Here is a 72089-nt window from a genome sequence, read left to right on the forward strand (position 1 = left end):
GATCCTTTGGAGTGGGCTAGCATGCATATGGCTGTGGATTTAGTGTGATCATTGAAGTGAGTTGTTCGAATGTAGTTCTGATGGCCATTCTGTTCTTTTTCTTTTCTTTTGGTTGACAGGTATCTCCTCCCCTTTTGCCACTGCCATCTGTATGCCACTCCTGCAGATGGCTTTTACTCCCGACACCTGCTGCTTCGTGTTAATCAGTGGAGCAGCATTACGATCTTATGGGACGATCGCCAATGGGCCACATGCCCTTACGCAGTACTAGTGGCTCGGAGCAACATTTCGGCCTTTCAGCTGGTCTAGTGCCTCCCCATTGGGACGGCCCTGCGGTTCTGTGCGCTTCCATGTTGCCTTTTCGTACGTGATTGTGGCTCTGTGTGCCATGAAGGAACAGGGCGTCACACAAGAAGTAGCTGGTCATTTCTTGCGGATGCAGCCCACAATGGTGAAATGTGTTTTGGAGTTCATGGCCTAATGGCTGTATGGGCTTGGTGATTTTGTTGTGCATTAAATTTCTATTCTGATATGGGCCGTGTAGCGTTCTTCTTTGCAAGTGATGTGGCATATTCCTATTTGGGGAGCGATGTATTGTGAGGAGATCTGCATTGGGTTCCAGCTTCGGAGTATAGTTGCCTGGTACTGTGCTGGGCGCGTTTGCCTACGAAGCCCAGTGAGGTCAGGGATGAGGGCTGCCAATATGACTGTTTGAATGATGTCATGCTCAGGGGCGGGGGATTAGGTTTTGTGTAACAGATGCCGGTCAGCCAGGTGGACTGGTGGAATGATGTGATTTTCGGAATATTGCTGGTCACAGGTGCCTGTGTTTGCGTGCGTTTCTTGGTGGGGGACTGTGGTCATGTCCATTGGAATGGCTTCTGTATTCGTGCCATCTGTGCCCTGCTGCTCCCATTGGCCCCTCTTGAGATTCTTTTGTTCGTTGGCATGCATGGGTGACTTGTACATTTCACTGGTTGCATTGTGACTTCATTGCACCTACGGGGAGTTGTACTATGTGGGCAGGGAGCGGTGTACAGGCACTCAGTGGGGCCGTTTACGGTTGATTCGCGATGCCGTACTTCTCGCCATGGCGGAATGGTACTTTCCGCCGTGCTTGATGGCGTTAGGTACATGTCCGCTAGGGTCGGAATTCGCGTACCCTTGCGCCATGGTGGTATTTACGGTTTGGCATGGCGCGCGCGCGCGTACTTGGTGCAGTTAGCGTTGGCGTTCACTACGGTGTCGCTAATGGCATCGTACTTTGCGGTGACGGGTCATAGTCGCACCGAGCGCTATTCGATGGCGGTATTGCATTTCCGCCATCGTTTTTCGATTTCCGCCAGGGTCGTAATGAGGGCCATAGTCTGTTTGTTGCCATCCATGCCTGGATGCGAGCGTATATGTCTTGGAGGGCTTTGAGGTTTTGGTTATAGTTGCCTGTTAGGGGAATGAGGATTTGTGTGTCGTCGGCATAGTTGGTGAAGGCTAGGCTGAAGTCTTCTAGGTCGCTGAAAAGTGGGAGGGTAAAAATATTGTAGAGTGTGGGGGAAGTGCATGAGCCTTGTGGGACTCCACACTCGATGGGTGATGGCTGGGCAGATGCTTGGTCTGAGAAAACTCTCATGGCTCGACCATACAGGAAGGAGGTGATCCATGCGGTGGCTTCCTTAAAGAAGTGGGCTGTGTCGGTGAGATGTTTACATAGGATCTTTTGGTCAACCAAGTCAAAGGCTGCCAAGAGGTCTAGGAGTAGGAGGAGTGAGGATTTGCCTTTGTCCATGTTTTTGAGTAGTTGGTTCTTAAGGTCGAGTAAGGCTGATTCTGTGCCGTGGTGGGGGCGGAAGCCTGATTGTCTTTTACCAAGGATGTTGTGCATTTCCAGGTAAGCTTGAATCTGTAGATATACAGCTTTATCTAGAATTTTCAATAGAAATGGCACTGTGGTGATGGAGCGGTAGTTGTTTGGGGAGTCTGGGTCGAGGGAAGTTTTTTTATGTAAGGGCCGCACCCAAGCTTCCTTGAGGGTGGTTGGAATGGTGCTGGCAGCGAAGAATGGGTTGATGAAGGCGGTCATGAAAGGGGCAAGAGCTGTAGCACAGTCTTTGATTAGGTTGGCCAGGCAGATGTCACCTTTGCATAGGTCATAGAATTTGGACACCTGCAGCTCCCTCAAAGATGTATGGACATCCTCAGGGAGGCAAGGAAGTAAATGGAAACAGTTTGTCATTTGGTGTAATTCAAAGAGCATCAACCCACTCGACTGCTCTCCCACTCACATTGTCTTATACCTAACTCACTTACTTGATTGAGGCCTAGTCTTCAACTCAATAAAGGTTCACCTGCTGCACTTTCAGTTTACACAGTATCACAACAGAAGGTTTCATGGTGGAAGGTACCAGTGATTAAGGCTTTCATTGAAGCCGTAAAAAGTCCCCATAGTCTCACTCCTGTGCTGTGCCAGGTGCCCACAGACACGGACCCACAAGTCATTGACCTGCTTCCGGCAGTCCTCCCCGTCCCTTGGAACACGGCCCACAGCTGTCTCCTTCTGGCTGACTGCTCTCCAGATGTGTGTGCGACGCTGTGCGCTTGTCTTACTCTGCTGTGGCCCATAGAGCTAATCTTGATGGGCCATTACTTCCTCCACGAGTATGGTTAGTTCTTGGTCAGAGGACTTGGTTTTTCTGACCTTGTCCAAGGCAGACTTGCCTGTGGTACGCTCCTGGGACATTTTGCTCGATTTGCAGTAGTGGATGGCTTGCAGTGGCTGCGATTTTCAGTGGATTGGGATTTCGAAAAAGGCTGAAGCTTTATTTCCAGTTCCAGCGGTGACGCATTTTGTGTGGTGCTAATAGCGCGGTAGCCTGACAGTAGCGCTATGCGCCTGTATTTTTGGGTTCCCGACAACCGTTTCTGCTGGGCGCTATTTTTGTAATGCCAAGGGTGTGTGTGTGTGCATGCCACACCCTTGATCCCACATTGTTTACACCACACATCGTGGCGTTAACGCAAATATCGCTCAGCGGATATTAGGCCAGGATACCGTCCAACTCGTGATGAGGCTGAAAGTCTTTACCTCAACAGATGTTAAAGGTATTTGTACCGCGCACCATCACAAACAGAATTGTTCTCTATGCGCTCTGGCGGATCTATAAACAAGAAGGCGTGGTGGGATAGTAGGGTGAAGAGGGAGTAGGAAAGTGAAAGAGAAGTGGTGTGCTGTTGGCAGCTTCAGTTCGGTTTTCACAGTGCGCTGAGCTTTGGTGTGAATATCCGACCAATGCAAGACCTCGTTTGCTGTTGGTGCGGTTTATGTGTTTGGTTGCTGTTGCGGTGTGTTGAAGTGGGTGGATTTCTGTGTGAGTTTAGGTGTGCAGAGATTTGAGCATAGGGTTAGTGGGTTGCATATCTCGAAGTCCTTATAAATCTTGTTATATGTGTCCAGTTGTCCTATATGCAGGCATAATTTCCACTTTTCTTTCCTGTCCGTCTGATTGTTATGGGTGATGTGGCACATTCCCAGCTGTGTTGTTGTGAACTTAGTGTGATAGAAAGCGGTGTTTCTTGTCCCCCATTCTGGTATTGGTGCTGTAGCTTAGCAGTCACCCTCTCCCTTGTTACCTATTTTCTGTTGGTGGTCAATAGTTGCCTGTATGTGGTTTGTAGGCCAAGGTGTTATTGATATATCGTCCTTGCCCTTCCATCCCGATCTATCTGTATTCATTCTAAGGTATCGCCCTATCATAAGTATCTCTCAAATTGGTAGGTTGATATGCCGTAGGTTGTTCTTCCTTAACTTCCGTTTATGGGCGATAGCTTAGGGGAATCGGGGGTGGGGGGGTCAGTTTCTACACTCAACATTGTTTCAGTTGTGTATGTGCCCCCGTAGGCATTGTTCTAGTTATGGGGTTTCTGTTCTTTGGTAACTCGTTCCAAGTTTTTGGGGCGAGGTGAGAGAAAGAAGATCCTCAGAATGTTCTTTTGTTGTAGGGTTTTGGTTCAAAACAGATGTTGCTGCTCGATCTGAGCGTCCTTGCTTGGCAATGTAGGTTTAATTTGTCTCTTAGGTACTCTGCGCCTTCGTCGTGGATTGCTCTGTGCAAATGCACATTGATTTGAACTTGATTCGCTGTTTTATTGGTAGCCAGTGTAGTGTTTTCAATGCTGGTGTAAGGTGTTCTCTTCGGAGTAGTTTGAGGAACAGTCTGGTTGCCGCATTTTGTATGCGTTGTAGTTTCTTTAAAAGCCGGTCAGGCATGCCCAGATATGAGCTATTGGTGTAGTCTACTCTGGACATGACGAGAGCGATGGCGGTGAGTGTTTTGTTGGCGAATTACAGGAAATGGTAGGATCCTTTTTACCGCTTGCAGGAGAAAGAAGCATTTCTTGATTAGGGTGTTAACTTTGTGGCTCTATAGTTTGTTGTCCATCGGGACTGTCAGGAGTTTTTACAATTGGCGAAGGAGCTGGGGTTGTACAGAGTTCCCTTGGCCAGGGGATGTAGTGGTTGTCTCCTTCGTTTTTTGTGATGATCATTATTTCTGTTTTACCTTGGTTGAGTTTGAGGTAATTTGAGTTCATCCAGCTATATATTCCATGAAGGCAGTTCTCTAATGTTGTGTTTTCTTCTTGAGTGTCTTGTATTTTGTAGACTATTTGTGGATCAGCGTAGTTGTAGCAGGTGAGGACATATATTTTGATGATCTTGAGTAGTTGACACAATAGATGTTGAATAATAGCCTGAAGAAGGATGATCCTTGTGGTACTCTGCTTCAGGATTCTCTTGGGTTGGATTTGAAAGGTTTGATCCATATGGTATCTGTTCTGTTTGTTAAGAAGGATGTTATCCATGGTAGTGCTTGGTCAGTGATTTCAAATTCCTCCAATCTAGTGATGAGGATGTTGTGGTTATCTGATTCATCCTGAAGCAGGTGAGTGCTCTGCTTCCCATGAGCCCCCAGATGCCACAGATGCCCCCAAAAGTTATTTTCTAGGCCCCCAGGCCCCATTCCCCACGGTCTCCTCAACTCCTTCCTAGACTGCCCAGCTCCCGCCTCCCATCCCGCCCACCGCTCCTCATTGGCTATCCATGGCCCTGTTCTCAGGCCTTGCACCGTGCGTTTGCCCCCCTGCTTCCATTTCCATCCTGAAGCAGGTGAGTGCTCCTCTTCCCATGCGCCCCCAGATGCCCCCAAAAAGTTATTTTCTAGGCCCCCAGGCCCCGTTCCCCTCGGTCTCCACAACTCCTTCCCAGTCCGCCCAGCTCCCGCCTCCCATCCCGCCCACCGCTCCCCATTGGCTATCCATGTCCCTGTTCTCAGGCCTTGCACCGCGCAGTAGCCCTGCTGCTTCCACTTCCATCCTGAAGCAGGTGATTGCTGCCACGCCCGAGGCCTCTGATTGGCAAGCTCATCTGGTTATACCTGACCCTCCATGGGCAGCCCTTTGCCCGGCAGCTGCCCACTCATTTCTGTGGAGATCCGAGATGAGTGTGCAGTAACTCCGTTCCACCCGACCCTATGTATGCCCTCATGCCCTGTGTAGCTCCATGTTACCATCCTCTTCCCACCGCTTCCCTTCCTGGTTCCCTGTCTCTCCCGCCTCTCCTCCATGCCCACTGTGCCATGTTTGGCGAGCCTAAGCGTCAAAACCGCCCACCTAAGACAGCCCTCTGCCTGGCTGGCAGCCGCTCGGCTAAGGGCCCAAGGCAAAGGCCGGCTCCTACAGTAGCGGCTCCACAAAGTGTCTGCAGGTGTCAGCAGGGGAAGCCAGTGAAGCCAGCAGCGGACAGACACCAACAACACTGTAAGTGTGGCATGGGTGGGGTGTGGAGCAATTACTCTACTCCAGAAAGCTCCTTCCACTCTACATTACCTTCCCATAACGTAAACTGCCAAAGAATTACACCATGCACACCTAGAGAGATCCTAGCACCAACCTTATTCAAGGCTGGACTGTAAATGTTGTTCTGTGTAACATTCTAACATACTTGCATTACTAACTAGTGGCACTCCCAGAGACAATAGTGAAAATTAGCCAGCCTCGCATTGAAACAGGTGTAACAATGTTAGCATGTCCCGCTCTTAGCTTGAATTGTGAATAATAGCATGGATCAAACTTAGATGGAATTGTGAAAAATAGCATGTGCAACACCTAGGTGCAACTGCAAATGATAGCATGTGCATCTCCTAGATAGAATTATGACTAGTAGCATATCCCACACGTAGGTGCACTGTGAATGATAGCATGTCCCACTCCCAGTTGGAATTGTGAATGTCAGCATGTGCCACACTTAGACGGAATTGCGAATGTTAGCATATGCCTCTCCTAGATAGAATTATTACTGGTAGCATATCCCTCACGTAGGTGCATTGTGAATGATAGCATGTCCCACTATTATTTGGAATAGTGAATGATAGCACATACCACACTTAGACGGAATTGTGAATGTTAGCTTGAGCCACACTCAGATGGAATTGGGAAAAACAGCATGCACCACATTTAGACGGAATTGCGAAAGATAGCATGTGCCCTAATAGCGTCACTGTGTTACAGTTGAATCTAGAAAGTGTGCCCTAATAGCGTCACTGTGTTAAAGTTGAATCTAGAAAGTGTGCCCTAATAGCGTCACTGTGTTAAAGTTGAACTTAGAAAGTGTGCCCTAATAGCATCACTGTGTTAAAGTTGAACTTAGAAAGTGTGCCCTAATAGCGTCACTGTGTTAAAGTTGAATCTAGAAAGTATGCCATAATAGCGTCACTGTGTTGAAACTGAATCTAGAAAGTGTGCCCTAATAGCGTCACTGTGTTAAAGTTGAATTTAGAAAATGTCCCCTAATAGCATCACTTTGTTAATGTTGAATCTAAAAAGTACGTCCTAAAAGCGTCACTGTGTTAATGTTGAATCTACAAAGTTTGCCCCATCTGCATCACTGGGTTAATGTTGAACTTAGAAAGTGCACTCTAATAGTGTCACTATTTAAAGTTGAACTTAGAAAGTGTGCCCTAATGGCGTCACTGTGTTAAAGTTGAACTTAGAAAGTGCGCCCTAATAACGTCACTGTGTTAAAGCTGAACTTAGAAAGCGTGCCCTAATAGCATCACTGTGCTAATGTTGAACCTAGACGGTATTCCCAACATCATTGAGTGTGCCCCAATAGTGTCACTGTATTAAAGTTGAACTTAGAAGTATGCCCTAATAGCGTCACTGTATTAGAGTTCAGGTTAGAAGGTATTCCAAACATCATTGAATGTGCCTGGTCGCATACACTTTACTCTCTCCTATACACCACCATTCAACTAGAACACAGCAGTACTATGACACATTTGGTAAAGCTGTTCTCATACTAACATGACTCATCAAACTACCCATCATCCTAATAAAATAAAGCTAACTAGCACATACCGGATAGTTTAGGCCTCTCCTCAGGCCTAACGCAGCCAGAACTCAAGTCTGGATGTCCACCCTCCAGACTGAACACATTCAACTGATCTCCTCAGCACCACACCTACTGCTAAGAAGAAGCTATCATGCAACAACCACACCAGCTGCACACATACCTGGTAGGCCCACGCACTTTACAACTCTCTCTCTCTCAACTGACTCGAACTGTGGTTCCCGAGGGCGTTCAACCTACCAGCGCTTTGAGATCATACCAATGAAGCATAAGGCGCTATACAAATGCAAAATAACATAACATAACATAACATATAGATGGTTTGATGTGCTTCAAGATGTGGAGGACTTCGGGAGTGGTTACTTCTCTGAAAGTGAAGGAATTGGGTGGTTTTCTGCTGTTTAAGTTGTGTCTGTCTGGATTGTCTGTGGATGGCTTAGATTCAGGCAGTTTGTCGAATTGAGTTTTGATTTTGTTTTGGAGTGTATTGATTTTATTTAGCATGGCATGTTGGATGTTATTGCACCAAGTGGAGATTTTCTCAGTGGATTGAGAAGAGGTGGTGGGGATAGTGAGCTCATTATAGATGGCGAATAGCTCTTTAGACTGTGAGTTAGCTTTCTCAATTCTGGCATTGTAAGTAGCTGCTTTGGCTGTAGAGATGGTCTTTTTGTAGTGTTTAGCGATAGTGAGGTAGGTGTCCCTTGTGGTGGAGGACGGATTGACCTGCCAAGTGGTTAGTGCTGTACTTTTGGCAGTGCAAGCGTCCTTTAGTTCTTGTGTGAACCAGGAGTTAGCATGGAGTATTTGTTTAGCTTTTTTCTTTTCTAGTGGCGCTACCTTTTCTATTATGCCTTTTAGCGTGTTGTTGTAGATCTCAACTAATGATGTAGGGTCTTTGGAGGTAGGGTGAGCGAGTGCTGAGGTCTCGAGGAGCGGGATAAGTCTAACTGCAATGAGCAGTTTTTTTGATCGTGCCCTGGTAGCTGGTGCAGGTTGATAGGAGTTCCCTGCTGTTTTAGCTGGTATAAAGAAGTGTAGTAGGTGGCGATCGGTCCATGGTCTGGGAGTGTTCGAGCTGATGTCGGCAACACAGTTGTGATCGGCAATCCAGTCAAGGATTCGCCTTTGGTGTGGGTAGGATCATTTACTCGTTGAGTGAAGCCTAGGTCTAGGAGGGCTTTGGCAAAGGCTTTGCTTTTTTTATCTTTTGGGTCTTTGAAGCCCAGGTTGAGGTCACCTAAGATAATTACTTTTGAGTTTGCTTTCAGGTTATCACCTAGGATGTGGGTAATGTTATATTGGAAGTCTGGGCCTGGTGGGCGATAGATGATGTGTATTGTTATGGTGTCATTTGGCGAGGGAGATATGTTGGTCTTTAACTGTCTGGCATTGAGGGTTTCTTTGATGATTAGGGCGACCCCTCCTCCTTTACTGGAAATTATGTCTTGCCGCAGGATGATGTACCCTGGTGGCAGTGATTGACAGATGGCTGGACTGGAGGCTTCGCGTAACCAAGTTTCGGTTATGGCTAGTATGTCTAGGTCTAGGTCAATGATGAGGTTGTGGATCTCTGTTGCATGTGCAGGTATGGAGCGTGCGTTGATGAGTGCACATTGGAATTGTGTTTTCTAGATGTTCTTCAGTAGGGTTGGGGCAGGAATGACATGGGGAGTGTCAGTTGTGCTAGATGTGTTTAGTGTGGCTGTAATGGTTGGCGGTGGTGTATGAGGGAAATGTTTTATAGGGAGTGGCTTGGTGCTGTTTACAGGGTGATTTGATCGACATCCTAGCCTTAGGTTTCTCATGTGGAGAGGCATAGGTCTGATATGATTACTTTTGGGTGGTTTAGAGGGAGCAAAGGTTTGGTTGCACCTATCAGGGCATGTGGCGTCACTAGGGATTGTGCTCCTAGTCGATAGAGCAGGTAGGAATGTTGTAGGTGGTATGGTGTGGGAGCAAGGGAGTGAGAGTGCCATGTTAATGGGCGCTCACAGGCAAGTGTGTGAGTTATTTGTAGGCTACACTTGGGAGTAGGGAGGGCTCTCAGTTAAGGGTGGTTGTGGTGGTTGTGGTGAAAGGCATATCCAGGTACTAAACAAAGTAGGCTAGTCCCATAGGGCAACAGGGAATGGTAAGCAATGCAGACAGGTCACTCAAAATAGGGCAGCAGGGAGAAATGCAGACAATTTACTCAAGTAGGCTAGTCCCATAGGGGAGCAGGGAGTGGTAAGCAATGCAGACAGGTCACTCAAAATAGGGCAGCAGGGAGCAATGCAGACAATTTACTCAAGTAGGCTAGTCCCATAGGGCAGCAGGGAGTGGTAAGCAATGCAGACAGGTCACTCAAAATAGGGCAGAAGGGAGAAATGCAGACAATTTACTTAAGTAGGCTAGTCCCATGGGGCAACAGGGAGTGGTAAGCAATACAGATAGGTCACTCAAAATAGGGCAGCAGGGAGCAATGCATACAATTTATTCAAGTTGGCTAGTCCCATAGGGCAACAGGGAGTGGTAAGCAATGCAGACATGTCACTCAAAATATGGCAGCAGGGAGCAATGCAGACAATTTACTCAAGTAGGCTAGTCCCACAGGGAAGCAAAGCAGTGTCAAGCAATGCAGATAATACAGTAGTGGCAATCAATGTATACAAATCGCTCGCAGTATTAGAGGTGGGCAGTGTAGAATAGTGCACTCACAAGAAGGATAGACCAGTTTGGCTATACAGCATTATTGCGCTAGTTGGGCAGGTCGGGTGTAATTAGAACAGTGTCTGGATGCTGGACGTAACGGTATCTCTTGGATTTTCGAAGTACTTACAGTGTCAGAGGAGCGGCATGAAGGCTGTTTGAAGCGCAGACCGGCAAGATGGAAAGAGTAGCAAAATATGTTTCAGGGTTTCAACTATAGTAGGGACGTTACAAAAGCGACAGCATTAATCTTCCTTCTTCCATCTTTGTCGGGGTCCCAAGACCTCTCTAGGAGAATACAGGCTCATTCCCATCCCTAAACATGTATCTCTATAAGCAGCGCATGAATATATTTCCAGGTGTTTTGGAAGCATGTTAAATGCCTTCACATCATCCCTAAAATTTGCAAATGTTTTATATTTTGCAAATCATGAGCAGGTGTCTATCCAATCAAACCTCCAAAGTTTAATGTTTACTTTTGTTGGATAATGAAACAGCAATTCCTTGTCAATTTCAACTAATTTCACTAACGCAAAGCAATTATTGACCCATCTTTGTTACGATGGGCCATAATTGAAAGGGATAAGAGACTTAGATCATATCGATGCAATTCCATTGGTGTGCTCTCGGGAGATGTAAGGCTTTTTCCAGAAAATTCCTTTCAAACGCATTCCAAAGCATCCCATTGAATTCAAGAGATCATTCAGCACCATAAGTTAAAATCAGTACCACCTTCTGCTTATAAAAGATCAGAAGCAGGCAGATAGAATATTGGGCATACCATCGGGAAATAAGTAGCCCTTGTGCTGTGGCCAGACGCGCCTTGCAGCGCAATTGAGTTACATTTTGAAGGTCCCCGAGTGTGTTATTAACACAGGTACCCAATAATCTCTACGTGTTAACAACCACCATTAGGGCATTGTGAACATACCATTTATACTTCAGTTTACAATAACAGGAATCTAGGATGTTAGATGTGAATACATTCATTTTGAAGCCATTTCTCTAAGTACGTTTCCAATGCTGAACGTTGGCACTGTAATCCCACTGGGGTCTGGTCCTGAAGAACCAGGTGCTCTGTGTAGAGCAACCACTGAATGGGATGACCATTAAACCTGGGTGGGAAAGCACAAGCAGATTCTAGCGTAGGACCCACATCCAAAATTAATAGGTTGAAAAGAGCTGGTGCCAGAATGCATCCCTTTTTAGTCCTACATGTAGGTATCCATTGGGTGAGCTTGCCAGAAAGTTCTGTTCTAGCTTGCAGAGATGCGTTGGTGTCTATATCTCGCATGATGTTCACCAAATACACAGGACAATTTCTGGCAAGCAGTTCTGGCCAGAGAAGATCCCTATCCACACAATCAAAGGCAGTCTGGAAATCAGTACACACCAGCTATAGTGAAGCCTTCTCAAGCTGTACTCTTTTTTTGAAGAGCCTGAACACAAAGGTGTTTAGCAAGGTGCCAATGCCTGCTACAAACCTTGAGTAGTGTAGGTCAAAATTGGAGTTTTCTCTCACCCACCGTAGTAATTCCTTCAGGATGATCCAGGCGTGTCAAGAAGAGCCATCAGTCTATAACTCCAAGGTGATGTACAGGCGCCCTTCTTGAAAATTGGCACCACAATTGTCTTGCACCAGGATTATGGACTATATCTCCTCTCAATCACCTGCTGAAACAAAATCAACAATATTTCTGCCACCTCTAGGGATACATTTTAAACATGAGTCATGCTAGACCCTCAGGCACTGGCCTGGCACCCTGGAATTGCTACACCTAGATATAAGGCACATGATATCATCTTTTTAATCACACTCCGAGGCAGGTCAACCGGGCAGGGGCAGGCAAATTGATTTTTATAATGCCCAACCCAGACTTCTTGCATGATAGTGGTAAGATGAAGGGGACATTGTTGCATCCCATAATTTTTTTAAAAGATGCCAGATTTGAGTGCCATTTTTTGTCGGAAAGGGCAGCAAGTATTTGCTCAGCATTGTATGGAACCATTATAGTTTTATGGCCACTCAGCCAATTCTTATATTTAAGCTTCTGCTTATTAATGTCAAACAAGTGTCTCTCTGGATGTAATTTAGATATGTGCCTAATATCTGCTCTTAGAATGCATTTCTGCCCTTAATCCTATCAAACATATGATTATGTTTGAAGATGATCGTGTTATTAGATGAACTCCTATGAGTACAACCTCAGGGCAGGCATATCATTATCAATATAGGACCCTTCCCGAGGTCCAATTCTACTTACATTTGCCTCTGAATAGGACTTGAGGGGCCCCAGGGCCTGATCAGACCATCTCCAGTGATTCTTCGCCTCATTGACTTCCGCTTACATGGGGTATATGAATCTCCCTCCTGCGTAATCAGCTGATACATAGAAAACAGTGGTCACTAACCTCAGTAACAATGACTACACAGCTATCTATTAAGGGGAAGACATTGCAGTTACAGATGCATAATGAAGTGTGGCTGATTGACTTCCCATGTGCCAAGTAGGCTGCAGGGGAGCTTCTCCCCTAATATTGCCATTAATCATAATACATCCCTGCTTGTCCTTTAGAGTGGTCCATAAGGCACCCATTTGACAGGGTCCAGAAGCACCTGTCATTTTAGGTGTATCATAATCTAGTGAATAAAGGCACCTGCAGTTTGGATCCCTGTAATGATATTGCAACTATCCTGGAGGGGATGTGTAACAGAAACCTGTCCAATTGATCCAGGCCAATAAATTCCACATATTCAATGATTGGATAGAACGAAGGACAGGAATACAATCAAACAATGCTAATACAGTTGCTCGATTCAAGGTAATGCTACTTTTTGGAGGCACCACTCAGTCACTCACTCCAACATGAGATAAATAGTGTCGGCATGCACAGCTAATATAGAAGAGTGAACAGACAAATCCATAGTTTCTCAATCGTGGACCTCCTGTCAAACTACTTGGGCTTGTGGACTAACAGATTCTATCCTGATACCATTGGTGGGAGAGGCCCACATACTTTACCCCAGAGCTAGAAGATGGTTCACCCAACATCCGTGCTTTTCTGCATGAAGAGGTACATGTGATTGTGACTAACCATGTATCTGGCCAAGGGCAATGCAGCAATTGGGGTTAGGGAGATCATGGCAACACATATGCATGAATGCAATTTTGGTTCAGCAGATGTACAGTTCAGACTTCCACATGTTGCAATAATACAAGGAGTAGAGTAGGGTGTTAGGAGTGTTCAACATGCCTGTTGGAGCTCATTAACTTAGATGTGTTGTATCCATAGTTTCACATTTTATAAATAGGTTCAATTTATTATCATAGTTGGTTGCATGCATTGTCGGCCAATCCTCTAGATACTGATTGCTCCAACTGCACCTGACGCTGTTTCTAGTTGTAGCTCAGGGGATACACTGAGTTGGTTTCAAAGGAATTCAAGTCGTTTTTTGGAAAGGTATGGCATAGAATAGGCCACAACCACTATTTATAATCCCCAGAAAAAATGGTTGCATAGAGATATTTAATCACACATTAATGGATGTTATCAGGAATGTGGTGGCTACTGGAGGAGACTGGGTGAGGGCGGTCATGGAGAGAACATTCCAGTATAGTCTTGCTCCTCATGTGGTGACGGGTGGGGCCCCATTTGAATTGCTGCGGTGAAGAATACCCAACATACACCTGTGTCCCGGTTGGATTGGGAGGTCAAGATGTGAGAGTTTGGATGTGGAAGGGGTGAGATTGTTGCAAAAGTTTCACGTTAAATTTGGCTGATGTGATCAAGGGGAAGTCACTGGTTATGGTGAAGAAGGCCAACTCTTTGTTCTCTGAGCCCAAGGAAGTTGTCAAGGATCTGGGTCCGTCAATTCTTGTCAATGGTGGAGGAGTTTGGAACAAGGAGAGAGGGGCTGTTTTGTGCAGAAATTAGATATGTGTGAGAGTGTAGAAGGAGGGGGTGTGTTAGGAGTGCTCAACATGCTTGTGTGACATGTTCTATCCATAGTTTGACATTTTATATACAGGTCACATTTATTGTCATCATGGTTGGTTGCATACAATGTCACATGGTATGTAAATATGTATTTGTAAAGTGCCTATACATAAGGCAAGTCTTTCAAAGTGCTCAAGTGGGAGGGAGCAAGAGGAAAAAACAACAGTCATCCAGAGCCCTTTAATTTCTGAACGATACAAGTCTGCACAGGCAGAGTAAGTGTATTAATATAATTAACAGTGTAGATAAAGATCATGGCACACGATGGAGGATGCAGGGAGGCTATTCCAGAGGGAGGCCCCTGCTGCGGATAAAGATCTCCCTCCAAATCTCTGCTTGGAGAACCCGCTCACTCGCAGAAGGTTGGAGGTAGATGAGCGGAGGTCTCAGGAAGGACAGCACTTAGGTAGGCATTGTTGCAGGTAGGTAGGTCCCAGGCCCCAGAAAGCCTTGTAGACAATGCAGAGGGTATTGAACTTGATCCTTGTAGCCACAGGATTTGAGCACCAGAAAGATGCAGTCTCTGGGCTTGAGGCCAAGGATAAGTCTTGCGGTTATGTTCTGGGTGAGTTGCATAGGGTGCAAGGCAGAGCCAGGGAGGTTGAGAAATTAGCTGTTGAAATAGTCCAGCCTTGAAAGAACAAGGGGTCTGGAGACAGTGAGCTGCCAGGGGAAGGTGAGAAAATGAAGAGTACCTCTGAGGAGGTGCAGTTGTAGTTGGACTTTTAAGAAATGTTGGAAATGTGAGTGGAGAAGGAGAGAGTGGAGTTGAAGATGACCCCAATATTTTTTGCCTTGCAGGTGGGTGTGGGTGCAGTGCCAATGGAGGCCGGCCAGAGTGAAAGTGGGAAAGTGGGAGCAGGAGTCCGAATGCAAACAATCTCAGTCTTACTGACATTGAGGCAGAGGCTGTTTGACTGAATTGTGGACAGACAGTCAGACATGTGCAAGGAAGAGGAGATGGCTGAGGGTAGCCTGGAGGAGAGATGCGTGTCATCCGCAAAAACACTGGAAGTTGGAGATGAAAGTGGCAATCACATGTGCCGGGTGAGCGATGTAGACATTGACGGACCCAGGGGATAGGTTAGAACTCTGGGGAACCCCACCAGATTAAAAGAGTGATAGTAGAGAGAAAGGACCCAAGTTCCACCTGGGATGGGCTGTCGGAAAGGATGGAGGTTAACCGCACCAGAGCCTGGCCTGTGATTCCCAGGGTGTCACCAAGACGTGGGATCAGGATGTTGTGGTTTACCGTGTCAAAGGCAGAGGAGAGGCGAAGGAGAATGAGGACAGAGGGAGTGTTAGTGTGTTAACAATATGATATTGAACTTACTGTACCTGTCTAATATGCCCAAATAGTGTATGTGGAGTTCCCAGGAGGTTCTAGTGGACGTGCCAATGTTCTACACAGCATCTTGACAGGGTGTCCTGTATTGTAGAGGTTACAACTAGCAGTGCAATTCACCACAAATGCATTAACATATTCATCCAAGATGGGAACAAACCAGTCCTCCTGAACATCAATTGCAATATGCTACTCGGAAGTATGTGAAGGGTAATACAGTTGCTCAAGAGAAACCATACACATTTTTCCTGGCATTACTACTTTACCATGTTTTGTTGGTGTGTCTTCTGAGAATAATAGCAGGGCTGGCATCTCTTGTGTGCCTACCTTAATGGGAACATCTTCTGTAAAGGGATCCAATTTTATTGCCCAGCGACCCCATGCATGTCCATTACTTTTTCTGATAAGGGGACAGACCCTTCCTTTATGAATGATTTTATTGCACCTGTACCAATCATGAAAACAAATGATTTGTTACATATCTTCACCACTACCTGAGGTTCCTCTTCTGGGTCGGTAGTGATTGACAGGATTGGGCACGTCAGGGCACTCTGTGGGCTATCCAAATCTGGATATGTGTATGACCCTGTGAATAGGAAACAGTTGCCACCCACTACGCTTGCCCCTATATTGTGTGTCACTACGTTGTGTGGCAGAGGGTTTTTGCCCCATAGTTGGGGTGCTGTTTGTAGTGTTTGCAGTTGTATACACCCTGGTGCAACATTTGAGGCTGGGGAAACTTGTGCTCTACCGGGGTATTTCAGTAATAATGGAAACTGTGTCCCAGTTGGCTTGGCTGGTAATGCTCTTCCCCCTCACTTCCCCTTTGTCACTGCCGAACGGCCTGTCATGCTCTGAGTCCTGGACCCCATAATCTCTCTACTCTTGATGTTACCCTGTTCCTCATCTTCTACCCATTCCTCCTCCTCTGCTACTCGTGTCTGAATTCATTCTAACCAAATCATACTCTATACTGCCAGCATGCTGTGGCCCCCTTCGATACCTCTCATCATGACCATCATCCTTCATTTTGTTGTTTACCTCCCTAATTGCTGTACTGTCAATTCAAAATAAAATATCACCTGCTCTGTGTACCTAATGGCGCTCTTCATGCATACCCCTGTTCCTGTGTTACTTGCACAAGCTCATCCTCTGTCCTTCAAAGTGCTGTTTCTAAATCTCTTCAGGACCAGTTCTCTGTCCCCATAAACAATGGGTTACACATTACATTCTCTGCCGATGGGTGCGGGACATTTTCATAGGTGATGGGGGCTCTCTGTCGTGGGGCTGAAGGTGGCACATACTTAGGATTAGTATGACCTGCAGTTGCTTCCGTGGGATAACATCCCAGTGTTTTTTTATTTTATTTTATTGTTTATAGCACTAATCAGACCTGTAGGCAGCAGAGCGCATTACAGAGTTCAGGAGAAGCCAGGGGCTAGCGCCTAGCTAGCATTTTTAACAGTAATGCAGTACTGTGGGGTATTGTTGGGGTTTCAGTGCACGGGGAGGAAGCGATGAAAGAGCCATGTCTTCACAATTTTGCAGAACTGCATGATGGAAGGGGCAGTACGAGCCTCCACTGGGAGTGAACTCCAGAGAAATGGGGCATAGCAGGAGAAGGACCTTGTCCTGGTCCTTTCCTTAGAGATAGCATGGGATCTAACCTTTGATGGTCACGCTACGGGAGGTGCGGGAAGCTCCTGAGATACAGAGTTTGTCTGCCAGGTAAGATGTGGTTCAGTTGGAGACTGCTGTGTATGGTATGCATGTGGTTTTAAAGATAATTCTTACAGGGAATGGAGCAAGTGGAGATCATGTAGGATGGGGGTGATGTGGTTGAATCTGCGGGCACCCAGGATAAGATGGGATGCTCTATGGTGGGCAGCTTTGAGGGAAGCCAAGTATGTGGCTGGGAGCCCGGGGCAGAGGGCATTACCCCCATCAATGTGTGCGATGACCAGTACCTGGACTACTGTATGGAAGCTAGCAGGTGGATGAAGGGTTTGATTTTTCTAAGTTTGGAGATTTGGAGCCTGGTGGTTTGGGCTTTCTTGGCCACATGTTTTTGGAGAGAGAGACCGCTCTTGACAATGAAGCCTAGGGATTTGGCTGAGTCGGTCTGCTTGGGGCTGAATCCATTTAGAATCATGTTGTCGAGCCAGTTTTGGACGATCTTTTATTTGGGGAGGGTCGATAAGGACAAACCCAGTTTTGGTGGGGTTGAGTTTTATGTAGGCAGATGACATCCAGGTCTGGATGGTGTCCAAGCAGCAGCGGAGACGAGAGATGTCTTGAGGGCCAGTAAACGTAAGGTACAGCTGCGTGTCATATTGGTGGATGTCATTTAAGAGGTTTCCCTGGGGGTCCATATAAAGGGTGAAAATAATGGGTGAGAAAATGGAGGCCTGCCGTACGACGCAAGATACCAGTAGGTGTTTATACCTGAACGGCCCCCTTTGGACAGCTTTGAATATGTTGACAAGGTATGAGGAGGCCAATTCTGGGGGGCTAATTCTGGTGGCGGGATTGAGTTGAGCGTGGGCTGGTCGACTGTGTCAAATACTGCTGAAAGGAAAAGGAGGCAGGAATCACCTCTGTCCATAAGATGAAGTGAGTCAGCTATCACCTGAGGTGTGGCAGTTTATGCTGCTCCTCATAAGGGCCTTTATTATGTTCATTGTGTGCTAGGACCTGAAATACAATATGGCAGTACTCTTGCCATGTCGACCCGCTGACATCAGTTTTACTGTGTCACCTTTCTGAATCCATCTTCACTTACTACAAATCCCTTCTTTTATCTTACTCAAAATATAAAATGTTATACTATTTCTAAATTCAAAGATAGTTTGGCAGAAAGAGAAATTTGAAAACCTGAGGAGTGCTCACACTATTATGTTAGAAGTGAATTTGGCTGCGGGTAAATGCAAGGTGTGGTTCACCTGCCAAGCTTGTGACAATTTGTAAAGTTGCATTCACACTACGTAAGTTGCATGTATTTAATTCATTGTAGGTCAGCCTGACACGTGTTTCGAGCTATGTGCTCTTCGTCCGAGGCTTGTGTAGTCTTGGTGTCAATAAATTGTCGAGTGACCATGGGTGCACTTATTGTGCAAGCTGTCATCTATATAAACCGCTGTTGCATGATTCCATTCAACAGGTAATGGTAATTACCAGCCTTTGGGCATGTGATCCCTTCAGAAGCAACTGGCCCTATAATATAGTGCCATATCATTAACATTTTATATTGCAACATTAAATATGTGTTGACATGTGTTGCTCTTTCTGTGTTGCTTTATAATATACCTAATATGTGTCAAAACTAACTGCAAGCGATGCATGTGCCTTCTACGGCGCAAAACACAACCTGCTCACATTGCTGCACTTACGTCTTTCTCAGCCTGAAACTTTTTGCCTGGCTGGGAAGCAATACATGCAACCCAACAGATCCTTAAAGGGGCGGCTGCCACCAGTGAGAGAACCCAAGATCATTAAACAGTGGCTGCCCTGCCTTGGAGAACCTGAGAACATTAGTGGGTGGCTTTACCCTGTGATGCATCATGAGACTCATAGTAGGGGGTGAGAATGGCTTCACCCTGTAATGCATCATGAGACTCATAGGAGGGGGTGAGAACATTAGTGGGTGGCTTCACCCTGTAATGCATCATGAGACTCATAGTAGGGGGTGAGAACATTAGTGGGTGGCTTCACCCTGTAATGCATCATGAGACTCATATTAGGGGGGTGAGAACATTAGTGGGTGGCTTCACCCTGTAATGCATCATGAGACTCATAGTAGGGGGTGAGAACATTAGTGGGTGGCTTCACCCTGTGATGCATCATGAGACTCATAGTAGGGGGTGAGAACATTAGTGGCTGGCTTCACCCTGTAATGCATCATGAGACTCATAGTAGGGGGTGAGAACATTAGTGGGTGGCTTCACCCTGTGATGCATCATGAGACTCATAGTAGGGGGTGAGAACATTAGTGGGTGGCTTCACTCTGTGATGCATTATGAGACTCATAGTAGGGGGTGAGAACATTAGTGGGTGGCTTCACCCTATAATGCATCATGAGACTCATAGTAGGGGGTGAGAACATTAGTGGATGGCTTCACCCTGTAATGCATCATGAGACTCAAAGTAGGGGGTGAGGACATTAGTGGGTGGCTTCACCCTGTGATGCATCATGAGACTCATAGTAGGGGGTGAGAACATTAGTGGGTGGCTTCACCCTGTGATGCATCATGAGACTCATAGTAGGGGGTGAGAACATTAGTGGGTGGCTTCACCCTGTGATGCATCATGAGACTCATAGTAGGGGGTGAGAACATTAGTGGGTGGCTTCACCCTGTGATGCATCATGAGACTCATAGTAGGGGGTGAGAACATTAGTGGGAGGCTTCACCCTGTGATGCATCATGAGACTCATAGTAGGGGGTGAGAACATTAGTGGGAGGCTTCACCCTGTGATGCATCATGAGACTCATAGTAGGGGGTGAGAACATTAGTGGGGGCTTCACCCTGTGATGCATCATGATATTCATAGTAGGGGGTGAGAACATTAGTGGGTGGCTTCACCCTGTAATGCATCATGAGACTCATAGTAGGGGGTGAGAACATTAGTGGGTGGCTTCACCCTGTGATGCATCATGTGACTCATAGTGGGGGGTGAGAACATTAGTGGGTGGCTTCACCCTGTGATGCATCATGAGACTCATAGTAGGGGGGTGAGAACATTAGTGGGTGGCTTCACCCTGTGATGCATCATGAGACTCATAGTAGGGGGTGAGACCATTAGTGGGTGGCTTCACCCTGTGATGCATCATGATATTCATAGTAGGGGGTGAGACATTAGTGGGTGGCTTCACCCTGTGATGCATCATGAGACTCATAGTAGGGGGGTGAGTAGGGGGTGAGAACATTAGTGGGTGGCTTCACCCTGTAATGCATCATGAGACTCATAGTAGGGGGTGAGAACATTAGTGGATGGCTTCACACTGTAATGCATCATGAGAAAGTAGGGGGTGAGGACATTAGTGGGTGGCTTCACCCTGTAATGCATCATGAGACTCATAGTAGGGGGTGAGAACATTAGTGGGAGGCTTCACCCTGTGATGCATCATGAGACTCATAGTAGGGGGTGAGAACATTAGTGGGGGCTTCACCCTGTGATGCATCATGAGACTCATAGTGGGGGGTGAGAATATTAGTGGGTGGCTTCACCCTGTGATGCATCATGAGACTCATAGTAGGGGGTGAGAACATTAGTGGGTGGCTTCACCCTGTGATGCATCATGAGACTCATATTAGGGGGGTGAGAACATTAGTGGGTGGATTCACCCTGTGATGCATCATGAGACTCATAGTGGGGGGTGAGAACATTAGTGGGTTGCTTCACCCTGTGATGCATCATGAGACTCATAGTAGGGGGGTGAGAACATTAGTGGGTGGCTTCACCCTGTGATGCATCATGAGACTCATAGTAGGGGCTGAGAACATTAGTGGGTGGCTTCACCCTGTAATGCATCATGAGACTCATAGTGGGGGGTGAGAACATTAGTGGGTTGCTTCACCCTGTGATGCATCATGAGACTCATAGTAGGGGGGTGAGAACATTAGTGGGTGGCTTCACCCTGTGATGCATCATGAGACTCATAGTAGGGGGTGAGAACATTAGTGGGTGGCTTCACCCTGTAATGCATCATGAGACTCATAGTAGGGGGGTGAGAACATTAGTGGGTGGCTTCACCCTGTAATGCATCATGAGACTCATATTAGGGGGGTGAGAACATTAGTGGGTGGCTTCATCCTGAAATGCATCATGAGACTCATGTTAGGGGGGTGAGGACATTAGTGGGTTGCTTCACCCTGTAATGCATCATGAGACTCATAGTAGGGGGGTGAGAACATTAGTGGGTGGCTTCACCCTGTAATGCATCATGAGACTCATAGTAGGGGGCTGTGCACTGTGAAAGAACCCAAGTATGGCCCATGTTTTCTTCAATTAGCAGAACTGTTTTGGCAGCATTGTTCAATCCGCTAACTGCAAAATGTGGCATGTGTGAAAATGTGAAACCAGCACAATGAACTCTTTTGCACATGTAAAGTGCGACTTTATTCACCGCCACCGCCGACAGTGACAGTTTATGAATACTTTCTTATGGTAATAGATATGTACACAGTGGCACTCAACCAGTAAAACATATGCCTTGTTTTGGTGTGCCAGTGAGCATGATTCGATCCGCACCAAACTGCATCAAGGCACCCAGTGAATTCAGTCAAACAGTGAAGTGGACGACACTCGCCACACACGTCCAAGACTAGCCTGTTGTGACATACCGCTCGAAGGAATCATCCACTTCAAGCAACCCACTGAGCGAACAAACTGGAAAAACCTAGAACCACAGCTGGCAGCAAATGGACACCGTTGAGATCTTCACCCTGCCTGTGAACAGCACACTGCAAGGTGCTTGAATCCAGTGGAGTCATTCAATGATTGGAATCATGACTCATCACATTGAAAAAGCTCTAAAAAGACCAGCTTGTTGTCGGGCCACTATCAATGATGCAGGTAGAGTTGTGAACGGACTAGAGGCCCATATCAATTATTTTCTTAGTTCTGCCCTAGTGGCCTTTTTAGCTTTCGGTCTAGAGACAGGACACATTTCCGTACCTTCTGAAAGGAATCACTTTGAATGTCTGCTTTTTTTCCTCCCTTCGGTCATTTAAATTCATTCTCATCAGCACACATGTGCCGCAGTTTGCCTTGATCTGTGTATTTGCTTTACAGGGATGGGATTGTTTAGTGTGTGTTGACCATGTGTCTGTGTTAAGTTAGGCATGTCCTATAAGAACTCTGCATTTTGGCACAGCAGTGATAATAATGTATGGAAGCATCTGTACTGGCTCATTCATCCCCAGACAGTACAGCCTGATTTTGGCCCCCGCTACCATAAAAGCGAAAAGAGGTAAACTTTACATGTGGATACCTTTTTGCACCGCCATGATCCCTGCTGCACTAGCATTACTGGTGAGTGGGATATAAGGTTTAGCAACCATTGCTCTTTGCTGGACTGTGGCTGGAGCAGTCAGGACTGACTTGCTCCATTTGGACCAGAGCTTATTTGCGAATGATTATTAGATATTGCATGGAATTCATTTTAATGCCCATTCACTGTGCAAAATATAATATCCAAATTAGTAATAACTATCCAATAACTATGACAACAGACATATTCACAAAATCAGAAAGAATCATGGTACCTTAAAAACGTTTCATATATTGGCGTTCATTACAAGGTGGGCGGTATCCTGGCGGTAAATCTGCTGAAATAGCACCCAACGCAATTACCGTTATCGCCACTTGGTCTGGTGGATTACAAGTGGCGGTGGTGGTGTAAACCCCAATTTTTCTGGGTCGAATGGGGCATGGGTATAATGGGGCATATTTTAACTGTGCCGAAAATGGCCAGAAAGTCGCAAATTCACTTCCAGCTCAGAGCTGGAGGTGAATCCTACAAATGTCTGTCCAACTCGGTAATTCAGCGATAATGGTAATACCGCCACATTTCTACCACACCGCCAAACCTATAGTGAAGCCCATTGTACCCTAGAAGCATATGAACCCCAGATCTGTTCGCTCAGACAGCTGCACAGACTAATGCACGTAATTAGAGGATAGCTATTAGGCGGGTGCAAATCTCCCCATCAAGTGACCCATAAAATTGCAGGTCAACGGTTAGAAGGTCTGGTGAACCATGAACATTCACAGTTTACCAACACCACTGATTCCCCACACTGTTGCCTGTGTCCTCCGGCTCCCGACCGCTAGCCTCCAAGAAAGAAGTGACGTGTTTTTTGAATGTCTTTATTTCCAGCACAGTCAATAGGTAAAAGTTAACCAGTCCAAACGGCATGCCGGGCTTGCCAGAACACAGAAGGCCAGTGTTGTCATGGTACATAGCCACATTAAGTATGGCAGCAGCCTGTCCTCCCACTCAAGGACCTGATTTTGTACCCCTAGCGGAAGTCGTACCTATCACCAGAAAAGTTCTAAATGTTTGTGGAAGTTGAGACACCCAAATGTAAATGTATTTGAGATTTGCACAAACTAATTTGCTCCTCTCTTGTAGCTATCATATTTCCAGAACTAGAACTCCTCAAACATTTCTAATTGTGAAACGTGCTCAACAATGTTGGAAAGTTTTTGACTGGAAGCCTAAGAAGTTCTACTTTTAATCAACATGTGCATTTGAATTGCGACCTTCTGAACCTGTGGGAAACGTTATCGCTTGGCACTGGCCCGCCTACGGGGATCAGGTTCTTGGGAGTTCATACACAATACCGACCCTCAGCTACATCATGATGCGGCCATATCAATCATGAGGGTGGCTGGAGGGAGAGGTTCCGTTGGGTATTTTGTATATAGATTTGGGGCCTAGCGGTATTTTCTTACTGCCAAAATGAAAATAATTCAGTAATAATCACTCTCGGCACTCAGATTAGATTTGGTATCTAGTACTACAGTATACATACATTATTTCAGCACACAGATACATTTAGTGGTATACTTTATGTTGGTAGGCGTTATTGGTGGTATTTCTGGTGAGCATAATTCCTTTCTTTTATATGTGGCCCCAATATCCAGAACCCCTTATTTTTGCTTAGTTTGTTCATGTGATCACTAGAGAGGCCTCAGGCTTACATTTCAGGAACACCACATTTTCATTTGGAGTGCCACCCTGGGCTGTCCTCACTGACTTATCTACGACAGCAAGCTAACATGTGGTATTCATCACCAACTTATCTACATCAGTGAACTATGTCCAGGGCCTCTCTTTCTGCTGACTTATGTATCTCCAGAAGCAGGCTATTTCATTATGTTATTATTATGTTCCGTTCAGAAAACACACACTTATATACTGAATGGAATTGTGCACACAGCTACCGCCAAGTCTTATTTTTAGCTACCTTAAAAATGACAATTGCACTGTCTAAACCTCTCCCCATATTATCAGCACTGTAATGGTAGATGCACAAATAAAAGAGAAAATAAAACACGCTACCCGTCTGCTTTCAGATATTTTTGTGTATTATAAAAATTGCATTTCAACACGATCTTACTCTTTTTACAGAAATAAATGGAAATTGCACAGTAACAACATTATCTGTAACAAAATGAGAAGAGAGCGGCGAGAACATATTCAATTTGCAACATTAAACATGTTGATAAAAACACTGGAATTCCCTCTTCTACTCTGACTGAATAGTTTCGCACACATACACACTGCCCCCGCACTCTGCAATATAATTACCCAGCCTGTCCAGCATGTGAAATTCTTCAGCTGGTCGCCTTCTGGAAGTCCCTCTTAAATCACCCCAGCAAGGACGAGCATCTGCCGTCACTCAAACCGGGGCTTATTGACTGGAATTCCCAGTCTCTGCAGCAGTGCAGCTGGGATCTGCTTTTTCAATCAGGAAACTCCCCAGCCACCAGCCAGGTCTTTCTGCGAGCTCTGTAAAAATGTCTTCTAACCCTCTTCTTCCCCGAGATTCATTAGAAAAGCTCTGTTACAGCCCACCAAACGAGTTCAACCAATGAAATTCAATCATGTCCTACCCTCCTTCTCTTGAACAATGGCTTGGCTTACACAGTTGCAACTGTAACAAAACTAATTTCCTGCTTATTCAAGTCTTTGCTTCCTGAAACTACTGTGGACAGAGCACAGATAGAAGCAAAGAGAAAAAAATCTGGATGCACGTTTAAAATGACTTTCAGAGCCTGTCATTTTCCATCTCATTTTGCACTGGAGAACACATTATATTATTAATGAGTTAGCATGTTAGTTTTTTGTTAATGAGGTTAGTTCATTAATCCTCAAATGTGTCTCCTGCAACACAGGAATTTCAGGTGAGAAAAAAATATATATGCTTTTAACTGTGAAAAAAAAATATTTGCATTTAATATGTAGAAATCGTTTTTGACTGAATAGCCTGTTTATATTTACATGTCCATGTCACACTGGCAACACATGCCTTGCTGTACCACATTATAGCAATGCACCAAACCCATGCAGTGGTGCTGCATGAAAGAAAATTGCTGAATAATCTTACAGTTCCCAGGGTGAGTGAGTGCAGCCAGCTCTGCTGTTAGATGTGCATACTGTTGAATAGAGTGAAAGGGGGTGATGGGAGGGAGCCAGCGAGGGAGAAAGAAGCTGAGGATGCTGAGGGGAGTGTGGGGACCATGGAAAGGGGAGGGGGAGCACTTGGTAAATGCATAAGATCTATATGTACTTGCATCTGTGGGGGTTAGAGAAATGGATAACCTTTGGAAATTACAGGGGAAATTGTGGAAACCCCTGTTGAGCCTCTCTAGGTCAACCCTGATTGAAGTGATAAGATGTGAATTAGGGTTGATATCCCTAAAAACGATCTGGAAAAAATGGCGCTGTAAACTCTATATTAAGATTGTATTGGGAGAAGGGGAAGGAGAGGCATCCACATGCAAGATGTATGAAATAAATACATAATTAATTTGAAAGATATTACTCTTGAGGGAAATGATGCAATGTATAAACATCTTAAAAAGAAAGCTTTTGGGCCTCATTACAAGTTTGCTGGTCCGGTAGTAACGGTAAGCTACCGGCACCATTGCTACCGGACCACCAAACTATGAGTTCTGCTTGCTAGTGCCTTTGCGCCCAACAGCTCTGACCTAGCGGGAGGACCAGCACACGCGAGCAGAGTAAGTCGGATGCACCGTCAGACCTGGTGGGCTTAATGGCACCCACGAGCAGAACTTGTAGTTTGCCGCTATGGTAACATCTGTACCAGCAAGCTTACCAGTACCGTTGTTACTGTACCGGCAAACTTGTAATGAGGCACACGGTATGGGACATATGCACTCCAAGGGATTCGACCTATGATACCTAGAAATTATTTGTTAAAGACTGGAAATAGAAATCTTGTGAGATTCACAGCCCTCCTTAGATTCAATATACTGGGCCTCATTACGAGCTTGCCGGTCCAGATACAATGGTACCGGTAAACTCTGAGTTGTGCTCGCAGGTGCTTTTCATTCTACCATGTCCTGAAAGGGTGTAAGGCACCCGCAAGCACAGCATGCCTGAAGCACAGGCACCATCATGAACGTTGCCGGTGCGGCAGGCATCCCCATTTCCATTTAGCCCTATGGGGCTCAAATGGGAATGGGGATCACCCGATTCCAGCACCCGCAAAAGGGCAATTACTGGGTTCGGCGGGGGCGGAATATCCCAGTAATTGCCCATTTGCTGATGCATGGCTTTCTTGCAAGTTTGGAGGTAGCACCTTGTAATGAGACCCACTGCCTTGTACATCATTTACTGGGGATTGGTCCGGCATCACCAGGGAAGAAAGATTTTGCAGTCACTGCAATAGGGAAATATAATCTATTAGACATATACTTACAGGATGTCAGAAGTTACAAGTATGGTATCATAGGGGATATGGCAAATTTGTGAGTGACCTTAGAATTATCTCTACTGACCAATTTTAGTCAGCCATATATATGGCAGAAACTATGGTTTATATGTGTGCAGCCTTTTATATATGGGAAAGAGCAATCACTAATAATTAAATAAAGTAAAATCTCTTGGTATGTGATAATATATGATTTTGAGCATTTACATGTCAGAAAGCAAATTAAATTCTGTAGTGGATACCAATAAACTGGTAACAGAGATTTAACAGCAGGCCAGTTCATCTGTAGTTTTCAAAAATAAAGGGGTACCTAAAACAATCTACTGTCCTCCAGGTAAGAATAAGACATATATAACAACATAGACAATTAGATAGGGGGTGGCAACAGACCACTCACTTACTATTTCTCACCCTACTTTTATTTCATCATACATTTTGTGGTACAAAAATAAACTAGGTTTTTCTCAAACAGTATGTTCAATTAAATGTTCTATTTCATTTCCTCCATCGCTCACACGCACTCATCCATTCATACACATAACAGATGTATCCTATTAATACATGGCTTCATAATATATATAACCATCTAACACAAACTATTTATAAAGTGTGTCTAACACCCTTTTCCAGTACAAGTGGAAAGTGCACACCACAGAGGGTATTTTAGTCCTCCCCGACAACCGTCGGCCTCCCCGACAAGTTCTGATTTCGGGCAGTCACATGCCCCGGAGTCCCCGGCGAGACCTTGAAGAACGATGTGAGCGGCTGCCACCTGGGCAAGGAGCAGCACAACAAGGACCGCCGCTGCTTCAATGTATGTTGGACTCCCACCCGGATGATGGTGTGGACACGACCACCACTGCAGTGACTGCATGCCATGGGACCTGCTTGGGTGAAGGAGGAGCGGCGCAGCAAAGAACGCTGCTGCACCAATATATTTTAAGCTCCTGCCTGTGGGAGATGAAGTGGCTCGGCAATGACTGCCGCTGCTGCAAGTTTCATGCAATGTTCCTGACTGGGGGATGTTGCATAGCACCCCTTCCTGGGAGCATGGTAGCTCTCAGGATGTTGTACTAGGTCACGTGACATTAGCCACGTGACCAACTTAATAAATGTTCTGAGCCACTTCCGGCTCGGCAGTCAGACCATCTATGTGTGTTTGTGTTCTCACCATGCTGGTACCATACCGCATGTGCTGGACCCAAGGACGGGGCCCAGCTTGAGGACAGCGCCCCTGCAGGGCAACGCCATTCTAGGGTGATCCCTTGGCCATGAGATCATGGCTGCTGTGGCAACACCGGCCTGGGTGCTCCCAGAGCCGGGGCCGCTGTGCAACGGGTGCCCCCGGCCACGTGTGTAGCTCCGGTCATCTGGATCAGGTAGGGTGACCCCCACCCATGAGTATGGCATGATCGCCGCACAACTGATGCCTGTCGGGTTATCCCGACATGAGTATGGGGGCTGCCCGGTGATCCGGAGCAGCCTCCCCAACAATGGTGACGAGGGCTGGATCATGCGTGCGCATAGCGGCGTTGGCCACTAGTGTGGAGGTGGCTCTGCGGGTGGCCCAGGGCCCACGTTCATCGATGGGGGATGCCTGGTGCCCATATGAGAGCCGGAGGAGTGTGGCTGTTGCGGCCTCTGCGGCCCGCTCTGAGGGGTGTGCGGTCAGGTTGGCTGCAAATGGGGCCGCCGAACAGCTGGGTGCGGCCCCGGGCCACGAGCGCCGTTGGCCGTGGCACTAAGGTAGTGCTTGGGGCTTCTAACAGCTGTGGCGGCCCCGGGATGGCGGATCAGCGTTTTCCCCTGGAGAAGAGGAAAATGGCGATCCCAACCCCAGCTGGGCCTGCAACGACAAGCAGGCTGGCAAGCTGCCCGCCCCTCCCCCATGGACATGGGGGCGGAGGAGGACTTCCTTAGCACCCCTCATGTGGTGGTGGTGGTGTCCGCTGCAAGAAAGGCGGGCAGCCGATGCTGCAGGAAAATTCCCCGTGGTCTCCAGCCGAAACGAAGTGGAGTGGTCCCCCGTGGAGGAAAGCGGCGGAGCGGCATCACCGCATGAACAAAACAAATGCGGCATCGATAGCTGCAGTAGGGTGAGGCTGCCACCCCCCCGTGATGCTGCTCCCCCTGCAGGAAACAAGTGGCGAAGTGCAGGCGGGGGCTGCCAAACAGCTGACGCGGCCCTGAGCGTGGACAGCATCCGCCGCAGCACAGGAATGTGAGGCGGGCCAATTTCCACCTGGGCCCGCGAAGGAAAAAAAAAAAACAACAACAGAGCCCTGTGACGGCCACAAACCAGACAAAGGGAAGCAGCATCGGCCACGTGAGCTGCTGCCCCCCCACGTGATAAGAAGAACTGTGCTGGGCCCAACAGAACCCGGACCCTCTAGTGGTGACCGGCGGTAATGCTCCATTCCGGAGCGTACAAGTAGTTGAGGGCGGTAGACTCCGCCGCACAGAGAACTGCATTGCCTTGACCGGCGCCGCTGTGGGAGCCGCTGCCCCCTCCCCGCAAGCCATGGAGGGGAAGAACAGCAAAGTACGCCACACAAAGAAAAAAAATAATAAACTTTGACATGTGTTCGATGCCGGCGCCACCCACCCACCGAGGAGGCCTGCAGCACTCCATGGGGAGCCAGAGAAGAAAAAAAAAAGAGGAGAGCACGAAACGACTCCCCGGCCCTCCACAGGATTGGGCCGCCAACTGCCAAACCGCTGAGGCACCCCCCCTCCACCAGTGGCGGGCCCAACTCCACCTCGGCCAGTACCAGTAAGAAAAAAAAATTAAACATGGGGCAACGGGGGCACAACATCACCCTGACTCACAGGAAGACTACAGAGACTGCGCCCCTGGTGTAAAAGGGAGGGATGACAACTTTGCCAGTGTTTTGTGTGCTCCTCCCCACCCGGCAGTGTGGGCACCCTGCCACTGTTTCTGCCATCTGCCACACGAAGGAGAGGAAGTGCAACAAGGGGTCTGCCGCCAGGGTGTCATAATGCCCTCACAGGCGCCCCTAGACTATGGACTTGGCCGATGTGGCCCCTGGGCCCTCCCAGGTGCAGTTTTGCCGGTCTCTCTTTGTGTGACTCTGTCCGAAGCGAATGCTAGTGAGGACTCCAGCCGGCATCCTGCATCTTCAAGATGGCGGAAGAAGGACATTGTCACCGATGCCCCCAGGAAGACTCTGTGCTCAAAATGATCCTGTCGGGGGAAATGTAATGTGGTGTCAGTAGCTTTCATTAGTGTTTTGTGATAGTAGAACTACTCACCCAGGTTAATAAAGGGTGTGAAAAACATAGCAGAGTGGTTGTAGTAGTAGCAATGTGTGTTTGTGTAAGGTTTCAGTTTGTCATAAAAAAAAAAGGAGTGATGTTGCGTAGCACCCCATCCTGGGAGCATGGTAGCTCCCAGGATGTTGTACTAGGTCACGTGGCATTAGCCACGTAACCAACTTAATAAAAGTTCTGAGCCGCTTCCAGCTCGGCAGTCAGACCATCTATGACTCCGGTGTGTGTTTGTGTTCTCACCATGCTGGTGCCACACTGCATGTGCTGGGCCCAAGGATGGGGCCCAGCTTGAGAACGGCACCCCTGCAGGGCAACGCCGTTCTAGGGTGATCCCTTGGCCATGTGATCATGGCTGCTGTGGCCACCCCGGCCTGGGTGCCCCCAGAGCCGGGGCCGCTGTGCGCCGGGTGCCCCCAGCCACATGTGTAGCACTGGAGCGGGTGGCGTGACCCCCACCCATGAGTCTGGCGTGATCACTGCACAACTGATGCCCGTCGGGTGATCCCAACATGAGGATGGGGGCTGCCCAGTTATCTGGAGCAGCCCCCCCAACAGGGGAGAGTGAGGTCAGGTGCGACCCCTGACTGACCTCCAGTTCATCGTCGAGGACAACTTCCACTGCCATGGAGGGAGAGGCAATCCTGCTTGGGGGGTGCAATCACAAAGAAGCCACCACATCAGGTAAATAAAGTGACGCTCATGCTGCAAGAGCATTTGGTGTCGCATAATACACGGTTCCTCACTGAGAGAGAGAAAGGAAGGGATTGTTTAGATGCCTGAAAAGGGAAGTGCAGCGCATAAACAAATGCTGCACGTTGCTGCCCAATGCATGTAAATCTCCTGCCAAGGAAAAGGCGGTGGCGGCTCCCGCCACAGCCGCATTGACATTTGCTGCATGTAACTGGTGAACGTGGGCCAGACAAGGAGCATGCCTCCACCCTCCTCATGATGACTCCACCCGTAAAGAAGTAAAAGATTGTAAAAAATCTAGTGCATAAGATATGGTTAGCGCAGAACCATAATGTACTTTTGGCGAAGCTATGTTCCCGCTTATAGGTGGCACACTTAGCGGTTGATTCACAGAGTTATCTGCACAGAAAATAGGTTACTTGCGTGTGCAACTGTACGCAAATCCTCCTTCATCAATTCATGGAATCAAATGCATGGTACTTTCCCTGGACTTGCGTTGATTTCCCGCTGCCTCAGCACGTTTATGCGAGCCGTCGAGGGCCTTTCGGAAAACTCTGAAAAGAGCGTGGACATGGCCTATGCAGAGGGCTGGTAAGGGGTCGCAACACCAAAAATGGGGAAGAACATGTGAAAAAGTAGGCGTTCCAGGGACGGCCTGCAGCCAATCCCTTGCATACCCACTATTACACGGCACAAGATGAATTCATGGATTTGACTATGCAACGTCTCGGCTTGGAAATGGGCAAGCAAGACCTTCACACAATCCGCTACCTGAAAGCAGGTGTAAGTGCACTTGCATGTAGGATTTTCAGCAAGCAGGTGGGATTGCATGTCGGATTTCGGGATGCGTGTACTCTATCAGGGTTCTTATGGAATTTAGGGGTGCGCATAAACTGTGTAGCGGGGTGCAGGAACGTTTTACATGGGTTTGCAGGCAGATTATTGGAGAGTTCTGATTTTTAATAATCATATTTTTGGGGTGCCGGATACAGTTAAGGGAGCCCCGTGCAGGGACCCTGAGTCACAGGCCTGCTTACGCTGGACCCCATGCACTGTTTAAAGGGTGCGTGTATTTGCACCCAGGGGAGTGTGTAAAGGTAGCTGATCTGGCAGGTTTCCGCTTTGCATGTGCCCATGTCGGGGGCATTTCAGGAGCAACTTGCGAATATGGTTACTTTGCGTGATTAACTCCATTAATATGCATGGCGCACATTTTTTCTTCTGTGCGCATGCTCATGTAGTGTCCTTGTTGGTGCGTGGCCCTTGTGCGATTTCTGAGTTAAATTCCATGAATCTGCCCCTTAAAGTGGACACAGTGAGGTGTCGGCAGGAAACTGTAATCCTGTGGACTGCCTGCCTGTAGGCCTAATTTTTGACATTATTGGTATACCATCTTCATGGACTAATAGAGTGTTTTTGTATGTATTAAACCCCCGTTGCCGCATTAGCTGGGTTTGTGTTAAATGTTTGTGTTTGGTATAATTGCCCAAATCACGAAATGCTGGTTACTAAATTAAAATCCATTGGTAAGTGCTTCGCACCATGTTGTTTTGTTTAATTTGGACTTGGCATGGGTCCCCCGTCCTTCGTACAGTGTCACGTGTTTGGCACACATGCACATAGCCATGGCAGTTTCACACCAAATCACATACTTCTGCATCTATGTCCAGCAAGCATGCAGGAGGGGGCCTGGCCCTATCTAGCACCCCACAACATGTGCCTCATGTACAGTGGCCAGGCCGAAGGCCATGGGTAGTGGGCACCAAAGAAACTGTAATGGAAGAAAATCCTTGAAATCCCATGAAAAAACTTTAGTTAAGCGAGAGTGGGAACACAGGTGTGGTGAACGTGCTTGAAATGCGAGTGATGAATTCAAATGTTTGTTTTTTTTTAGTTAAATTTGATCACTTTAACTCTCTGTTAACCAACGTTTTTCTTCAGGTTGATGACGTTGCAGTCATCAACATTGAAAACGGACTTTGCTGTGGGACAAAGGTAAGTTTAGCAAGTGTGTCGGGAGCTACAGGGGTTTTAAGAGAGATATGCCCCAAGGTGGCGTGCCGACCCTGTCAGTAACGGCACTGCTACCCAAGTTAAGGGCCCGCCACCTCAGGGCATATTGCCTCAGTAGACGTCTGCATTCCATCAATCTCCTTTGTTCTTGCCACTTTTCACAGCACTCTCGCCAATCATCAAGTGTGGCATGGAGGCTTGCACCATCTGTAAACCCAGAAGTCCAAGCTTCTGCTTGTGATACACACACACACCGGGCACTGGGCAGGAAGCGATGGACTAGTGATGTCACAGGAAGCCCCAGGTGAGTGTTCTAATGTTTACCCTCCAAATGCAGTAATAGTGTTAGATTCTGTGCCATCAGGCACTATTGTGTGCCAGGTGGCCTTCATCCTGATCACAGGCCATCATGCCGCGTTTAAGCTAAATTTATTTTTGTAAAACAAGTGCAAATTGCAGAATCCATGAGAGTTGCAGTGCATATGCATTCAGTGAAGTGACTCTACATGAGCACAATGTACTCATGATCAGATATGCAGTTGTTGAAGCAGGTGGCCAAGATTTGGACAACACACTAATTCCGCCCTGTTTATGTATGCAAAATTGGAATGCTGAAAGGAGTGGCCAAACCCAGAGCAAATACATTTCTTTTATTTACCCTTTTCATTTGTCAGTGTTCCAAGCAATCATTTTTGGTTTCATTTTTTATGGCAGACTAGCAAAAGTACCTGCTCTCCTAACGGGTTCCGTGGACACACATAATAACACTCTCATCAATTGTTGTAAATGAATGATCCGTAGGGCGCTGCTCCGCTTCACCCTGATGTGGTGCTGTTTGTTGCGGTGCGAATATCTCAGAAACATTGTGCATCCTACGGCCTTGAAACTTGTTGCTTGAGGGACCTCAAATGTTTTCCTCGTGTGGGGAATGGTTGAGAAACAACATTTTTTGTTTCCCTTCCCGGAGAACATGGTTTATCACTTCATCGGCAGGCACCATCTTGCAAAAATCCTCTGGTAAGGTAATTTTACCTGATGCAGCAAACATATGTGTTTCCCTTTCCGGTGAACATGGTTTACGGCAGTGTAAAACCAGGGAAAGGGGTGTCCAAATGTCATGTAGCCAGTAATGTCCAGGGGGTCCTAACAGGTAAGCATGCAATTAATTCATTTTTCTTTCTTTTAACAGGGAGACTTCTGGCCTTACACATTTCTTTCAGTTGTTCTACTGTTAAAATTACCAGGGCTTCCTGACTGAAGTTATCCATATTTGGCATGTTTATACAATTACTATTCTAGTGGAGCTTAGCCTTGTGAAGGTTTAGTTGTACAAAAGCAAAGCAAATTCTTGGCAACAGCAATCCAACCTTTGGTATAAGTCTGTACTACACAGGCTGGCAGTGTGGACGAGTAGCCAAACTTATCTCAAGATGGGTCAATGTGAGGTGTAGAGGAGTTACACAGAGATTTATAGTGACACGTATTCAAGCAAATACTTACACACAGGGTTTCTTGATAAAACAATTATTAATTTATTTACCAGTCAGTTAACAGAAGGCCTTGCAGGACTCAATTGGTAGTAAAAAATGTAAGCCAAAAAGCCTCGCCTTTTATGCAGCTTGCTCCCATTCATTCCAGCCTAGCTGTCAGTCACCCAGCAGGTTGGCTGTCCTTGCCGGACAGCCAGCTGGTCAATCACCTAAGAGTGCATACTTGTCTCATAGGAGACAAAGCACTGGGAGTTTTGGGCACCTCCCTCGCTTCCTGCTCCCGCCAGACACCCTGGGGCCAGAGGCGGGCTTTACTTCTGAATCCCACCAAAAACAAAATGAACAAAGGGACCCAACCTGGTTTCGAGCGCAGAGTAAATCTCAAAAAGAACCTTGCCACAAAGAAATGGTGAAAAAAGAAGACTGGGCCATTTTGACAGAAATGGCACCCATGGGTAAAATGTAAAATCCCATAATGGTAGTAAAAAGTAAACCTCTGCCACCAGCCATTCAGTGAGGAAAGGGTAACATAAAAATGTTACATGAGAAGCTAGACAAAGGGCATACTAAGTAACCCCTCCAGCACCCTAGGGTAAGATAGTGTGTGCTGGGTCTTGAAAGTTACAAAGGCATGTAAAGTCAATTTCACTTTACTGTTCTGGGAAACAGTAGTTTATCCCAGAGAAGGTATTTAAACCTTTGGGAAATCTGAAAAACTTCCCTCTGTCATTCCACTGAAGGTTCTGTGTGACGCAATGTAAAAGAGGATGCCTATGGAGTTTGTCATACTCCACAACCAAAAGAAACACAGAGTTAAAAATCACATTAAAATACATGAGAGAGTGGGAAAAGGGGTCTCACTCTCTCCAGGTAAAAAAAAAATCAAGTCCTCAAAATCCAGCAAAGTTGCTAGGGGTCTCTAAGGTAGAGGGATTTAGCACATTTTTTAGACTTGTCCCAAACACATGTTTAGGATATTTCTCCTCTGTGAAAGATAGTGAGCTAAAGACTCTGGGTAAGGCTCTTGTAACAAGGACTCATGTCTGGCAGAGAGTCTCCCAGGACCCCCCAAGTTATTTGCATATTTTAAGTAACTTTGGGTCTCACCCTAAGTTACTAGGGGAATCCAGACGTGGACCCCTTGCTCACTATTCTTAGAGAGGCACAGCTACACCCTACTGATGAGGTTCAACCAGCCTGAAACATTTGTCCTGGGATACTGTTGGTACTCTTGGTCAGAGGAGAATTGCCTAGCATTTTGATACTGGACTACCCCAGGGCAGGTCAAAGACAGATATGTTTAGGATGTTTCTCCTCTGTGAAAGATAGTGAGCTAAAGACTCTGGTTAAGGCTCTTATAACCCGGACTCATGTCTGGCAGAGAGTCTCCCAGGGCCCCCCTTGTTATTTGCACATTTTAAGTCCCTTTGGGTCTCACCCTAAGTTACTAGGGGAATCCAGACGTGGACCCTTTGCTCACTATTCTTAGAGAGACACACTAACACCCTACTGATGAGACTGAAACACGTGTCTGGGGTTTCTGTTGGTACTCTTGTTCAGAGGAGAATTGCCTAGCATTTCGGTGCTGGACTGCCCCAGGGCAGGACAAAAATTGATATGTTTAGGATATTTCTCCTCTGTGAAAGATAGTGAGCTAAAGACTCTGGATAAGGCTCTTGTAACCAGGACTCATGTCTGGCAGAGAGTCTCCCAGGACCCCCCTTGTTAGTTCCACATGACTGGCCACTCCTCAATGTGGGAAGTATTTCTCCAACTCTAGGCCCTATTCTTATGAGATACGTCCTTCACAGTGGCAATAATGTTATGGTGAAGATGAAAATTGCACCGGGTCCGGCCACGTCTACACCCGTTCCTGAGCATGAATGAAAGTACCAATATGAGAAATGTTCAGTAAAACATTAATGGTAATGCAGTTGAAACGAAGAGTAGAATAGGTGGTGTGGCACAAGTAGGGCGAGAAGTAGTCTACATTTACAGAAGTAGGGACAGTTTGCAGAACATCCAGACAGAGTTATCCAAGTAGTAAAGATACAGGCAGTTACTGAGAGGTTGCAGCAAACACAGGCATGCAACACAGGAAGAACACTAATATGGCAGAGAAAGAGCAGAAGTACTGCCATTACACAGATCGAACAAGGGAAAGGCCTCAATTCCGAAATATTGCAGATCAGACAACAGCCCAAGCACGAAGGTCAGTGTGCGAAGGGGAGTTCTGCCTAAATGTTGAAACCGCACCAGATAACGTTCAATGGACAGAGAGTGTAATTATTAATCTAATCTGTTTTTATTGGTAGCAGCAAGATCTTTGAATGCCAGGTGCAAGTAGATGGATGCAATGCCAAATGATTCATTAATGAATAAACAAATAGCACCCGAAGTGGTGCCTAAAGAAAGACATGCATACGCAGACAGTAGAAAATCCAATATATGGGCGAAAGTCTTCTTAGCACAGTGGTTCCTGATCATTTAGCTGGAACAGTGACCATTTATCTCATGCCCAATTAGTTAGCACAATTGCTAGGCTCATTGTCTATCTAGATAGGAAGACAAAATGCCAAGACCACAAACATGTCTGGGAGACAGAACCCCATCTTGGGAACGAGATAGGAGTAACTTTCAAGTCTGGCTCACAGTGGTTTTCCCATCTCTCCTTCCCCACCATGAACAAATAATTAACCAATCAGAACTTTCTTCGTCTTATCGACTAGTGTAGTAGAATGCCTGCCACTGGCAAGTGAAATTGAAATCTATAATTTTTAGAAGGATGAACCTCAGAGTTATCAGTTGTGAAGGAATCAAAAGTATGAGTTTTACTTATAGATAACGATATGTTGTATTAACCACTAACCAATTGAATAAGCAAAGAAACATGTTATGATAATTACAAACCATGACATCAGCTGTTACTTTGTTCTAATTTAAAACCTTGTTGTTCCTAATAGCATTTTGGGATTGTCTTTTGTACGCTATCCCGGCCTTTCGAATCTGAACAAATCTGTGTTTTCTCGTACACATGAAGTTACACCGTTTATTACGTTTTTCTTCTTTATTTGTATACTTGGGCCTATGATAACAACACTAATCTAATTGTCAGAAAACAACATTCCATTCTCAACTCCTGTGAGCGGCTCGGCCTGGCACATTTAGCTGCTATCTGTGCTGTGCATCTTCCCTTCATCCATTACCTGTCTGCATACTCACTGTCGGAAGGATGCATACATTCTAATTAAATGAACAGAGCAAATGCTCCACAAACCAACCCAATTCTCTAACTAATAGAGGCTTCAGTTTCTAATGGGCCTGCTCCAAGATTGCATAACTCTTGCGGCACAAACCCATTGTGTTACTACAACACGACCCGTACCCGGTCTCACTGCTGAACTAGCTACCATTTCAGCTGCTACTTAAAGATTTGATATAAAATAAAATAACATTTGTATTAGCTACTTAATGAAACCCAAACATAAATTCATCACTACTACTAGCTACAAAACATATTACACATGCAATAGCTCTAACCTCTAAATAAAATATGCAACATTATTACATAGTTGCTCCTTCTTTGATTGTGTAAGGCTTTGTTATGCATTCCAAAGTGTTTCAACGTTACCTACAAATACCATATGTGCAGATCTGCCCAACACAATGGCAAACTACTAACACTAAATGGCCAACTGTTCTCTCTAATACAAGTTATGCAGCCTAAACATCTTTTCATGGTTAGGACATTGCACTTGCATCCCATCATTCCCCCCCTTTAGTTAATTCATTAACTAATCTTGCTTCCCCATTTTCCCATTTCCTATGGGAATCATCCTTGGGCACCAATACCTTACACACATGGTGTAAGCTTTCTCTGCTCACAGCATACTCTTCTGGGGTGCAGGTTACAAAGCAACATCCCCCATCCTCTGCAAGATCCACTGAGTATTCTACATAGTTCTCTGAGTCAGGTGGTGGGTAAGAAAGTGTCCCTGAGGGACCAACAGTATTTTCTACGCTTACCATCATGTGCTCTATTGCGCCATTCAATTTTTCTGTCTGGGCGTGCATGTGTTTTACAAGGGGGTAGCTTTACCTGCTGTGAGGGTCAGAGACATTGTCATAGCACCTTTGGGTAATGTCTTGAAGCAACATTGCAGGACAAGCTGGCAGGAGCATAAAATAACAAATAAAAGGACAATGGTTAGGCAAAACTAGGTAGGAGCCCATAAAAATAACAAATCTACCTTATCTTGTTCTCTGACCCCAAATTCCTTCTCCATGGCAATACAATATGCAAATTGTGTAGACCCCCATTAGTATTAGACAGGGGCCCTTTTTCCACATTATTGGGGGAATATAGGTGCAACAGGAACTCCATATTTTCTTTAAGACGCCCCCCTCTATTGCTGTGAGACGGTCCAAAATGTACCAGTCCTGTAGCATCATCAAACGGATGGCTTTTAACTCTTCCCTGATTGAGTTGAGACCATGCCCAGTCTCATTTGAGATCTCGGTCATCTCCCACCTTGTAATCTGCAGCCACTTTGCATTAGCTGCAGTCTGGATGCCTGGCACAAGCAGGGAAGTGTAAGGATGGCTGGTATCAACACTAATACAGACACATTTGACCACAGTTCAATGGTGTTTATTAAACTTCAGCAAGGCTATGATAAACACTTATCTAATCCTAAATCTACAGATGTGAGCAAGCTTCAACCATCAAATAACAATAACGCAGTCCTAGTAGTGCCATGTCAAAATAAAAGGGCCTATACAAAAGATTAATATTGTGCAATCGTTATCTGTAAATACAAATAGTGTGGGGTAGTGTTTATGAAAAAGAAAGAAATGTTCACAAAAATGATTTGTCAGGATGTTCATGCCATTGGCCTCCCTTCCCCATGTTTTCAGCATGGGACAAGGCAGTTCACTCGAGCGTAACAACAATCTCTGGCTTTGCCAGCAGCACAATGATACAGTTCAATCATTAGCATCAGGGCCTTCTGTAATACAACAATTGTCACTTTGGATCCCCCTCTTCTGGGCTCACAATGTTCATAGGATATTATTTCTTGGGTAACTCACGGTTCACCCCGGATATCCCTAAACTGGGTTCCGATCCCCTTCTTAATACAATTAGTCTCCTTCAGCCGGGTTCGGACCAATTTCAGTTAGCATCAGGTGTCGAATACTTTTGAATGCGAATGGGGGTTTGCTTGACCGGTTGCAGGACCACTTTGATTTCACAATTCCATTTTACATTTGCCAGCTTTTGTTTGGATACCTAACAGAGACCTTCAAATGAGCACCCACATAGCGCTGGAACACGCTGCTTACACCATCTGTCTTTGCTTCAAAAGTTCAGTCACTGATCTGCTGTTTAATTATATTCAAATTGCTTGTCACATACGCTTCACACACTGTTCTCTTCAGTTTTCTCTATACAATTTTGCTGTTTGCAACCCTGGCTTCAACACAGGCCGGTCTGATATCAATCTCCCAAACTCACCGGCTGTGCTGACTTCACTGGCGCTGCTTTGTTGTGGGAGCCACAGACAGTACCATGGCAGCACCAATCCTCCCCGCCTTGGCTATTGACACGGGAGAGCCCCGTGTACCTCTGACATACATAGCAGCTTTGATTCCAGATCTTACGTTTCGTATTCTCAAATGCTCATGAATGTAACTGTCTTTCTCTGATAAGGTCAAGGGTACTTCCATTTGTGTAACGCTTTTCGGTCTTGCCATCTTTCTCCTTGTAATAAACTGCAATCTTGAACTGCTGTTTCCTTGTGTGCTTTGCCTTGCTCTGAGTGCGCTTTTGTGTTCCGCCTTTTATCCATGTGGTGAAGTCTGATGGAAGTCAGGTGTGTGTAATGATCAGTAATTGCCTGACCCTGCCTAACCATAGTATTGGGACATGTCAGGTTTACGGCTCGGGTGTTAGTCTGTTTTCTCTCACAGTGCGCTGTGAGTGAAAGTGATTTTCTGAAAGTGTTTGTGTCAGAAAAGGGAGTGGGGGTTGTTGAGTTCCTAAGTATCCAACCTGGTAGGATGGGCAAAAGGTTTTACAGGGAAGAGGAAACCGCATCTCGCGGTCCTGTGTCCTACTTCCACTCACTGAAGACCCCTCATCCAGGTGATCCTCCGGTCTGGATCCAAAATCAATGGCCGTTTCTGGGCCAACTGGATAACAGATCCCGGGTACTAGCGGGTGAGGCACCTTCAGGTTTCTCACAGAAGCGAGAAAAGTTTCTGTCTTTGAAAATGGACTGTATTGGTCTTGTATTTCTTTAGTCTTGTTAGCCAATTCCTTTGTGAAGTAATTTGAACTTGTATAGTGAGAGGAGTTCACTGATCGACAGAAACACTTGTGGGAAGGGGGCGCAGTTGTACTTGGGGGTGGCAGTGGCACATTTATGACAGGGAGTTGGGCATTGGACTCAGTATGGACAGCATAATGTAACTTTGACAAGGTGCACAACCCTCTCCCTAAGAGCAGAGATATGCTGAGCTACTGCATATCCCAAAAATATCCATAAGTGATGCAGTCTCAACAGTCAAGTCTGGAATATACAATGGGCCTCATTATGACATTGGTGGTAGCCGTTCCAGTCATAATCATGAATTTTCCGGCACCCGGGAATGGGCACCGGAAAATATGGGTGCCGGAAAATATTACTCCCCATTCCCAATTGAGTCCCATTGGGAATGGGGAGGTCGGATGCACCGGCACCATTCATGAATGGTGCCAGTGGATCCAACATGGCTTGCTAGACAGTGCCATTCCGCCCGCCATGTCAGACTTGGGGGGCTGAAAGTCACCCACTCGTAGAGCTCGTAGTTTGCCTGTCCGGAAACAATGGTACGGGCAAGCTTACCAGTACCGTTGTTTCTGGTCCGGGAAACTTGTAATAAGGCCCAATGACTTATTGCAATGTTCATTGGTACCTACAGGTATACTATAATTGCCTCTGACACAAAATGAAAAGCATGTAAGTATCTGTACTTTAGCAAGTTTTTCATTCATCATTATCCATGTGAGCTTGGATACGTATCTACTTGATACATAATAACAGGTTGCCTTTACATGTGCAACTACTTCCTCTGAGAATCAAAGCAGTCCCCTACTCTGCAGCTCACCAGCCACTCCTCCCAATACAACACTTTCCAACTTTAGTTGTGGTCTAATTAAACACCTCACATGCTCCTTATTCTAAGAACACTCACTGGCATCTGCTTCTAGCACCATTGCTTGAACTTTGTGTCCTTGGAACACACCTTGTATCCTACATAAAGCTAAGAGCACTAAACACTGGGCTGTCAGAGGTGGTATTTATTTTGGAATAAATAATCTGGGAGTGCCAGTGGTGTGTTGAATCAGGAAGCATGTATAACAGGAATCCTTTGACCTATCCTTTCCCACCTCCTGCGTGTGGTTATACCAAAGGTTATCTGTGTCGGGGTGGTACACATCTGCAGCAGTGTCCAATAGAACCCTTTGGTACTGAGTGTACCTCTACTTCTGGGCAATCCTACACACCTATTTACTCCTACGTCAGTATCATTACACCCCGCCTTTATATGCCTCAACTATATAATTCTTGCAAAAAGAAAGCAAAGAATGAGAGAGAGAGAAAGAGAGAGAAAGAGAGAGAGAGAGAGAGAGAAGCATCCATTACAGAACATCATATTCTTGATGCACTTCACTGTTCCTGGAAGCTGTGAAGGAAAGTGTCATGATGCCTACCCCCGGGCATCAGGACCAAGGCCCTCAGCTCCGGGAGCAGGCATCCAGACATTTGTTTAAACCTCAGCAGCCCCGGCTGGGGGCTGTTTGGGTTCAGTCCTGGCGCCTTAGGCGCCAGGCTCATCATAGAAATCAGTCCTGGCGCCATAGGCGCCAGGCTCATAGACTTTACTTACCTGATGCAGACCATGCTGCAAAAGAGTCCAAGCCAACGTGAGGCCTGGATGGGACTATTTTGTTACAGGGACTATTTTTTACTCGGGCGTGGCTCTAGGGAACTTCTTACCTGGAACTATTTTGGAGGCTATTTAAACCACACCCGAACAGCAGCACATGCTTTGCGTTATTCTACATCCAGCAGCGTGACGCTCACCGTGCCTGCAGCCAGCATCCAGTCTTCTGCCAAGCCCACGTGCCTGCAGCCAGCATCCAGTCTTCTGCCACGCCCGCCTCGAATCCGGAGCTCCTAGAATAAAGAAGAAGAAAAGGACAAGGTTAGAAAACGAATTTATTTCAAATTCCTCACCTAATTCCGGAACCATTTCATCTCCGGACCTGGAAAGTACATTAGTCCTGCATGCGTCGCTTCGCCAGCTCCAGCACGGCGCCATACTCACCAGTTGTCACAGCATCTTTCAATCCGGCACTGTCTCCATCATTTCTTTGCCGTAATCCGGCACCTAGGGGACACAAGAAAAAACAAGGTGAGCCAAGGGAATCAACAAATACAACCTCTTACCACCATAGACTTACCTGATTTACCACCAACGGTATTATTCCATAACTCTCCACATTTTCATATGCCGCATCTGTAAAGAGGAAGAAAAACAACACGTTAACACATTCAATAGTTACCGGACAGCGTTGGGTAGCACAGACTCTTACCTGAACGCCAGCAGCAGCTACAAGACCTTCTTCTCACAAACTCAGTTGCAACTTAAGGAAGGAAGGGGACAAAAGTGAACATCAGGCCCATTGAACTCTTTGAACTTAATACTTACCAATCCCGCCAGGGACTTCAGAGTCAATACTTACCGGAACTCTCCCAACGCCTTCAAACCAGTGAAGTAACTGGTATCTACACGCCCCCTGCAAGACACGCAGGATGGAGAGCTCATCTTTTACGAACATAAGGAAAATACTTCTGGCTCCTCTGTAGCCTCTTCTCAGAAGAATCCAGTTCAGATTGGGCCTTCTCTAATGCCAACAGTTGCCTACTTGCCAGATCTTGGCCTTCAGCACATTTGTCCTGTATGGCTCCCATATATAAATATAAATATGCCGCTATCCTGGCAATATTGTTGTGCTCATCCTTGGCCTTAGGGGCCATATATAGGTCAGTCAGGGCCACATGTAAGGGACCCTGATCTCTCTAGATATCTAACCCAGTTGCAGCCACCTGTTGTATGATCACCTGCATCAATTTATTTCAACAAAAAGAGAGATAGAGGGGTATGTGGCACCAGCCTGCACTCAACATAAAGGGATTACCCCTTACTAAATTGCAACAACTGAGCTGGTGCTCATCATTGCTGCATTCTCTGGGTGGGTTCTATTCTCATACCATATTCGATTCTAGGCAAGAGAAAAACTACTATTTAGACATGGAATTGTAGAAAAATAAACATATGTTATTATTCATTTACACGCAAATATTAAAAACACACCTTCGGTGCAAAGTTAAAGTGCTTATAAAGTCTCCTGTTTTGAGAGTCTGAATATCACGTTAACAGCATTATATGCACAAGCTTAGACCCTTTCCATCATTTCCCTTTCCATTTGTTTTTTAACCGTTAGAGTGTATTGTGCTGTGTTGTTTGTCACACTAGGCCATACCTTATTTCGTACACCTCACTCAAACACATTCCATTCACTCTTTCCTTCAGTCACTGTCACCATATCATTCTACACACACAACTGGTGCCCAACATGTTTCTTACTGTTTCAATGTAAATGTAATTAATACTCGGAAATTCTTCAGGGGCTTTTTAGTGAAGGGTGAGTAAGACATGCACAACAATTCTGTCAACGCCATAACCTAAAAACAGGCAATGATTACTACAAACAAAGTCATGTCAACAATTTGCGTTGAGATTCTAGTGGTATCTTCTTCTTATGGGTTTGTAGTACCCTTGCCGTCCATCTACCTGGAAGGTAATCACCACCTATCAGAGAGCAATGACAAGGAATAGGCGTATTAGTGACCTATCCAACTACTGTACTCATAAGACAACTATAATAAAATGATAGCAGTTCAATCTCCAGTCTAAAGGAGTAACAACAACCGTAAAGAGTCAGAAAGGTACTTGTTTTTGTATAAATAATTTGAACTGAGAAAGTGACTATCAGTGCTTCACCCATGCCTACACTCTTGACAGAGCTTTAGGGATGTATCTTCAGGGTGGAGACGTGATCTACTTAATTCCAACACTGGCTAGTGGGACATGAAACTAACTTCCACTCACCCGTTTTATCGACTGTCAATCCACTGCTTTTGATGATGTGGCCATGTAGTGAGGGTCGTCTCACTCGTACAGAGCATCAGCTTTCACTGGATTAGAAAGAAGTATAAGAGAAAAGGTCCATTAGGTGCTTAACAATCTAATCAAATGGTATAGATTGTGCACATTACTCGGTCGGCTTACCCCAGCTTACCCCGTGAGGCGGGTTCCATTTCTAGGGTCTTCTAGGGATCGTCTGAAATCACTCGCCTTCTACCAGAACACTAAAGAAGCGAGACCACACAATCAGTTGTTGTTGGGTTGTTTATATGGGGATGCATTCTGCAAAACCTACAATTCGTGGAACTCACTTTGGCTAATATCCGCTCTGGGCATGCTGTTCAAGTACACTATGTCCTTCAGCCCAAGCGGTTTAAAGCGCCGATGTGTAATCAAGCACCATTCCCATCTACACCCGTTGTGCGTTGATCGCCGTTCTTACTCAGAACACAGGTTTGTTTTCATCTGCACGGGAAAGACCAAACGGATATACATTAATCCCTTGTTGCTATAGTTAACGGTATAGGTTCCTGGTTATTTTACACCCCACAGAATCACCCGCCCGTGCGCCATGTTAGTTAATTCCTGAAGACCTACGTCCTTATTAACCAGTGAACTCGTTATTTGTATACCTTTACGGCTGACACAGGAAGGTTGCTATCGTGCAGCGTAAAGGTTCTGCATTGTCATGCACTTTCTGGTGACTGGTTTCGCCCCCGTCCAGACTCCTATCCAGTCAACGACACATCTTGGTGAGTTCTCTTACCGCTATAGTCGGGTTTGAATTCGACGTTCAAGCGTGGCTGAATCGTCCGCGTTCTCTCGGCAGTCGATCACTTCCGGGTTGGCTTCTATTCGATTTACGGCCCCTCTGGTGTTCTTTTACGTTGTTATTAGCGATGGATGCATGCGCAGTGGAGCCTCACCACAAATCTTTGGTTAGTGAGTGCTAATGCTGCTCAGGTTCGTTCGTCAAGCCCATGGTCATTTTGAAAAAATGAAGCTTGGTTTAAGATTGTTTTCAATGTCCACTTCATTGGTGTTATAGTGCCATATTGAATTTGTCAGATTACCGCCCTGATTGTGAGGCTCAATTGCCATATTGATGATCTCTAAACTTCAGACCCACCAGACGATTTTCTCGTTGAGTCCTGTATTCATACTGTTGGTAAGAAAAATGAGCTGCTGTTCTTTTGTCAAAAGGGTTATTTTATCTTTGTTGCTGTCCATACCTGACCTCTGTTTATATAGGACTGTCCAGCTGATATCTTCCACCGTATGGTTATGCTCAATCCAATGGTCTACAAAGGGTGCATTCCGAGTCCTATTTCTGATGCAACTTGTATGTTCCCCAATCCGGATTTTGATTTTTCTATCAGTTTTGCCCACATAGATTTTTTTACAAGGGCACCAGACTGCGTAAATGACCATATTGGAATTGCAGTTCGTGAAGCTTTTCTGTTGCCACGGGGTCGGCAAACCAATGTCTACTGCTTTACTTTTAAAAGAGGAGGGACAGCATAGGCAGTTTCCACACTGTGTGTGTTCCGTCAATGTTGGGAACCCCCATTGTTGTGGTAATGTCTTTTGCTTCATCGGTTTCTTACTGATGTCATTTCTGGTAAGATGTTCTTTAACATTCCGACTTCTTTTAAAAGCAATAATAGGTCTTGCAATTGGATGATCACAATTCTCCAACAGGTGCCAGTTTTTACCAATGATTCTTTTGATTCCATTCGAGAGATGGTTGTATGTGTTGACAAAAACGAGTCGTTTAGTTGTCTCTTTCTGTGTACGCTGTTCCCTATATTCTAGGAGGGAATCTCTATTGTTGTTATTCGCACGTTTCCAGGCGTTCTGGGTGATCTTTCTCGGATAGCCTCTGTTTTCCAGTTTTTCTTTCATTTTGGCTGCTTCTGTCTGATAGTCTATTCTGTTAGTGCTGTTTCTTTTCAGCCTTAAAAACTGTCCCAATGGTAAATTGTTGCATACGTGGCGGGGGTGAAAGCTGGAGTAATATAACAGAGAGTTTCTATCAGTTGGTTTGTTAAATGGTTTAACGTGCAGTTTTTTTGTCTCGGGTTCGACACAGATGGTAATGTGTAGAAAGTCTAGAGAAATCGTACTAAATTGGTGTGTGAATTTCAAGAATCCATTCTGCAGGTTAATTCACTTGATGAAATGCTCCAATTCCTGTTCATTGCCAGTCCAGATAATAAAGATATCATCTATGTATATCGCCATTTTCTAATATGGCTCATAAACGGATTGGAATCATTCATGACGATTTTCATCTCGAATCCCTCCATATATAGATTAGCCACACTCGGCGTCAGGGTGGCACCCATGGCTGTTCCTTGTACCTGTTTAAAAAATCATCCATTGAAATGGAAGTAGCTTCACAGTATGGTCTCTTAAATGTTTTTCTTCTAGCACCTCCAAGGACAATTGTTGGGGAATGCTAGTGTACAGAGCCACTACATCTAGCCCCACCAAAATCTCGATTTGTGGATCAAAATTCAAATCGTTCACTTCAGATATAATTTGCGTGGTGTCCAGTACAAACAAGTTCATCTTCCTTACCATTGGTTGAAGAAATGTGTCTGCAAATCGCAATAAGGGTTCTAAGACAGAGTTCACACCCTTTCCACTAGGGCCATTTCCGCATACGATAGGATGAAGGAAACAGGGGTGGTTTTCAAAGTATGGTCTCTTAAAGGTTTTTCTTCTAGCACCTCCAAGGACAATTGTTGGGGAATGCTAGTGTACAGAGCCACTACATCTAGCCCCACCAAAATCTCGATTTGTGGATCAAAATTCAAATCTTTCACTTCAGATATAATTTGTGTGGTGTCCAGTACAAAGAAGGTCATCTTCCTTACCATTGGTTGAAGAAATTTGTCTGCAAATCGCGATAAGGGTTCTAAAACGGAGTTCACACCCGAGACTATTGGTCTCCCTGGTGGATTAACCATCACCTTATGTATTTTTGGCAAAATGTAAAATTGTGGAATCTGAGGTTTGTCTTTGATGAGAAAGCCACATTCTTTTCCGACTGATCCAGCCTCTTTCTTTTGCTTTTAAGACTTTATGGGTAAGAATTTTCAGTTCGCATGGTGTGGGGTTCTCTGTAAGCAATTGATAGGATATTAGGTCTAACAATTGACGATTGCATTCCCTTATGTAATCTGCTCGATTTAGAATCGCTGTGGCGCCTCCTTTGTCTGCCTTGCGTATTACGATTTCTTGATTGTTAGACAGTTGTTTGAGAGCATGGGATTCGTTGTTACTAATATTATGGAAAGTCTTTTTTCCTGTGGCTTTTTTTTCTAGGATTTTGATCTCTTTGAGCACCCTCTTTTGGAATACCAGTGCTTCTGGACTCTGAGCTGCTGTTGGCACACAAAAGGTGGATTTATTACAAAGGCCTGATTCGGAGGCCTCTTATTCATGAGCATTATCCTCGAAAAATTGATGTAAGTGGATTTTTTCTCATGAATTGGCTAAATTCCTGCCAGAAAGTGAATGGGCTATGTAAGTTTGTGGGCACAATGCCCATCTCTTTCTCCAGAACCTGCATTTCTTGTTCTGTTGGTCGATAATCTGAAAGGTTCACCACAAGGCTGCCATGCTTCGAGTGACCCGGGGTTAAAGATCCCAGGCCTCTGCGCCCTTCTCTAAAAAATGCTGTTGGTCGTGGTTCCCCGTCCCCTATTGCCTCTCCGGCCGCTAGAGTTGTTGCCTCTCCTCATATGGATCTACCACGGTGTGAGGTGTTATCACCAAACGTACTTCCGTCACTTGAGCTGAAAGAGGTATTTCTAAAGGACACTTTTTTCCTTTCCTGTCCACCCTGGGTAGAGGTACCATTGGTTAGCTCTTGGGTGAAATACTTTTATTGTGTGTACGGGAAGGCCTTCTCATGGCTGAAGTTTGTGAGATCTTTGTTCATTCTTCTTACACGTTCACGCAAAGTGTCTTCTTTAAAGATGATCATCTCTATCAAGAGATTGTCAAATCTTTTCTTATAGAGGTCATGCAACCACGCATTTTGGTCCTGCTCAGTCCACTCACCTCTCACAAATAGCGTATGTAAAAGGTGCTCTCTAGCTATCTTGATGTCTACCAATGTCGCCATTCTGGAAATTGATTTCCTTCCTGACTTACAGAAGTTTATTATTTCATTTTGCAAACCAGACCATTTCCTGAGAGTGTTCCTTTTTGAGGGGTGCTTTTACAGCATAACACAGCGTGGTAGCCCAACAGGATTTATGTATCCTATTAGTTAGCACACTGAATTAAGCTGCACAACTGGTAGTTCTAATCCAGAAATCCCGCGACGAGCCCCCAATTTGTAAGTGACTTCAATCCAGCATTCCAACTAAGTCAATGCCTAATATGGGATGCCCAATTGAAACACTTAATTATATATTTTTATGTCAAAGTTCTTTAAATATGGATGATGAACCCTTATATAACGCCCCTCTCTTTGAATCTCCCCAACCTCAATGAACCAAGAAGTAGGTTTGTTTTGCAAATTAACAGGTTTATTGGAAGAATGGAACAATATATATATCACACATTTATGAATAAAATAATATCTGAATAGCAACACTAGCAATGATTATGAATGATTATCAGATTGAAAACAAAATTCAGCAGTTGAAAACAAGAAACAGCTATTTTGACATGTGGTCAAATTGAGCTAAATTGCAGAAAACGTGCGGGAAACGTGATTGTAGATAAACTATAAGGAATGTCGATTTAGGTTTGTTGGAAGGTTTAGGATCTTAGCTTCAAAATGACAGTTAAAGTTCGGTTCTAGGACGTTCGGTTCAAAGGTTACAGAGGTTTTTGCGAAGGTAGATTTTTCAGAAACAAAGTCAACATTTGAAAATGAAAGATGCGCTATTGAAGATTTGAAACAAATATTTCTTAACACTAAAGAGGCTATGGAGTCGCAAACTACACGACAGCCCAGCCACATATCCAGAGGTGCTTCCGGATGGTTTCTGTCTGAACGAGACAATTGCCTTTCTCCAGAAAATATATATTAGCGCCACAATGATTATTGCTACAATTATCAAGAATTATGTGGAGGAGAGAAGAATTTAGAATAGACAAAAAAGATTCAATAATGCAGTTATGGATAGGTTGGAATGGTTGAATTGGGTTACTTTAAACTAAGAGATTGGTTATGTACAGTTCTAGACTAGATACACACTCCTATGGCTGTGGAATGGAGTGGGCCCCGTCAAAGATCTGGTCAAGGGTTTGGCTGGGGTTCTCTTGCCACCGGACAGGTCTCAGTTTTGCTCTCAGCACTACACTGCGGTCTGCGCGGTCTCTTGGACTGGATCTGATGGGTTCTGGATACAGTTCTGCTTTCTGGTCTGGATCTTGGTTCTAGCACAGGGTCCTTGGCTAGAATAGCAAAACAGCACAGCCTGGCTGTTGAATGTGAGAGCCCCTTGGAAGTTTAGGGGTCAGAATCAGCTACTAGATTCTGAAGGCCTGCTGAAAAGGGTTCAGCTTTTGGTATTGGGACTTTCTGCTTCAAGTTCTGGAGTCTGGATTTTAAGTTCTGGTCTGTGTCTGGAGCCTGGATCTTCCTGCAGGGTGCTTCGCAAAGAAATCAGTTGAGAAGTGGAAAGTGTGTGTATTCTATCTGTCTTCTGCAGTCCCTATTTATGTATTTCCATAGTGGGTGGGGAGGCTGTTTCTACAATGCCCAACCCTCTAAGGATCTGATAGGTTAGAGGATTCCCTGTCCCTGATTGGAGAAAGGATCAGCATGTCATCCTGTGTCATCTTTATGGCTTGGGGGAAACACTCCCCTTTGTCTCTGTACAGTATATCTTATTTTTCATAAAACACATATTTACAATATACACAACTTGATAATATTACATAAATTACATGGCAGATTAATTAAGGTACATTTCTGTTCAACTCTCATCTTCCTAAGAGCTTCAGTTCAGAAATGACCACTTTTCCGTGCTTTTTGTGGGTTTCTCAATATTATTTCTGCACCCATTTTTAGACATGCATTCACACCCCATCTGGAGTCCATCTTAGTCTTCAACTGTGAGCGAATTTTTCATTTTAACAATCTCAAAGTTTCACATTTTGGTCAGTTCAGTGCAATTTGTTATAAGCATTTTTCTAAAACATACATGTGCTGTGATTTGTGACTCCACACAATGGGCCTCATTCCGAGTATGGCGTTAAGGGATAGCGGCCACCGCTAACGAGAGCGGTGGCGGTAATCCCTTACCGCCATACTCCGAGTTCCCTTAGCGCCATGGTGCTTTTAACACCTGCTTTTAGCAGGCGTTAAATACCATGGCGCTAAGGGACCTTGATGTTAATTACGCCACCGTAATTTACGGTGGCGTAATTGACGCCTTCCCCACTCCCATTATGCCCTATGGGGCGAGAATGGGAATGGGGAAGGGTAAATGGGGATTGGGGAATTACCGCCCCGCCAACCTTGGAATGGGGCGGTAATTCCGCCAACCACCAAGGCGCTGCCGGTCCGGGTACGGCGTCAACCAAGGCGTTAATAGCGCCATTGGTTAGCGCCGTACTCGGAATGAGGCCCAATGGTTTGTCTCCACCTCCAAGGTCTGGGCTGACTCATAGGTCACATGTCTCTCCTTCCTGCCAGCAGTTTGTTGCCTGTCAGACCCTAACTAGCATTTTCTAGTCAGCCCAAGGATTCCTTTGTCTGCACTGAGAGCAACAGGCCAGGGTGCCACTCCCAGTTCCTTTTGACACCAGCCTGTCAATCTCTTCGCCAAGGGCAGGGGCAAGTTCCTTTGTCCAGGGAGGAGTGTGGTATTCATTTGAACACAGTGTGGGAAACGTTTAACTCTTAACCCAATGTCTAAAAATTGTCTTATCTTATAATATAACTCACATTTGTAACACATACATTAAACAATTTCTTGCTTCAAGCCTTTTCAGAATATAGTTTAAATTGTATCCACCTCTTAGGCTTCTGATAGCAAGTCTTTCTTTGGCATAGTTTGGGCTCAATGTACAACTTTACACAAAATTGTTTTAAAACGCTGGCTTCTGGTAGAGGTGAGTAACGGTATTACACCCATTTTTGGCAGGTTTCTTCCAGCAAGCAATCCTCAAAAGTGGACTTTGTTCAGGTATAGATACACTTCTGTGGACCTTATATTTATGTAGATTCTTGCGGGAGAATGATGTTGACCACCCAACAAGGAGGTTGGATCTTTTTGGGTGGTTTGTGCGCCATGATTTGTGCAAATTTGACACCAATTAAAAACGGATTTTGAAACCAGCTCTGTTCCTTCTGCAATGATTTTGCTCTGTAGGCAGTCAAATGATGGGTTTTGGCAGTGGTCTCCTGTGCAAAAGTAGATGGTGGCCTATTTTTCAGGTTTTCACTGCGCACTTTTTGGTGATTTCTGGAGAGCAGCATGCTTTCCGCGCCCATTATGATGTTTCTGCTTCCAGCAATGCACAGTGATGTTGCAGGGCTTGGATTAGTGGGTTAAGACATCCCACAACATATTCCCCCGTGAGGGAATACCTTGTGCACCAAAAATATAATGGTGGGCATGGGGTCCTACTTTAAACCAACGAGAGAATGAGCATACCACGACAATCAAACAATGATATTTACTGCACCTGTTAATCATGTCAATGCAGTCTATGTGGAGCTCATGAAAGGGTCCTGAGGTGTGTGGCAATGTTCCCTGTAACATTCTCATGGTGACTCCCGACTTATAATTATCCTGCACCTGGCTCACAATGGTCGGTTGTACTTTTCCAGACTTTAATTAAGCCTAACTTCTCAACCCTGACAAAGCCTGGTCCAAGGCCTTGCCGCATAATAGATTTCCACACAGACTGGTGTCACACCCAACTGCGTGTGCATTTTTTCAGGTTGCTAACAAATAAATCACATGAGTGTGAGTTACGCATATTAACAAAAAAACAGTCTCTCACAGGCACTGGCCAGTGTTGGCATATACATGATTTCTCCTAGAGAGTTTGGTGCATCTAAAGCAAGCTGCTGACCTCCGACCAGTACTTCCTTTTATGGTAAGTCTGAATATAAAATGTGTCTTATTTTGGGACTAGCATCTTCAACAAACGGAGTGCTTAGGTCATAGGTCCACAATCTTGAAAAACACTAATAAATGCACATGGCCAGATTCTCAAAAATGAGTGCAAATGAAAAGAGTGCAGTGAATGCGCTCCTTTCATTTGTGCTTCTTGCTGAAATGCCCAGGCCTCCTTATTCTCAAATTGACCAGAGCATTGCTAGCAGGGTTAGATAAAAGGGGCAAGATGTGCTGTCCACCCCCCTTGGAAACATTTGTGGCACTAGCATGCTCCCCACACTAATGCATGATAGGTTCACAGCAACAACGTACACTTTGTGAATTTGGCTGCTCCTTTTTGTGCCACAAGTTAGGAGATGCAGCAAAATTGTTTTTGAGAATCTGGCCTATACTAACCAACCAGATGATCTGCTTTGGAAAGTTTTTTTTTTTTTATGAGTTTGCTCCATACTATACATATAAAAGAAAGAGTCACTAGATAAAGCTGCTTGTCAATACTTTATAACAGATTATGAAGAGTGCTTGGTAAAACATTCTAAAACCAGATGCATCAATTGTACAAAGGGGTCCTATTTGTCTGTAGGAAAGGAAGACTTCCGCTACATTGAACTTTTGCAGCTCTTTATTCATTTTTATACGGGAAGCTTTAGAAGCAAAGGAAAGCAGAACCACTTGCTTTAGCTTTCACTATGAAAGCTGATAGAGGATAATGAATGCAAGGATGAATTAGTAGCAGCTAAAATTACAAAAGAATTGCTTTAGGTAAGTCAGGCGTCTAGTGATGGTAGCCACTGATCACTGGAGATACCATTGTACAGAATGAAGTGGGGGTGGCAGCCAATGTATTCAACATGCCATTCAATGAATCAAGGATCAAGAGATACAATTGGCTTTACTGACTTCTCAGTTGAAGGAGGAACAAGAAGACACCTATGTGAAGATTGATGGCAATATTAGAGATGGTATGGAGAATTGAAAGAATATATGCATGACTTTCAACCTGTTCTGCATGTGAATGGTGAAGCTGATATAAGGACTCACTTTCTCATATGGAAGATGTGGACTTTCTTTCATGAAGAAACTGGAAACTGTGTGTCTTGAGTGTTTACTGCCCCACTGGACAGGCAGGAAGAAAGAAACTGGTTTACCGTTTTTGTGTTGGAGAAGTGTGGTTGTTCTTTGGTTATGTAATACTATTCTCAGGAGAGATCGAATATTGGTGTATGCAGGTTGAATGAACAGCTAGCTGAACTTTGGAAGCATTTCAAGCAAGTGGCTTCAGAAAGTGACTGTTGAGGCTGGAAACTTTGCTGAAATTTGGATCGCTGACTTCTCTTGCTATAACTGCATTCTTAATATGGTGTGAATTACACTAATATACATTCACAATCTGACCGGATCTTAGCCCTGTCCACTTTTTTCAAATACAACGGCGCACGTGCGTTTCAAGCAAGGAGCTTCAGAAAGTGGCCGTTGAGGCTGCAGGCACTGCTGAAATTTAGAACACTGACTTCTGTTGCCATTACTGCATTCTTACTATGGCACGTTTATACAGCCCTCAAATCTTCTGGAACACATACATTCTGAAGAACTGCTCCAATACTATTTATATTTCGTTTTAATGTTATTTTAGGTGTGAATTACACAAATATACGTTCACAAACTGACCAGAGCTAAGCCCCGTCCACTTTTTTTTAAAAACAACAGCGCACTTGCATTTCGCACATGGGTATTTCAAGCAAGTGGCTTCAGAAAGTGGCTGTTTGGGCTGAACGGGCTCACTGGCTAACGGGCTCATGGTGCAGTACTTAAATCTTTTCTAGTAATTCATAATTGCATTCTGTACTTCTTGCCAAGGGCTTGGGCATTATTGCACTTTTGCGTGTGTCCAACTTCCTTTGGCAATAATGACATGATCGGTCACACTCTCAGCAGTCTAACCCTGCATATTGTCTATAGCCGACATTGAAAATCTTGTTTTACAGCATTGTGTCCTTACACCTTTTACACTATCCACCCTGACAACTTTGCTTGTGATCTCCAACTCAGCAAGTAACCCTAACGCATTGCTATACACTTAAAACTGGGATGCCTTCCAAAGCGGAAACGCTGAAACTTGTAGAACAGAACAGCCAAAGCATATGCCACTAAAAGACGTACATGATGTAATAGCAAAGACCTCCAACACTCTGCGTACTCGTGCTCGAGCCAACTAATTATTCACAGATATAAGGTTGTTTTATCCATTTGAATCTACCAGAAGTAACCTACAGCGGGTCACGGGAGACGTTCCAGCTGCTGCGCCTATATCTTCCAGACAAATCAAAATGATATTTCCTTCTTTAGGAACTGTTGTCCCAATTGATCCTTCAATGTCATCTTATGTTGAGCCCACACAGGGCCCCACCAACTGCAAAATGGAATCAATCATATAAGATATGAAACTTGGGCTCACGCAAATCACAACACAAACTGATGGAATACAATTATGTTGCATGTTTCTGGACAATTTATTACAGCACAAATTCACATGCATTCATTGCCACTGACTTTGGATGACCTAATTTTCATTAGACCTCCTTTCAAACAGAACCAGCAATCCTCAGCCAATGACACAGAACCAGAGACAACACAACCAGTCATAATTGAACCTATAACTGCTCCACTCTCTTTTCTCACCCCACCCTGTGGACCTTACTCCATGTCTCTCAAGTCAAATACTAAAATTCGCTCAAACTTATCGCATTCTCCAATAATGTTTGAACCTTCTATTCAGAACTTCTAAATCTTATCAATTTCATTTAAACAACCCTCCACTAACAGACAATCCCAGGACAGAAATATGGCAGTCTCAGCTCCTGTGCTGCTTCATAAAACCACCTTGATACAGATAAGTCTGACAACAATTAACCTTGCTCTACAATTGCTTACAAAGCTACATGAGTTTATAGACAAAAGATTAGATGCGCAAACTATTCTCAACTATTGACCATCTCAATTGCCAAGACCAAGCTTCTGCTCAAACACAACATGCCAATATTAATTGAATGCACTCAAACCTCCAAGCCAAGCTCTCTAAGCAAAATGATCTCTGTCAGCCCCACTTCTTCACCGGATTGTACCTTTCCATTGGCATCCAAACCATCTATATCTCTTCTTAATGAAGAAACATATCTAAGGAAACTGACTTCGTAAAAAATAAAATATAGATTTTGTGATATTCAATAAATTTGTGAACAAAAATAAAAAACAAACCAGCAATAACAAAAAAGAAATTGAGGATAAGCATACTCAGAACAAGAAGAGCAAACATTTTAAATCTATTTGCTCCCATGAACGGTCATTATCTAAACGCTTTCTTAAATTACTAACCAAGCCGAATAACAACTCACAGAATATTAGCTCAGCCATCTAAAAAACAGCATGTTAAAAAAAATGAGGAAGGACAACCAACAAACAATTGGAAGTTTCTAATTGTATGTCCCAAGAACCACTGGATCTCTTACTACAAGAAATTCAGGTGCAAGAACCAAAAACAACAGCTCTTGGAGCTAAACAAGAGCTTAAGAGAAAATCACCAAGATTGATTTTGATCTGCAACATTCTAGACGAAGAGAGCTTCCATTTTGCACCCTGGTGCAGCGGGGATGCGAGGTAGCGAAATCAGTCATCCAATATTTTCATAATCACAAAACCTTTCATACAAAAACAACAGACAAATCTCAACCTCAAATTCATCTCAAATTACTCACCCAAACAGCACTGTAAATTTGCAGGTAAACAAAAATCATCACAAGAAACCTAAAAAAGCTCATCAACTGGAAAAAATAAACACATTCCTTCACAGCATAATTATCCAATGCAGAGCGGATCCCATCCAGCATATGACCTTAACAGAACATCCATATTGAATATGTTTAATGAAGTCCAAAGTCTTGAAGATATAACTACCACAGACATAAACTTAGTTAATCTGGTCTAGTTCTAAATGCAATCTCACAAGCAAAACAGGCCCTCTATGGTATTGGATTCACTTTTAAATACCAATGGAACAACATCGAGAAAACAGCGCAACACCCACACAATTTTCAGACTAGTGATGATTCCACAAGAGCTAATTTTCGTATTACAACCATGAGACATCCTGAAAATGAAACACCAAGATTCAATCACAGAGATATATTGAAGCAAAAGCCGGTTTATGACCGCCAACAAACGCAATTTCCAACCTAATGAGAAAAAAAACTTAATTAAAAATTTGACGTTGACTGGAAACAATTCAACTAATAAATACACATCACCAAAGGTACACTTAGTTAGTTGGGATACGCAGGACCACAGTCATCTATTTTCTCAACCAAACAATCTCGACCAATACAACATGATAGCTCTGCAAGAGACTTGGCTGAGAAAAGTACCCATATGGGATGACTTTAACATACGGTTAGTACCTGCGATGACCAAAGCAAAAGGGAGACCGATGTCTGGATTGCTTGTTGCGACCAAAGTCTCCATGGGATGTGAGCTCAAAAAAATGGCTGAAGCAAGTAAATATCTTCAGTTGGTCAAAATTACTGTTCAACAAACTAGTATTGCTCTAATCAACATCTACTGAACCATTCTGCAATAGCAACTAACATCTTCTTCAAAGATCTAGAATTTCTCCTAGATTTAAGTATAATAGACACCACCATTATAGCGACGCTCATACTCATAGTAGGTGATCTAAATATACACTGTCTTCCAAAACTGCGGGGAACCCTTTCGAGTACAGCCAAGCGATGGGCTTCCCTAATGGCTAGAAGGCAAATGATCATGCTAAATGGCTCAATGAAGAACGACATACCAACAGTGAGCACATGGAGGAGATGTAACCAGCATGCCGTTATAGACTATGTCTACACAGATAGATCTTTCTTCTCCACCGTTGATACTTTTGAAGTTCATCATGAAAAACTGAGTGACACAACCAGCTAATAGTGGCTTTGTCAATGGCAACACCTTCCGATTTTCAAATACACTTGTAGATGTCCCACCAAAGTCCTCGTAGCAGGAGGGCGCAATCAGTTTTGCTGGAACCTCGATAAACTACCGAAGTTGGATGAAATCATCACAACTAAGTCAACAGTTTTTTCTAGCACCAACGGATATTATGTTGCTGCACTGCAACTATTTAGGGAAGTGCATATATAAATGAGCAAACCAATGTTCTAGCACAAACACAGATTTGAAAAAGATGTCCAAAATCAGAAAAGAGTGATGCGCAAAGTAATAAGATCAGCCGCAATATTACTGATGCAAGAACGGCTAATACAAATCAAACTGAATAAATCGAGATACAAAAACTAGCCTAAAGATGGCAATGGCTAATCAGAAAGATGGTGAAATTATGCTGCAAACCATATCCTCAAAAAAGTTCAAAACATACATGGCAGTCAAGCAACAAATAACACCCAAGCCCCTCTACAATTAAATGCAGTGTCAGAAACCAAATGGATAATGTACTTTTCAAACCTCTATGCCACAACTGAACAATCTGACTTCAAACACGAAGTGGCACCAGGAGCATCAACATCGTTAATATATTTGATCTTGACGATATAACATTCTACATCTTGAAACTAAGCTCATCTAGTGCCTGGATGGTCTAACTAATTGTAGTGTGTGTGCAAAATGAGCCACAAAACCTAGCAATGAAAGCCTACGTGTTCACGATTTCAGCAAGTAAACAAGTATTTCTGCAGCGAAGACAAGGTCACATATTTTTGTCAGGTGACCAAGCTGGGGACAAAAGTTGTTGTATTGTCCACTAGAAAGGGTGTCTGAGCGTCGTGCAGGTGCAGTGATAAGGGGCAATGGGAACAACAGCAAGGAGAGAAGCAGGGTTGTTTCTCCTTCTAACTGCAATATTCCACTCTTTTTGCACCTCAGGATTATTGTCTTCTCTTTGGGGTTAAAAAGTGGATTTACTCTTTCAAAAGCAGTTATAATTTGGGCCCTGGGTGATGCAGTCTCGCTGAGAGGCAGGACGCTCTGCTCCAGATCCCGTTAGGACGATCAATCTCTCTGCCTACCTGCTGTGGGACTAAGCAGTGTTGTATTGGTCGAGATTAAGGTGTCTTAATATTTAGTTGCAAATTGGATGAATATTTATATTTATTTTACTTTTGCTATTTTTAAGAAATGGGTCATTTACTGGTGTATTGTTCAAAATGAATCATTGAAAGTAATTTATTATTGAAAAGGTGTTTATTCAACTATAACAATAAAAATACAAAAATAAAATAAAGAAACTGGTGGCTCCACCGTCTTCTACCGTGCCCTGTTGAAAATAAAATCAAATTGAGTGCTAGAAGCTTCCAGAAGATGCAGAAGAAGATGTCTGTCAGGTTCTTTCTGATGGGAAAATACTTGTGATTGATGCAATACGCATGGTTGGTAGCCTGTTTGTAATCCTCATCCACCTGAGAATGAAAGAAGTGTTAAAGACTGTGTTAAGGATTTCAAAGGCACAGTGCACTCCAGACCTGGACTCCTATTACTGGCAGAGGATGCAGTGCACAATCAAAATACTTTTATTTTATTTATTATGAATTCATTTTGAGAAGACACCCAACCCGTCTCACACCCACCTTTACAGACACCCCAGGTCACAATGGACCATGAACCAGGATGGTGTGTAATAATACAATATTCATTTATTTTTAAATTCCAATGAAAATCACACACATGTAATATGGGGTGTTGGTAATTACACTTTAAAATGATAGGACACATTTATTTTGACCTTCTAACGTCAGATATATAATGTAGAAGTGAATACAGGCAAGATTATTTTGGGAGGTGTTTCAATAGCACCACAGTTAGTATTTCCCCCTGCAACGCTCCCTCACACCCCTGTTAACTGAATGTTGTGTGGGTAGAAAGGAGTAGCAAGGAGTCAGGTATAATAGGCAACAAACAGAATGCAAATCTGAGCTTTGCCCTCTAAATAGGAGGCAAAATTGGATTGAAAATCTTTGAAAATTGAGGAAAATAGCACTCAGAATTGCTAAATACTTATTTGACATGTGCGGTTGAATGAATGAGGTAGAAATTAGTGTAGCAGTATCAAAGATGTAAGAACACTAGCAAACTACAAGGCAACATACTAACAATGGGCATACAGTTCAGAAAATCGACTATGGAAGGAAAAATACAGTGCAGCCAAATCACACGTGGAGAAATTTCATTTGCTTATTTCCCTGGGTTTAACATGACAAAACAGCTTGAAAAATTGGGTTAAACAGACAAAATCGGTATGTGGTTTTGGTTCTAAGGGACACATGCACATCACAGGTATAACATGAAAGTGAAAGGGTAACTTAATGGATGACAGGATGAAATTCTTAACGGGAAAGAACATTCAGTGTTTAAATGGGAATCACTTGCACAAGGAACATCGGTTTTGGAAAGGAAATTACAAGTATTCCTGAAACTAGATTTTAGTGGCTAGAAAAGAGGAACGCTGCTCGTAAAAAGGTTAAGGTGCAACCTCAACCCCCTCACGCCGTGTGCCTCTTTATGGGGGAATTAATAAATGTATTCAAAATAGTACTAACGACTTACACAAGGACTGAAATGAGTTGGAAGGAATGGCGCTAACACTTGGAGATCACTACAGATTCTCCTAAAAACAAGTTACACAGAGGATTCTGACAGTTCTAAGAATTTTTGCTACAGCAGTTATGGTATCTCTATGGGATTGGACCTAATGCTAGGTAACAAAGCAAGGGATGCAGTTTGTCGTTGCTGGGGAAGGGAAATACTCACAACAAGCACTTGAATGGAGTAGCTTGGACAGCAAACCGGGTTTCTGAACAGCGAGGCAAGGTCTGGTCATTGCGCACAGCGGTGGGCTTTCCTAGAAGGGGACTCTGGGCCTAATCTGGTCACTGGAAAGCGAGGTGGATCAGCTGGGCAAGCAGGTAGTGGGGCAAAAGCCGGTCTGGTCACAGGATACTCCCAAAAGAGTACCTCATCTTTCCCCCCTTTCTCCCTGAATTATTGGGATTTTTAATAGGGTTTTAATTCTGGATCAGAGGTTCAGCCTGGGTAAGATCAGCTACCTCTGAAGTGGCTTCTGGAATCTGGAATCTTGCAGGGTGAATCTGGAATGCCTAGGTCTCTGGATGTGCTGGAGCTGGTACTGTCAGACGAGAGTCCAGAGCTCCCCATGCCTCCCCTTTATATAAGGAGCATGGCATCAGAAGATTTTACTATGGGGCTGGCTCAAGCTAGACACACCTCTTAACATCGGATAGGTCAGGCTATGTATATCGCCTCCTCCCTGGAAGCAAATTGGACTGAAGGAGGTGACACAGTTTTATGGGGTGTGTCTTTAATGATGTACAAAGCCATTCCACAGTTATTATTGCTAAAATCAGTCATGACACAAAAATCCACCTTTTTACAATTGTTATGCTTTTGAAAATTACAAAGATGCCATATTTTACACAGAACATGGCATTCCAACTCCGAAGTTTGTGCAATATTCTTTAGTCCTTCTAATAATATTTTGTAATTTGTGGTGGGAACCGTTTCACCTAAAATTCTACAAATATGTACACTGAAGCATATCAATGTGGGACATATTTGCATCTAACTTTCATAACCATGTCATGTACAATTATCCCAGAAATGTCACTTTTCTGGCATGTGCGTTCCCCCCAATGCTAGAGAGGTCCACATTGTCTTGTTTTAAAGGCGCAAAAATGACATTCAAACTGTTTGAATTTCACATTCCTGCGTTTTCAGGTTGCAGAAATAAAAGTCTTAACGTTTATTAAATCAGAAAAGTCTCTTTACCCAGGTAGCTGGCTTCGTCTCCCAAATATGGACATTCATTTTCAGTCCACAGCCAAATGTCAGGCTCTGGTCAGTTTAGCGGCCAGTGTTGTCATGGATTTCCCCTTTGAAGCCTTCCAGCTTGAGTTGAGGGGAGGTGTCACCAGGAATTCACGTCTATGTGTCCTGGAAGTCCTTTGTTACATGCTGGAACACTGCTGCTTCATCTGACAAGGGTGTAAGGTCCCCCACCTCGGCCTCTTTTATATGCCCAAGGGGGCTGGTCCACTTGGGACAGGGGATTCTGTTCCCAGGAAAGCAAGGCCCTTTGATGCAAGGGCCTGCCAAAACCTGTTTTGCTGTCCTCCCGGTAATTTTATTTATTTGTCTTCCCCTTAATAAAAAGGCAAGTCTTTTAGAAATAAATATCAGGTATATGTTTAAAGCAACCCCCCCCCATCACATATCTATGCAAACACAGGGCCTTAGTTTAACATTTCACTTTTTAAAAGGCATTTGTTTGTTTGTCAAAAGCACCCTTCTACACGTGGGTTAATATTCCTTGAATGTCCCTTTCCAAATGTGATTTTTCTTCACATCTGTGTTCTGAACATTATTTATAGCCCTAGTCAATTTCTACTAAACATAATCTGTTCAAGGCAAGTTTCCATTGAAACTGACATAAGCAAAAAGAGAGAGAGCTTCTTGTGAAGGATTTTCCTGTGTTATTTTGTTGCAAAAAGTAAAGCATTTTCCATATGGTTTGGAGTGAACTTCTCTGCTATTTCACAGATTTTTCCTGACACAAAATGCCATTCAGTGAGGAATGCCCCCATTTGCTGGTATACAACCTGAATATGAATGAACATAGCTGTGTCTTACTGGAACCAAACTGTGTACTGTTGAAAAAATGGAGAGGGCATCAGTGCAAAGTCATTTTAAATGCAGTTAATTTTCTTTTTTCAGTGAGAAATGTTGTGCTGGCAGCATAGCAGCGCTGCCTTTGAATTATTTTCTTTGGTGCACATAAGGAAAATACTGGCAGCCAGTCTCCGGGTGTTCCATGTTCCATCTCACCCCATATGTGCTTGGCAAAGACAGCGCAGCCATCATTTGTGTCGCTGAAAATCAAATTTTTGATGCAAGGGAAAGCGCTCAGCAGAACCAGCGTTGCCATTCCACTGGTAACTGCTGAAATGCAGTTTGTTGATGAAGGGGAGTTCTACTGGGCTGGTAAATGTACCACACAACCGGACAAGATGATGTGTTTGTAGGAAAGCATGTTCTTGGCTTTCAGGTTCTCAAGACTTTTACCCATCAAGAGAGGCATCATACACAATGTAATATTTGTCATGTGAACCTTTTTTAGTATGATTTAAAATAAGCTACCCACACAGTGCAATTATTGAACAGAAGAATACAGCTATGCTCAGGAAATGAAAGCCATAAAAATATGGGTTTTCACTCAATATACTCCAAAAGTGCATGAAACAAGGTTAATTAGTAACTTATTTAGAGATTGTTAACTTTCCCAGAACTCACTGACCCATTAAGCAGGCAGAAAGTTAGTTAGATATGCTTAATGTCAACCCGAGCGTGAACAAATAAACACCAGGCTTGTTCAAAAGTGAAAAAGCCTGTTATAGATTTCAGACCCAAGGACAGGTACAAAGCACATGGCACAACACTCCCTACTTGCAAGCAATACAGTAGGTTTGAATAGCCTAGAAAGGTCAATGTTGCCTGCAGCTGGCTTGGAAAGTGAGCTGAGTCTTTTTTTATTGTGTCACTTAATTTTGCAGCAAAAACTCAACTATAGGGCTGAATGGGTCCCCTCTTTGATTTTCAAATCACTTATGGTTACATTTTGCTAATGTAAACTGCGATGAAATATAAAAACATCCAGACAAAATGCACAATGCATCTGCTAGAAGGGTTTTGGCTAGTATGTGCACAGGTAATACCCAGTGTGTAGTTAGTTATCAACATGTGCTGCAGGAATTGTTATCATATTTATTATTTATTCTGGAAGTTCTTGAGAGGGAAAACTTTTGCATAATGAGCTCTTATAATAAGGATGCTTTCCCATCCATCTAGCCGTCCATCCACTTCCCTTTTCGGTCCTTTCTTCCATCACTATATCACAATCGAGCCAAACTCTTTTTATTCCTCCATCAATTCCTCCCCATGTTCATTTATTCGCTTGTAATTCATCCTCCCTTCACCCATCCAGTCTCCCTGCATTCTAAGTTCCTTTCGATCACCCCTTATAATTTCTGCCTCTTTACCCTTTCACTCCATTTCCCTTTTTCCATTCTTTATATACATTTCCTTACTATGCCAGTTAGTGTTCCCCCTTCCTTCCCGCCATGCAATGTGTTTTCTTCCTGAATGTCTTCCTCATCGTGATCTATTTTTTTCCCTGCCATTGTTTTCCACACTTGCTTTTTTCCTCGCCCACCTTTTTTTTCTTCTTGTTTCCTTGTCTTTATCACTTCATTATCTCTTTCTCAATTACTTTGACATACTATTTTCCTCCCATCATGCCAGGTCACCCTGAATATACGGATGTATGAAGGTTTATTGACTTTCTTTACCTAATGACACTCTGCCTAATTTCTTTTTGGCAAATTTACCCTCTACAATATTGTAGCAAACAATTGTTAAAAATTTTTGCAAAAATACATTTGGTAATAATGAACGCACTACTACCTTCCAACTGGAGGTCTGTGATGTGGCAAACAAAGTTTATGGAACCACAAGAAAAACCACAAATGTTGCGTGGGGCAGAAGTGTTACATTCTAGGGACAATTGTTTTATGGTTTAAAGTGGCAGCTCTGCCACACCAATGTGCCCTGTTAAAGGACTGACCCTGCTGTAATGTGGACAATGGTGTTATTAGTAGGTAAAGTATTGGAATAAGGCCTATACAAATGGCAATTTAAGGGCAAAGGTCCAAGAAAAGGAAAAGGCTATTTCTAATTGAAATTAGGTAACAGTGCTGTAGCTAGTTCATACATGGAAGCACGATGAGGAAGCTCTGACATACAATAGCATTCATAGGGAGAAGGGTGGAAGGTTCAGGGCATGCTGCTATAGGGTAATGCCCTGACACACTATAGCATTCATAGGGAAAAGGGTGAAAGGTTCAGAGCATGCTGCTATAGGGTAATTCCCTCATCCTTACGTTAGGGAATCACATTGTAAGGCATGGGCAACTATGGGAGCCACTTGAAGAGTGGTGATATTTAGTATTAGAACCCCGGCGAGGGTCAATAAGAATCAAACAAACATTCTGATTGGCCCTCATCGGGGCTTTACCGGACCGGGTATCCCTCGGCAGGGATTCCATTCCTTTGTCCCCAGTGGAGGGCATGGTAGCTCCTCAGCCAATGAGGAGGCCCAACGTGGGGCCATCTCGGCTCCGAGCCTCCACACGGCTGGAGGCTGCCATCGTCCCCCGCCAGGGATTAAGGTATTTTTTTTTGTTTTGTTTTTTCCTCCCCCGTCCCCTGCACACAATCCCCTCCCAACCCCACTTACCTTGGTATTTCACCTTTTCGGGAGTGGGCGCGCTGGGAACACTTTTGTTCCCAGTGCGTCATCTCCTGATGGCCACCATAGAAAGGGAAAACTGACTCAGTTTTCTCTTTCCCGGTGGCCATTTCCTTTCACATTTTTTTTCTTTCCTGTTCCAAAACGTCAATGTGTTTCAGAACAGAAAATAATGCTATTAGTACCCCGGTCTTGCGAGGCATATAACTATGGGTCCCAGGGCATTACCTGACTCGGTAATGCCCATGCAACTTGGGTCATATTGCTTAATTATATGGTCCTTATTTGCTGGCTACGTGTAATTTGAAGAGATGGGTCTTCATTTCTGTGTAAGATAATGGGGCGGGAATGCAACATTGAAGGAAAATGATAGCTTCACGATTTATGATCTTTTGAAGTTTGGAAGCTCAAGGCAGGGCTACTTTTTACTATGAAGGTCCGAAAACGATTCTCTAGCTGTGTCTGGGAGTCCAGTCATACAATTGTTTAGCCCAGTTTGGTAAGATTAATGGCTCATCAGATCGCTATGTTCAGACATTGTAGTGTATCATTGGGTATTTGTATATTTGACTGAAAACATTTGGCCGAATGGTACCGAATTTGGCATGTACCATTCGATCGAATATATTAGGTCAAATTGGCTAATACATACCGAACATGTGGAGCAGGGGTTGTGGGGGTGTTGCCCGCTCCCTATGTCTGGTGTGTAATGCCTTGGGGGTTGCAAGGGTGTCCCCCGCTTCCTCAATTTCGGAGGCGGGTACAAAAAAAAGAAGAAACAAGAAAAAGGGACCCTGCAGCGTTGCATCTGACCTGCACTGGAGGGACGGAACCGCCGCCTCAGGGTTGAAGAAGATCAAGCAGCGAGTGAGCAAGTAAGTCGGGAAGGGGGATGGGGTGTGGGTGGTGGTGTTTGACCATATGAAAAGTGACTGCATGCTGGCTGGTTCTTTTCAGTCAGTTTGCTGCGGTTCATACGGTCAAACACCCCCAAACCGTATCATTGGGCACTCGTGATGAAACAAGCTATCATGTATAGAGGAAGACCCTTGTATGACTGTACCTGAACATCTTTTGACTCCTCAATAGGTTGACATGTAGCTCCCCTAATAGCATGCTTAATACGCTGTCCAAGGAAGACCTTTTGTTCCAGACTAACACTAAAGAATTTTGTGAAATACTCCAACTTTCCTAAGAATGTAGCTCTTAACCAGAAAGTACATGGATATGATATCATAATCTTCCTGTGGGAGGAATAGAGAAACAACTGGGAGAGCTGATTAAAAAAGTTACAGTTGAAATTCCATAGATTATTGCTGAGCTGAAACATAATCATCTGCCACTAGGGCCTAGTCAAACTCAAAGTGATATTAAAACATATATTGAGGATTATGTATTCTACAATAATGCAAATAATCTGTATATGTCTGATGAAACGAACTCACTAATTGGTGTATTTTGTTTTTGGCAATGTGTGATGTGCAGTGCAATTCTCAAACCTTCTGAAGTCTAAAGTTACTGTTTAATGACTTATACTTGCATTGTCTTTGTATTCAATTCCAGAATCACTGAGAAAATGAAAGGAGGAAACAAAACTTTGTTTGAAGACTTTCTGATTGTGGGATTTGCAGATTTTCCAGAGCTGAAATGTCCTCTCTTTGTGGTGTTTTTACTGATCTACCTGTTAACATTAGTAGGAAACCTCCTCATTGTAGCCATCATTTGTATGAACTCTAATCTGCACACCCCCATGTATTTCTTCCTTGCAAATTTATCTTTCATAGAAATCTGTTACACCTCAGTCATCTTCCCACAGATGCTCAGCAGCTTCTTTCTGGAGGGTGCACATATCTCTCTTTCTAAATGCCTTTTGCAAGTCTATTTTTTCATGGTCATGGTGAGTTTAGAATTTCTTCTCCTCACAGTCATGGCTTACGACCGCTTTGTGGCTATCTGCAATCCCCTACGTTACACAACTGTCATGAATAAGGCTGTGTGCCTCCAGTTGGCTGCTACTACCTGGATAGTTGGCTTTGTGGATTCAATACCACACATTGTAGTTTTGTCTGGGCTCTCCTTCTGTGCATCCCACAAAATTGACCACTTCTTCTGCGATGTGACAGCTCTGATGAAGCTCTCTTGCGGTGGCACTCAGACGATAGAGATGGTGAACTACATCATTGGTGCAATTCTGCCACTCATTACATTCCTTCTAATCATCACATCATACGTCAAAATCATCTCGACAATCTTAAGAATCCCCTCTACAGAGGGACGCCGCAAGGCCTTCTCCACATGTGCCTCCCACCTCACTGTAGTCATCTTATTCTATGTCTCTATCTGTTCTGCATATTTACGACCAACATCAACATATTCAATGAAAGGCAGCAAAATCCTCTCTTTGTCATACACCACACTTACTCCACTCTGTAACCCTATTATATACAGTCTGAAAAACACTGAGTTTAAAAATGCTTTGCGGAAGAAAAAGAGTACAGTATAGGCAATCAGAATGATGGTCTTTCAGAGGTTGAAACATGAATTATGTTTCATTTATGCAAGGAGCTAGTTTCCAAAATTCTGCTGTAATAGTAAACAATGCTACACATCATGTTGGCCATCCCATCCATTGTGATGTGCCATTGTTAACATTGCTCTTTTGGTTTCATTACACAATGGCGACTGTCAAATATTGTTAATGGGGGATTATTTTATGGACACCATTCAATGCCTTTAAGTTACAAAAAAAGTCACATTCTCAGAAAATAAAGGAACTGGACAATGTAGTCCTATTGACAGGATTAACAATAGTACCTATCATCAAAGTGCTCCAAAATGTGAGCAGAAGGTAGCATGAAGCAATATATATGAAAGACAAATGTTATTCTTATGAGTGAAATGAGTGTGTTGCATAGCCAAACTGGCATTGCCAAACTCGTGTGTATGTACTTGAATTTAAAGTCATTGTTCTATGTATGATGTACCTTATTCTTACTCAGTGTCTGTTTAATTATATTTGAAGTTTAGTAAAAATGAATGCTGTTGTTTACCATATGCAAGAGGTCAGGAATGTGGTAATAATACATGTACTTCCCCCAGAACCTCATTATTGCACATAGTTCTGTATGTGAACATATTCTATCCCCTTCTGACCCACTAACTTGCCCTCTCCTGCCCGGGCTACACCCTTCCAACAATGTCTTGGTGTGCCTACTTCTAATTACCCTTAAGTGCTAAGTTCCTCTTTCCTTTCACCTCCTTTGTTAATAGCCTGATAATAGACCAGTCACACACCACTCTCCCTCTTCGTATCTCCCTCCTCTCCCCTCCACTCGCAGCCTAAAACATGATGCTCATATACTTTCCAACCTCATCTTTCCCTCACGGCTACTACTCATGTGTTCCTCTCCTCAACTCCTATCACGCTTTTACTCTTCAATGCACAAATCCTCTTAAAAAAGAATCCTATCACTGGCCACTTCAACTCTTATCACCCCAAACTTTCCCTTCTTGCTTTTTCAGAAACCTGGATCTTCCCCCCTGACTCCACTGCACCAGTGGCTCCCAACCTGTTGGGAAGAGAGGTGGAGGGGATTCCTTATCAATCAAGCACTCACCTCTGCCCACTCCCATATTGGACATCACACCCTCCTACTTTTGAACATGCCACAGTTCAACTACTCCATAATACACCTGTCACTAGCTCTCTATTGGCCAACTGGCCCTAACAGCTTCTTCTCCCCTGACCTGAGCCGATTTCATTATTCAATTCACACTGACTTTGCCCCTGGCATGCTCAGCAATGTTAATATTCCCTAGCACTCCACAGCAACCCATCTTAAACTTAATTCCCTCATATCTGACCACAGTACTTCGACCCCGACAAGCCGACTCACTCTGGTGAGAACTCTCTTAATGTTCTCTTTCTATGTCCTTCACTCTCCTCCTCTGACCTCTTCATTGACCCTCTCCTTCTGATCTTGACTTTAACATATTTGTCCCTCCACCCTCTACTCATCCTATCCCCTCTTCAATGACCAAAGATTCAAGCAGGATTCTCCAGCCCATTACCATGATGATGTTAGAATTCTTCCCCTTTGCCTCTCCTCAATTCATGCCTCTTCCATTAACCATGTCCTTTCGGGCCACTAACCAACTTGGAGCCTAGAACAATTCCCTTTCTGCTCTTTCCTCCGAACCTGACTCTGCTAAATCGTCCTGCTTCAGAAGCCTAATCTATTCCTTTTCTTCTAGCTTCCATATTTTCCCACACCTCCCAAGCTTCAATCTATCTCCTCTCCCATTTCTGTTAATCACTTTTCTTACTGTTTCCTCCAAAATCCTTAAAAAATGTGACAATCTCACATCTCTCCTCTCTTCCTGTATCCCACACTCCTTCTATCCAGCAACCCTCTACTTCTCCCATAACTCTCCTAAATAATTAGTGCTCAATTCACCCCCCTTTACTGCAGCCATTTTGACACAGATTACTAACTGTAACACAGCAATCCGTCACTGGAAGGCTCTCTGTTGCCTCATGCTGAACTCTTAAAAAATGGAAGTCATCTTTCTCACAGCTTCCCAACGCCATCTCAACTCTCCCCTCTCCCATTTCCTACCTGCCTTCCTTCCTCAACCAAGACTCGCCACTGTGTGTCTGTATTATTGAAAATTAATCACTACAGCCATCTCTGCACCCTCTCAACATTTGGTAAATGCTACAATTTCTTCATCACCTCTCTTTTTTTTATTAGGTGTGTTATAGAATAAAATACGTTTTACACCAACCAATATGAACAGTACACAATTATCTATCTCATAAAATCCTATGAAACTATACTGTTTGTAATTGAAATACACTGTTTAAAACACAAATCTATTAGTAGGTACACTAATTAAAAAAAGAAACATTAATATGTTTTGTTAATATATTATCTAGTTTCTGGTTAGATATATAGACATGTTGTTTCCCACAGAGATGTTAAATCAACGCATTGGCTACACACCACATGTTCATAATAGCAATTATGAAAGGTACTGTAATGCCCAAAATACAACTTCCCCAGAAGTGACTCAATTATTGAACACATTCACTTCTGAATCATGGGCAATGCATGAGAATGTGCCTTGGAGATTGTCTGTGCTATCATCCAAGAAAAAACAACAAGTGATGTTATCCCTGGGAATATTCAAGTGGGCCCCCGTTACAAGAAGGCAAGACAGAACATGAAACCTAAATTGCATAAAAAAACACTCACCACTCTACAAAAAACACTAATTTCCATGTCCCTACTCTGCAAACTTGTCTACTGTGTATGCCTACTCCTTGCCCATCCTCTCTGTCCCTTCCTCCCTCTAGACAACGTCCTTAGCTTTGCTATATGCACTCTCCATGACCTTCTAGATCCTCAGCCATTTCTACCTACCAACACTGTTCTGATTGGGTCTCTCTGCCCAACTGTTGCCTTTTCAAATTCCATCTCCCAGTGTACAGTGTTGTTAATGATCTTCTCTCCAGCACCTGGGTGGCTGCATCACTTCCAGCTTACCATGTTTCACCAAGACTAAAAGAAACATGGGCATTGCCACCATACTGTTTTCACAGTACACGTTTGGCCAATTTAAAAAATAAATAAATATATATATATATATATATATATATGCATTGTATGTTTGGGGTAGGTGATTGGGCTGGTCGGAGGCAGGGTGAGGTGATTGGGATGGTAGAAGGCTGAGTGAGGTGGTGGGTGTGGGGCAGCCCCCTTAAGGGACACGCACGCTGCGGCGTGACTTTGCACGCCACAGTGTGCATTATAAATAAAGGGGGTCTTCCCGGCTGCGATAGTGCGACCGGGGAGCCCGAGCTGAACAGATGTGTGTGCCTGAGTCTGTGGGGTTAGGGGCGTACAGAACTGCCGAATGGGTCATAGAGGGACCTCAAACAGGGGTGACGAGGTTGGTGCCTTGCCCGGGCCTGGTGGTGAAGAGTTATTCAACTCGTTCCATGCCGAGGGCCAAGTGAACGCCACGTGGCAAGCGGGCATTTTGAATTCCTGGTAGGGGATACTTATGAGCCTCCGGTAGGGCCCGTGCAGGGTATCCATGCCTAATTTCTGGAAATATTGATAGCGGGCAGCTATACCTGGCCACACATGCCCGAGTTTTGGATTTTTTAAAATGTTTGGCCGAGATACATCGAGTGAAGGCGAGGAGAGGGGAAAAAGATGCTTGGCCCTGCTTAACCCCTACACCTCCCTGGCTCAATTGTTGGGACATTCATGCTGGATTACAGTTGCTCCACAACATCCTGCATCTGAGGATCTCCATCTTCATTGTCACCTTCATCATCATGCCCAGCTGCTGCGTGTAAGGGCATAAGTTGGGCTGGCAAAATTCTGTGGCCTGCTGTCTCTGCTACTCACCATCATCATCATCATCATCAGGTCTGGACAAGTGATTCCTGTGTGTGTCTGGACTGGTGCACTCCACGGCCTCCATTGGGCCTGTGCTGGTTGGGTGAGTTGCGGCCCCCATTTCACTGTGGGGGTGCCTGTGCACTCTAACCCATGAGTGCGCCTGGTAACCAGGATGGTGGGCACCCTGTGGATCAACAGCAGCCTGAGGTGCAGCCTCAGCCTGTGGCACAACCAGTCGTGTAGCCGGTTCCCCAAGTCATGGTGCAAATGCGGGCCCCTGCAGCGCTATAGCCCATTCCAGAATTTGACATCTCAGGCCCCCCATCCAGCATGGGGCCCAGTGGAAACGTTGGGTGGACTGTTTGGAAATGTACTTCAGGGCATACATGGAGACAAAGGAGGACAGTAAGCTGGCGACCCTACTGTATGCTGCTGGGCCTGCAGTGCAGGACATTTTTGAGTCACTTCAGACCACTGATGCATTGTATAGGGCTGCCAAGATGGCCCTTCACAACCATTTCCTGCCACTCGCCAATGCTGATTAT

This window comes from Ambystoma mexicanum, chromosome 3p, assembly GCF_040938575.1.
Source record: "Ambystoma mexicanum isolate Mex_15411 chromosome 3p, UKY_AmexF1_1, whole genome shotgun sequence".
Classification (NCBI taxonomy): domain Eukaryota; kingdom Metazoa; phylum Chordata; class Amphibia; order Caudata; family Ambystomatidae; genus Ambystoma; species Ambystoma mexicanum.